We start from the raw sequence: 72,089 nt of genomic DNA on the forward strand, positions 1-72,089 counted from the left end.
GACAACTTGTACTTCTCATTGTTGCAACAGGTCCACCTGTATCCTTAAACGACTTGTTTTTCCCCCATCTCCTCCACAAGTTATACTGACATCAAATATAGTGAAAGCAGGGGTTATACTGTGGGGGAGGGACATGCAAAGCAACAAAGAAATAATCTTATAAATGCATTAGAAACACATGCATGAAAGAAAAAAACATTAAAATACATATCTAAGGGTTCATTTTCCTAACATCACATTATCTGACCTTTTCCGCTTGACTCATACATATACTAGATATTGCAAATAAGGGAAACCATGGGGCCTATGTTTCTTTGGGCCTGGCTTACTTCACTTAATATAATTTTTTCCAAGTCTTTCCATTTCCTAACAAATGGGGCAATGTCATTCTTTCTGATGGAGTCATAGAATTCCACTGTGTATATATACCACATTTTCTTGATCCATTCATCTACTGAGGGGCATCTGGGTTGGTTCCAGATCTTAGCAATGGTAAATAATGCTGCAATAAACATAGTTGTGCTGGTAGCTTTAGTGTGGTCTTGTTTGTAAACATTAGGGTAAATGCCCAAAAGTGGGATTGCTGGGTCATAGGGGATGTAAACTTGTTCAACCACTTTGGAAAGCAGTATGGAGGTTCCTTAACTACAACTTTTCATATACAGAGTTCTAAGCCAGGGTGTGACTGACAACAGCTATTGAGGCACTTCCTACTAGTTCCCCATCCTCTGAATACTATCAGATGGAATATAGTGCTGCATTTCCCCTCTCCCCTTCCTCCCCCCACACTTGTGCAAGTCGTGCAGTTGAACTCTGGGCCTTCTGCTTAGTTGGTTGGCACTTGAGTACTTAAATCACACTTTCAGTCCTGTTTGTACTAATCATTGGAGACTCAATTTTAACAGACTTTTCTAATTGATCTGGTCTCAACACAAGATCCTCTAGATGGCTCTCAGACTTTTGAGTAGCTAGAATTACAGATGTGAGTCACTGCTTCCAGCTAGATTATATTGTAAGGAGGGAAGTTGGGAGGTTTGTAAGGAACACAGGAGAACAGGGCTTGCAGATGGAGATTCCAGCAATTGGTGTGAGGTGTAGTCCGTGAGGTGAGGTCGACCTCATCTCAGCCTTGCCAATTGCCTACAAGGTAAGTAATGTTTTGCATTATACAAGAATTGATTCTTTTAAATGAACAAGCTCAGTAATATCTAAGGTTTCTAAATGAGATGGCCCAAGGCATTGTGCAAAAGCTCACAATGGGGTTTAATGATAAAGCTGTGGTACATGAACACATAAGAATCAAAAACTATCCACGATTCCATGCTTCTCCCATCATATATTTGTACATATATAAAAATTCTGGTCTCAACCCCAAAGAAACATAGGTCCCATGGTTTCCCTTATTATCAATGACTAGTATATGTCTGAGACAAGCAGAAATGTTCAGAGGAGTTGATGTTAGGCGAACTGAACCACAAGATAAGGACTCACATATATTTTTTTTCTTGCTATTGTTTTTAACATATTTATAAGATGATTTCTTTGTGGCTTTTTATGTCCCTACTCCTCGGTATAACCCCTATTTTCACTGTATTTTATGTTGCTATAATTTGTGGAGGGGAAGGGTAAAAACAAATTGTTTAAACAGGGATATGGGTGGACCCATTGCAACAATGAGATGTACAAGATGTTGTGTCGAAAAACGAACTTTACAACTCTGGCGTGCTATGGGGAGAGAGATTGGAAGGGATGGTAAGGGGAAACAAAGGAGGAGGCAACAATGCTTGATAAGAAATGTACTCATGTGGGCTGGGAAAGTGGATCAGTGGTTCAGTGCTTGCCTTGCATGCATGAGGCCCTGGGTTTGATTCCTCAGAACCACAGAAGCAGAAAAAAAAAGCTGGAAGTGATTCTGTGGCTCAAGTGGTAGAGTTCTAGCCTTGAGGTGAAGAGCTGAGGGACAGTGCCCAGGCCCAGAGTTCAGGCCCACGACCGGATCCCCTCCCCAAAAAAAAGAAATGTACTCATTACCTTGCTCATGTAATTGTAACCCTTCTGTACCATATTTTCAAAATTTAAAAAAAAATCTGGTTTTAAGTCTATGAGGAAAATCAATACCAGGATTTCAATAGGATTTATACATTGTTTTATAACTGGAATTTCAATTTTTGCCTGGAATGATAATAATGTCAAATTAAATTATGTCTCTATTTCAGGGGTCCATGCTGATTTCACCAGCAGCCCTGCTCAGAGGAAGGGTGCCGTGATGATGTGTAAACTCATTTTTAAACATGAGTTGAACAGAAACTCAATTTGTTAAAACACAGCCACCCACAAAGCTTTGTAGAAATGACCTGTCAGGATAGACCTCCCCAGCCCACAAAGCTGCAGTATCATGAACTACAAAAATCCAGCAGCAGTGTGGCTAGTGGTAGGAGATCATGATGGACCTAAAGAGGAAAATGTGTACAGTTTTGTTAAGTATACATACGGTTTTGTTTGCTAGTCATGGGGCTTGAACATAGGGCCTGGGCATTGTCTCTGAGCCTCTTTGTGCTGAAAGCTAGTATTATACCAAGTAAGTCCCAACACCACTTCCAGCTTTTTCTGATTAGTTTATTGGAGATGAATCTCATGGACTTCCTTGTCTCGGCTGACTTCAAACTGAAATCCACAGATTTCAGCCCCCTGAGTAGCTAGGATTACAGGCATGAACCAGCAGGCTCTGGGTTTTTATATGTATCTTTTAAAACTTGAAATTAAAGCCCAACGGGGCGCTGGTGGCTCACGCCTGTAATCCTAGCTACTCAGGAGGCTGAGATCTGAGGATCGCGGTTCAAAGCCAGCCCAGGCAGGAGAGACTGTGAGACTCCTATCTCCAATAAACCACCAGCAAACAGGAAGTGGCACTGTAGCTCAAGTGGTAGAGCGCTCGCCTTGAGCTGAAGAGCTGAGGGACAGTGCCCAGGCCCAGAGTTCAAGCCCCACGACTGACAAAAAAAAAAAAAAAGAAATTAAAGCCCATAAAAAGGTGTACATTAAAAGGTGTACAATGCAGTATACTAAATTTGTATTTGTTCCCACTGGATCATCTGTGAACTGAGTTAAAAGCTGTCTTAGATATGAAAGGGAAGGAAAGATTTTCCACAAAGTTAGTTTTTGAAGACATTATTATTCAATAGAATTCCTTCTGAGAAGACACTTGACAAGATCAGATGTTAAGTCAAACCCTCATGGAAGGGTGTAGGAATTGTCTGGGAAAACCAGGCAACAAGATTTGAATTAGGAAGTAGTGTGCTTCCTTCCTCAGCTTACTCAGCTTTATTATCTGATTAAAGGAATGAGTGGGAAGATGTCAAGTTCTAGGGCCAGTTTATTGGCTTGTTTTGTTCTCTCTCCAAATCCTATAATATCAGAGTGCTGAGTAATAGCCTTTTCCTTTGGAAAGCCCCCACATTATCTCACTCTATCATGAGAAGAGACCTCACTTCTGTGGAGATGAGCTTGCTCTTGGGTCCTTCAGACAGATAGTATGCAGACATCAAAAGTCCAAAAGGGAACCCAAGATACTCAGTTTTATCAATGATATAAAGGCCATTTCATGGCAATGAATCTGCAAACTGGCTATCATCAAGTCCAATCGTGGAAATAGCAGCCCTGGACAATTGACGATGTAACATGTTAGTTGATCTCCATTCTCTCTTCCATTCTGAATATTTACGACAATGAAGATCTTTGCCTCAAAAAGTTTAAGGAATTTGAGTCATGATACCACAGAAACAAGCAAAAAATCTGTACATAGAAAGTTTGTTTTATGTAATGTCCCTCATAGGCATATGAAGTTAATTTAAATTGAGTAAGTGAAAGGTTAAGTGAAACTGCTTTAAATAATTATTTTTTTGATTCTCCCATATTCCATTAAGAAAAATTATCTCTGATAAAAATACATTTACTCAAAGCAGCAGCAATGCAGGTTTCACAGAAGCACAATGTTTCTGTTTCCTATAATATCAGCTGAGCCTTCTGTGGGATCCAGGAGAAAGACATGGCTTTGGGAGGCTGGGAGAAGAAATAGGAGTCAGGATCTGATGAAAACAAGCATCTAAAATCACCTAAAAGTGCAAGAGATGAGGTTTCTACTTAAATATCTGTATCTATCTTTTCTCTTTCTCTAATCCCAGTACTACAAGCCTCAGCCACTGTCAAGATTAGAGACTGGACACATGAGGAGGAAGCAGACTGGAGAGAAGTAAAATTGGTAAGAAAAGCTCTAAGATGCACAGGAGAGGACTCAGGTGTTCTCACAGAAGATGTACAAAGTCACCACAAAAGACAATGGTTTGTGTGTGTGTGTGTGTGTGTGTGTGTGTGTGTGTGTGTGTGTGTGTGTGTGTGTGTAAAAGTGAGGCTTAAAGTCATGCAACATATCCTGAACTATGATTTAGCAATGAGCGGTATCCAGACATTGATATGAGGTGCTGATAGTCTAGAGCAGAATTATGTCCACTGATGAAGGTTTATAATTTCAAAGAAGGCAGTGCCTTCTAGCACCACAAAACTCCAATTAGAGAACCCAGAATAATAATGGGATTATAACATTGTAAACCATAGGTATGTTATTCTGGGGAATAACAGAGATGGGGAGGACGGAGATCCAAGGCTAGTCTAGGAAAAGTGTTAGCAAGCAGACCTTATCTCCACAAATACTTCTGGCTAGGTAGTTTATTCCTGAAATCCCAGCTCTGTGGGAGGTATATGTGGGGGAAGAGCAAAGCCCAAAAATTACTTAAAATACTTAAAGCAAGAAGCAGGCAGGAGAGTGGTAGACTGCATGCCTAGCATGTATGAGGTTTTGAGTCCAATCAAACGATAGTACTATCAAAACAACCCAACAGATGTAGGATGAGCTCGTTAGCTGGATTCAGATATTAAGGCAAAGAAGCCATTAACATATGGCTTCTTTCCTCTCTATTAGAAATATTTAGAATTCAGGGAAGCATAGGAGAAGTGTACAGCACAAGTACCATGGAGCTGTACATTATCTATACAGCACTCTTAGCCAACATGCCTGATCACTTGCTGGGTTTCAGTTATTGGCCTCTGATAAGCAGTCATTTATGTCAGAAAGCGCAGATGAGTTAATTGAGTCAATTGAGTTAAATCACTGACATTGAAGCCTATGCAGGGCTGTGATCTTCAGTGATAGTACTTGGAAAACTAACCCCAACCCTGATGCAAACACATTGGCTCTGCAAACCTGATTGCATCTGCCATCTTGGTCTATGAAGTAAGTTAAGTCTAGGCCACAATAGAAGACGCTGCCCAGTGCACTGAGATACACCTGCTGTCATCGGCAGTGACTGTTTTCAGGGCACTCTGGACTTTTTTTTATCACCTGGAACTCACCATAAGTTCCAATGATAAGGACCACTTTGGGTATAGAGTACTATAAGCATTTTGCTAGTAGACAACCAAACTACAGAAAACTCATGCTCAGCCTGATGTGCTTTGCTTTGCATAGAACAAAAATAAACCGTCTGTACATTTCTTATTTTCTGGAAGGAGAGACATATGTGCTGGGGACAAAGTACACTGTAACTATGAAACAAGAGGAATAGCATAGGAAAAGAAAGACCCCTCTGTACGGTATTTTCACAATAATAAGAAGAAGAAGAAGAAAGCCTTTGTTTCTCTGGAGGTTACAAGCAATGGGTATTTCTGCAGTTTTAACAGCAGGGGGCACTTTTAACTACTTTACAAGTGAGTCCAGTCAGTCTGTTCATTGTTGTTTTTGTTATTGTTGTTGCTGATTTAACTTAGGATAGAAACCTAAGTGAGATGGCACAAAATCATCTTAAATGATCTTGGAAACATTAAAAAAACCTCACGAGTGAACAGATTAGTCTAAAAATGTACCAAAAATCAAGCCCTGAACTGCTTGGTCTGGGTGAGTGTAGTTAACACACAGACCTTCCGTAGGTAGCTTTCCTTGTCTGGAGCAACCTACTAAAGCTGTGTACAAAGGAAAAGAACCAACACTAGAACTTAAAATTTGGAAATGCCCTGTGCAAGTTGAGATGTATGCAATTCTAGAGGCTTTCTAGCATTGGGGGCTTTTGAACAACAATCTCTTTAGCAATAATCTCCCTGACCTTTGCAAGCTGCCTTTTCAGGTACTAGTCAATATGCATGCATAGAAAGCCCCCTTGCTGTGTGCTCTGCAACAACCCTAAGACCACCAGTGTTGTAGGATGATGGGGAAACTCCTCATAGGACAGAATGTGGCCATTGTTATGTTTAGCAAATAATTAACTTGTCAAGCTGGGCACCAGTGCCCATGACTGTAAACCTAGCTACTCAGGAGGCAGAGATCTGAGTATGCCAGTTAAAAATTCGCCTGGGCAAAAAGGGTCTTGAGACACTTATCTCCAAGAAACCACCAGAAAACTGGAAGTGGCACTGTGGCTCAAGTTATAGAGAGCTAGACTTGAGCTGAAGAATGGAAAGACAGCTCCTAGGCCTAGATTTCAAGTCCCAAGACTGACAAAATAAAGAAAGAAAACAGGAAAAGAAAGAAGGAAGGAAGGAAAGAAGAAAGTAAGAAAGAAAGAAAGAAAAAAAGAAAGAGAAAGAGAGAAAAAAGAAAGAAAGAAAGAAAGAAAGAAAGGGAGGAAGGAAGGAAGAAAGAAAGGAAGGAAGTAAATTGAAAGGAAAATACCTGTCACGATGAGAGCTATGGCATAGCTCGAGCCACTGCTGCTAAAGACATCCTGACCTGGGAGATGGCTCAAAGACAGAGGCACTGTTAGCTTCTCCTGGTAAGAGTCAAAGCTCCCACTGGAGCCCATACCACTAGAATGGAGCAGATGCCCAGCACATGCCTGTAGCCCTAAGTCAGTGTGGCCAGAGTGATTAGCAGCCAAGCTACCAAGTCCCCTTTAATTCCTGCCTCCTGGGCACATTGTGGGCCAGCTCAGTAGGAGGTTTCAGAAGAGCATACAGAGCCATAAGCAAAGCAGTCATATAGAAATGCAAAGCACATGACTCCCACCTCTGGGTTTACAGAGTTCTTCTCAGATTATTTTGTGGATAACAAGATGTGGGTGAATCGTCTTGCTTCCTGAAAAATATCTCTGTATAGGTAGGCACTCTTTGCCTCACACTGAAAGGCAACCACTTGTCCAAAGGCTGGTCTCATCTGTGGCCAATAAATTTCCTTTTCCCAGCCATCTCTCCTTTAACAGACATCTGTAGGTTGCCTGATAGCACATCCATGAATGGGGATGTACCTGAGAAGGGTTTGAAATCATAGTGGTCCATGATGTCCTATCACCATTTCTCTCCCACTGTCATTTCAGAATTAGACCAGAAGCTGATTGCAATCACAGCACATATCAACACAAGACTGTCAATACCAGAACCTTGTCAAAGTCTACTTCAAAGATACCTTTCAGTTTCAATCTATGTCTGACAGAATGCCCACCCCCTACTTTTTTGGTCTAGGATATGTACAGCTATAAACTGGGAGACTTTTAGAGAATGAGATTAGAGAGAATGGGTCTCCTGGACAAGATATTCTATAGGTATGACAAGTTGGAAGGAAAAAAGAACAGCATAAGGAAATACCATTAACAAGGCCAAAGTGGTCAAAACACACCTCTCCAATGCAAGAAAGTCCTTCTGACAAACCTGTTCTTGTTGGGCCATGGCCTGGTATGGTGGTGCCACTTTACACTCTGGTCCCATTAGAGTAACATACATGTCATGGCTTCTTCCTCCCATGGCCTAGGCTGACTACCAGAGGTCCATCCCCTGTTTCTACCTCTGCTTTCTAAAAGGGTACACACATCAAGGGGCTCTTTTCTTTCCCCCTACAAACATTTTACCTGTGTTCCCTCAGGACGTAACTTCTCAATGCCAATCTGGGTGCTGTTTTTCTATGAGTCCTAATGTATCCTCTCCTGAGCGTAACATTACTTGCCTTTCCTCTCTTTCGTGCTGGGGACTGAACTGAAAGTCTTGTGCATGCCAGGCATGTACTCTACCACTGAGCTGTATCTTCACCTCTGAACTTTGCTTATCATGCTTGTCAAGAACTCTATTAAGTATTTGATACAATTACTAAGGTACGTGAAAATAAGGGAGATGCTGCACTTTGCAATTGGACAAAAAAAATCACCTATCTATAGGAATTAATTCAACATTAGCTTGTGTGGCAATGAATGCAAAGCTCTGGCTAGGAGAAAACAAAAGCCATTCCTGAGAAATTCATGGTGATGTACTGATAAAATTATCAACAGGAGTTTTCTAAGATGTGAGGCATGAGTCATTAATTATGAACCATAACTACTTCTTCAAAATTGTAAAGAAATAAGCCAAAGCCACCAGAAAAGACTCATAAATGGGTACTTAAGAGAAAACAAAAATGTTCTTAGTCAAACACTGGTAGATAGGCTGGGTGGTGCCTCCATCACAGCTTGCCCTCAATCCTTAACCTACTGAGGGATGAAAGTGCCTTGGCCATGCTTGCCTTCAGTTCTGACCCAGCAGCCTTAGAAGATTTGGGGTCATCCGACCTGGTCAGTTCTAGGACTAGAGACCCTGAGGTGTCAACACTTACTCCTTAGGACTCCCACAATGGAAGCTATTTGCACTTTGATCTGCCCTGGGGCAAGGACAGAAAACAACCTGTTTCTAGTCACAGATCACCCTCTGGGACAGTTTACTTTCTAATGAGTGAGGCCAGCTTGGCTTAAAGATCTCTATCCCATCCCTTCCCACCCTACCCCAACCTCATGCTTGGTAAAGGAAAGCTTATGGAACTTACCATCTCCCAACTTTACTAGCAGCGAGGGACTTCCACGTCATCCAGTAGTACCTTTTCCTTAGAGCTTTCTATAAGTTGCAGTATTCCCATAGGTCCTGTTTCTGAAGAAAAAGGGATTCTTACAGGTTCTTGGTGGCCATGGAAGAATGCTTGGCACAGACAACCTGCCGGGAGCCTCACTGAGGGAAGAGTGAAAGATTCTGGCAAAAAGAATCAGTGACTGATTTGGCTTCCAGTGAAAACAAAAGTCTTCAATCTCTTCCTGGCCATTGTAGGTTCTAAGCAATTGAGATTTCTGTCTCACTCATGTAAAGTAGACATACCCAACAGGCTAGATCCATCCATCCCTTATGTCCTTACAACACCCTGTGGGCCTCAGACAGCTTTCACTGCTGGAAAAATGAACATGAGTATGGGTCATTGGGAGAGGCCATGTCTCCCCTCCTCTGTTTGACTTGGAAGTACTGTGTCAAGCAGTTCTTGATACACTATGGGACTGGTCAGCTTCTCAGCCTCTCATTCCCTCAAACAGCTAGAGTCACTTCTGTACTTAAAGTTGCCAGATGCCTTGAGAAACTATCCTGGCAACCAAGAACTTGCACTCATCCTTTGAGTGCTGCTTCATTGCCAACTGAACTCTAAACACAGGGATCAGTGTTCCTGATATTGTTTCTGGAGAATGTGATTGAAATCCCTCTGATGAATAATGAGACAAAAACCTGTGGCTGTCTGAAGGAGAAGTAGCATCTGGATCTAGTTTTCTTTCTCTTCAAACTGCTTTTTGCTACTGGCATACTTTTGGGAGATTGAAAACTATAAAACTGGGCCAAGGAGAAAAAACAACAACATTGGCTCTTGTCATCCTCCTCTTCAAAATAGCAGAAACACCATGAATTTAGTAGTCGTCTTGAGCACCAGTCCTATATTGCTAAGATAAAATCCTCCTGGCCAAATTTATATTTCAAATACACTGAAAGAATAAAAAGGATTCTAAAGAAGAATAAGGGCTCAGGGTATAAAATGTATACTTCTTGGGGTTCCGGGAAGATGGCGGAGGAGAAGTTGGAATCTGAACAAGCTCTCCCATAGAAAGCAGTTTTAGAGTTCCAGTGAACAGTCCTAAGCCAGAGAATCACACCAAGTGTGCCATCACAGGACAGAGAGTTAGACAAGAAAGGGAAAGCCAAGGCAAGAAGACACATCTGAGAGCTTGCCAGCAGCCACCGCGGCGGCGGCGGTGACAGGGTCTCGGCGGAGACCGCAACTGGGGCCATACCTGAGCGCTCACACAGAGAGTCCAGGAGGAAGGAGCCAGATGCAGCGGGAGAGCGGATTCTATCCAACACCAGCAAGAACTGACAAGGAGCGGACATCTTCATCCTGCAGTTTGCAGACCAGAGACGACCCAGGATCCAAGACTCGGCGTGAGTAGAAGCCCAATGTCCTCACTCCTTCTCAGGGAGCAGAGGAGGGAAGGTCACCCCTCCCCCCCCAGCACTGGTGATCTCCATCTTGGATACTGACAAAGCTCGGAGGAGCTGCCAGCTCCAACTCAGGCCTTGGAATAAAACGAGTCATTTAGCAGGTCACAAGAACTTAACAGCGAAGTGACCTGCCAGACTCAGCATCATCCAGGGAAAAGTCACCCAGCTCAGACGCCAGCCATTGGAGTGGCTCTCCTCACTGGGTAACCAGAGCCAGAGGCTGCCCCTCCCTCTAGCAGCCTCAACAATCAATTGAAAAACAGAAACCCTGAGAATGGCTCCAGGCTGGGCGCTGTGAGTTTTTTTCACAAAATAGCCCCAGGGAAAAAGCTACTGATTGTTGAAAGGCCTCAACTCTACCCAGAACCTAGCCTCACCATTGCATCCCCCTCTTTTGTGATTCTCAAAGCAGATCAACCTCCCATTAAACTAATCTGCGAGCGGGATCTCAAAATCTTGGGTAAAGCAGAGCATTTTTCTGCCTGTTCGAACAAACTGACTTAAGAAACCAATCAAGCCACAGGACCTCAAGCTGACCAGACACTCCAACAAGAGGCTGGTTACAGACAAAAGGGAGATACAGGATTCCTCACACCTCTCCCAAAAAAAAAAAAAAAAATCAAAGACCTTTTTTTTTTCTTCTTCTTCTTTTCTTTTCTTTTTTTTTTTTTTTTTGGTACCTTATATATATAAAAAAATTGTTTTTCCCTTTCTAAAAATTTTATTAATCTTTAATGTTTGCCTTTTTTGAAAAAATAATTGTTTTCCAGTTACTATTTTTCCTCTTATAATTTTTATTTTAGGAATATGTGAATGTGCGTTTTCCTTTCTTTTCTTGTCTTCTTTCTATTTTTCTTTCTTTCTTAACTCTCTTTTTGTTTTTTGTCTAGCTCTACTGAACTTCTAATCTTGTTTCTCCCTTTCTTATCCTTTCCACCTTTTCCTCTCTTTTGATCTTTATGTGACTTAACTCTTGTCCTGCACATCCTCAGATAAACCCGTAGTTAACTAGTAGACCCTATCCCCCATTGTGATAACACTGGATCCACAAATTTATTATTCAATTCAAAACCACTGAGACTTAAATTCCTTAATAGCAGTACTACCTCTTTATACCTATATAATATTTTAAGCATTTTTTTAAGTTTTTCACTTCTCCTCTATGTCCCTTCCCATCTCTTAATATACTCACATTCCTCTCTAAATAGATGGTTTTTATACTCCATAATAATATTAACTGTTACGTTTCTATTTTTTTCTGGTCTCTTTTCATTTCCCTTTCCCTTTCTTCTTTCTCTCTCTCTCTCTCTCTCTCTACTTGCATCCTACCCAACCTATTTCCTGCATTGGGATTAGGACATAGTTAACTCTCCCTGTGCCTCCCCACACCAATCTATTCCTATTTTTTACCCACATCTCTCCCTAACCCTCATAATTTCTGGTTTTCCAAATTCTTCTCTGTGGTTCGAAGCCCATTAACATATAGTTGTTTGATGTTGAATAGATGTATCTGTTGAACTAGACTGTATCTGTAGACTATTGACTGTACAAATGCAAACTTTGATTGGTGGTTGCCTTAAGATAGTGTTCTAGCACAAAACTGGTGCTATTTTCATCTCAAATGGGCAGAGTAAGCCGTGAAAACACAAGAAAAGTGGCAAATCCGGATATCTCAATTCCCAATCTTGATAATCAGGGGTCAGAACAGATAATGAATAATCCAGAGGAGAGTTCCCAAATAGCTCTACAAACACTGCTGGCAAACATGATAAATGAGAAGTCTGACAACTTACAAAGGACTCTGTATGAGCGTGAAAGGGAGAGAGAGGAGGCATCCCAAAAGTTTATACAGGAATATCATAAGCGTGAGGAAGCTCCGCAAAAACTGATACAGGATTTGCGTGAACAACTTGAGAATACTCAAAGAGAAAGGGAGGAATGGTGTGAGCAGGCTGAGAACGCTCAAAGAGAACTGCAGGAATCCCACGAATGGGAGGAGAGAGAACTACAGGAATCCCACGAACGGGAGGAAGCTAATCAAAGAGTAATACAGGAATTGAGAGACCAGGTAGAGAATACACAAAGATCACTAAAGGCATTCATGGAATCCATTAAAAAAGAGCTGAAGGATGTCAGGGAGACCACAAATGGAATGCTGAATGGAACCCAACAGAAGGAATGGGAGTCCAAAGAAACTATAACCAATCAACTAAGTGATTTGAGAACAAACACTGAACACCAAATTAAGCAAGTAAAGAAATTCATACAAGACCTAAAACAGAGCTTCAACAAAGAACTTGAAGCCATCAAAGCTGACCAATTAGAAGGAAAAGAGATAAAAAACAAAGTAGAGAGTCTTGACAGCAGGTTAGACCATGCAGAAGATTGAATCTCAGTCTAGATATTATAGAGAAAGAACATACAACCATCCAAGACAAGTCCAAGAAATATGATAGATCTATCCAACACCTGGAAGACACCATCAGAAGGCCTTATCTAAGGATAATGGGTGTAGAGGAACACCTAGAAACAGAAATTAATGGTCTAGGAAATTTGTTTAACAGGATCCTAGCAGAGAACTTCCCAAACATAATAAAAGATAGGCCTATCCAGATACAAGAAGCTTTTAGAACCCCAAATAGACCAGACCAGAATAGTACATCCCACCGTCACATTATAATCCACACAGGATCAACTCAGAACAAGGAAAAGATCCTTAAAGCTGTCAAGGAGAAAAGGGTAATCACCTATAAAGGGAAACCAATTAGAATCACCTCAGATTTCTCAGCAGAGACAATCAAAGCAAGAAGAGCCTGGAATGATGTATGCTATGCCCTAAAAACAAACAAGTATCAACCAAGAATACTGTACCCAGCTAAACTCTCCTTCATAACTGAAGGCCAAATAAAAAACTTCCATAGCAAAGAAAAATTGAAACAATACATCTCCACCAAACCAGCCCTACAAAAGATTCTTAAAGATGTCCTACACATAGAAAACCAACAAGACCACAATAAAGGCCAAGAAACTGCACCCAAATTGAGAATCCAAGAACCATAGGAAGAACACAGTTTTCCCAGCCCCCAAGAAGGTGGATAACATGGCAGGAACTCCCAAATAACTCTCAGTCCTATCTCTTAACGTTAACGGACTGAACTCTCCAATTAAGCGACATAGACTGTCTAATTGGATTAAAAAGCAAGACCCTTCTATCTGCTGCCTGCAGGAGTCACATCTTGCCCGTAAAAACAAACACATTTTCAATGTTAAAGGCTGGAACAAAATCTACCAAGCAAACGGTCACCATAAACAGGCAGGAGTTGCAATCCTAATATCAGATAAAATAGACTTCAAATTAAAATTCGTGAGAAGAGATAAAGAAGGTCGCTACATACTAATTAAAGGATCTCTACTTCAGGAGGATATTACAATTCTAAATATCTATTCGCCAAACAATGGAGCACCCAAATTTATCAAAGAAACACTACTTTCCCTCAAATCCCATATAGATCCAAAGACATTAATTGTTGCTGATTTTAACACACCACTCTCCCCACTCAATAGATCAACTCGGCAAAAACTCAAAAGAGAAACCGCAGATCTAAACAGCTGCATAGATCAACTAGACTTAACAGACATCTACCGAACATTTCACCCAGCAGCATCAGAATACACATTTTTCTCAGCAGCACATGGAACGTTTTCAAAAATAGACCACATTTTAGACCACAAAGCAAACTTGTCTAAATTCAGAAACATTGAAGTTATACCTTGCATTCTCTCTGACCACAAGGGAATAAAATTAGAACTCAACAACAAAAGCCACCAAAGAAAGTCCGGCATCACATGGAGGCTGACCAACACACTGGTGAATGATGAGTGGGTCATTGAAGATTCCATTAGAAAGGAAATTAAAATGTTCATGCTATTCAACAAAAATGAACACACAAATTACCAGCTCCTCTGGGACACAGCAAAGGCAGTACTCAGAGGCAAGTTTATAGCTCTGAGATCCTACATTAACAAATTGGAGAGATCTGAAACTAACAATTTAATGACACATCTAAACCTCCTTGAAAAAGAGCAGCAAGCTCTTCAGTAAATGGTGCTGGCAAAATTGGTTAACCACATGTAGAAAACTTAAGGTAGATCCTTATATATCACCCTGCACCAGAATCAACTCCAAATGGATCAAAGACCTTGAAGTCAAAGCAGACACTCTGAAAACATTACAGGATGGAATAGGAGAAACCCTAGGTCTCCTTGGCTCAGGCCGAAATTTTCTGAATAGAGACCCGGAAACACAACAAATCAAAGAAAGGTTGGACAAATGGGATTGCATAAAGTTGCAGAGCTTCTGCAGGGCAAATGACATAGCTAGCAAGATCAATAGAAAGCCCACGGAGTGGGAGAAGATCTTTACTAGCCGTACAACGGACAAGGGTCTCATATCTAAAATATACTTGGAACTCAAAAAATTAAACCCCCCAACAACAAATCCTCAAAGAAACAACTGCCCAATAAATAAGTGGGCGAAAGACTTAAAGAGAAACTTCTCTGAAGAAGAAAGAAGGATGGCCAATAGACACATGAAGAAATGTTCAACATCCCTAGCCATAAAAGAAATGCAAATCAAAACAACATTGAGATATCACTTCACTCCAGTTAGAACGGCAAAAATCAAGAACTCTAACAACAACAGATGCTGGAGGGGATGTGGACAGAAAGGAACCTTACTTCATTGTTGGTGGGAATGTAAACTTGTTCAACCACTTTGGAAAGCAGTATGGAGGTTCCTCAAAAGACTTCACATAGAGCTCCCCTATGACCCAGCAATCCCACTTTTGGGCATTTACCCTAATGTTTACAAACAAGACCACACTAAAGCTACCAGCACAACTATGTTTATTGCAGCATTATTTACCATAGCTAAGATATGAAACCAACCCAGATGCCCCTCAGTAGATGAATGGATCAAGAAAATGTGGTATATATACACAATGGAATTCTATGCCTCCATCAGAAAGAATGACATTGCCCCATTTGTTAGGAAATGGAAAAACTTGGAATAAATTATATTAAGTGAAGTAAGCCAGGCCCAAAGAAACGTAGGTCCCATGGTTTCCCTTATTTGTAATATCTAGTATATGTATGAGTCAAGCGGAAAAGGTCAGATAATGTGATGTCAGGAAAATGAACCCTTAGATGTGTATTTTAGTTTTTTTTCTTTCATGCATGTGTTTCTAACACATTTATAAGATTATCTCTTTGTTGCTTTGTATGTCCCTCCCCCACAGTATAACCCCTGCTTTCACTATATTTGATGTCAGTATAACTTGTGGAGGAGATCGGGAATAACCAGTTGTTTAAGGATACAGGTGGTCCTGTTGCAACAATAAGAAGTACAAGTTGTCATGTCCAAAACGAGCTTTACAATGTTGGTGCGGGGGGGGGAAGGGGGGGGAAGGGGGGGAAGGAGAAGGATTGGGATTAGGGGGGGAGGGGGGAGGCTGGGAAGGGATGTGAAGGGTAAACAAAGAAGGAGGCTGCAATGCTTGGTAAGAAATATACGCATTATCCTGCCCATGTAACTGTAACTCCTCTGTACAGTATGTTCACAAATAAAATTAAATTAAATTTAAAAAAAAAAAAAGAAAAAAAAGAAAGAAAGAAAAAGAGCAGCAAGATAAACCCCAATCCAGTAGACGGAAAGAAATAATCAAAATTAAATCAGAATTAAATGAATTTGAATCCAAATAAACTACAGAAAGAATCAACAAAACAAAGAGTTGGTTCTTCGAAAAACTTAACAAAATTGACAGACCCTTAGCAAATCTTATCAGAAAAAGAAGAGAACACACCCAAATTAATAAACTCAGAGATGAGAATGGAAACATCACCACGGAAACAACCAAGATTCAGAACATTATAAGGGAATACTTCTCAAAACTTTATGCTAATAAGTTTGAGAACTTGACAGAAATGGACCTTTTACTAGCAAATATTGACATGCCAAAACTAAACCAAGATGAGTTAAACGATCTTAACAGGCCCATATCAAGTGCTGAAATTGAAACAGCAAAAAGAGACCTCCCAGCTAAGAAAAGTCAAGGACCAGATGGTTTTACAGCGGAATTTTACAAGGCCTTTAAAGCAGAGCTCACACCAATTCTCCTCCAACTCTTCAATGAAATTGAAAGAGAAAGCTCACTACCGAACACATTCTATGACGCCATCATAACCCTCATCCCAAAACCAGGCAGAGACTCATCAAAGAAAGAGAACTATAGACCCATTTCTTTGATGAATATTGATGCAAAACTTCTCAACCAAATCTTGGCCAATCAACTTCAACAATTCATCCAAAAAATCATACACCACGATCAAACAGGATTCATTTCAGGGACGCAAAGCTGGCTCAATATACGCAAATCAATTAATATTATTCATCACATCAACAGGAGCAAGAATAAGAACCACATGGTTATCTCAATAGATGCAGAAAAAGGATTCGACAAGATCCAACACCCCTTTCTGATGAAGGTTTTGGAAAAATTAGGAATCCATGGAACATTCCTCAATACAATAAAGTCTGTATATGACAAACCTACAGCCAGCATTATACTCAATGTTGAAAAACTAAAGCCATTTCCTCTTAACTCAGGAACAAGACAAGGATGCCCACTCTCTCCACTTCTCTTCAATCTAGTATTAGAATGCCTAGCTACAGCAATAAGACAAGATGCAGACATAAAGGGGATCCAAATAGGGAAAGAAGAAATAAAACTCTCCCTCTTTGCAGATGACATGATCTTGTATTTAAAGAACCCCATAGACTCCACTCCCAAATTACTCAAGCTGATTCAAAACTTTGGCAAAGTAGCAGGTTATAAAATTAACCCCCCCAAATCAATGGCTTTTCTGTGTGCCAACAATGAGAAAAGTGTGGCTGAAATTAGGAAAGCAACTCCATTTGTAATAGCCCCACAAAAAATAAAATACTTGGAATTAACCAATGAAGTGAAGGACCTCTATGATGAAAACTTTAAAATCTTGAAAAAGGAAATCATCACAGAACTAAAAAAATGGCAAAGCCTCCCATGCTCCTGGATTGGAAAGATTAACATCGTGAAAATGGCAATACTTCCCAAAGCAATCTACAAATTCAACACAATACCTATCAAAATTCCAACCTCATTCTTCAAAGAAATAGAAGAGGCCATCCAAAAATTCATATGGAACAATAAAAGACCCCGAATAGCAAAAACGCTCCTCATCGGAAAGAACACTGCTGGAGGAATATCAATACCAAATTTCAATCTCTACTATAAAGCCATAGTAATCAAAACAGCTTGGTATTGGCATAAGAACAGACCTCAGGACCAATGGAATAGAATTGAAAACCCAGAAATGAACCTACAGACCTATAGCCATCTAATCTTCGATAAGGGAGCTAAAACAATATAATGGAAGAAAGACAGCCTCTTCAGTAAATGGTGCTGGCAAAATTGGTTAACTACATTTAGAAAACTAAAGCTAGATCCTTATATATCACCCTGCACCAGAATCAACTCCAAATGGATCAAAGACCTTGAAGTCAAAGCAGACACTCTGAAAACATTACAAGATGGAATAGGAGAAACCGTAGGTCTCCTTGGCTCAGGCCGAAATTTTTTGAATAGAGACCCGGAAACACAACAAATCAAAGAAATGGGATTGCATAAAGTTGCAGAGCTTCTGCAGGGCAAATGACATAGCTAGCAAGATCAATAGAAAGCCCACGGATTGGGAGAAGATCTTTACAAGCCATACAACGGACAAGGGTCTCATATCTAAAATATACTTGGAACTCAAAAAATTAAACCCCCCAACAACAAATCCTCAAAGAAACAACTGCCCAATAAATAAGTGGGCGAAAGACTTAAAGAGAGACTTCTCTGAATAAGAAAGAAGGATGGCCAATAGACACATGAAGAAATGTTCAACATCCTTAGCCATAAAAGAAATGCAAATCAAAATAACATTGAGATATCACCTCACCCCAGTTAGAACGGCAAAATTCAAGAACTCTAACAACAACAGATGCTGGAGGGGATGTGGACAGAAAGGAACCTTACTTCATTGTTGGTGGGAATGTAAACTTGTTCAACCACTTTGGAAAGCAGTATGGAGGTTCTTCAAAAGACTTCACATAGAACTCCCCTATGACCTAGCAATCCCACTTTTGGGCATTTATCCAAATGTTTACAATCAAGACCACACTAAAGCTACCAGCACAACAATGTTTATTGCAGCATTATTTACCATAGCTAAGATATGGAACCAACCCAGATGCCCCTCAGTAGATGAATGGATCAAGAAAATGTGGTATATATACACAATGGAATTCTATGCCTCCATCAGAAAGAATGACATTGCCCCATTTGTTAGGAAATGGAAAAACTTGGAAAAAATTATATTAAGTGAAGTAAGCCAGGCCCAAAGAAACATAGGTCCCATGGTTTCCCTTATTTGCAATATCTAGTATATGTATGAGTCAAGCGGAAAAGGTCAGATAATGTGATGTCAGGAAAATGAACCCTTAGATATGTATTTTAATGTTTTTTTTCTTTCATGCATGTGTTTCTGACGCACTTACAAGATTATCTCTTTGTTGCTTTGTATGTCCCTCCCCCACAGTATAACCCCTGCTTTCACTATATTTGATGTCAGTATAACTTGTGGAGATGGGGAAAAACCAGTTGTTTAAGGATACAGGTGGACCAGTTGCAACAATGAGAAGTACAAGTTGTCATGTCCAAAACGAGCTTTACAACGTTGGTGTGGGGGGGGGGGGAGGGAGAAAGAGGGGAAGGAGAAGGATTGGGATTGGGGGGGAGGGGGGAGGCTGGGAATGGATATGAAGGGTATACCAAAGGAGGAGGCTGCAATGCTTGGTAAGAAATGTACGCATTATCCTGCCCATGTAATTGTAACCCCTCTGTACAGTTTGTTCACAAATAAAATTAAATTAAATTAAAAGAAAATGTATACTTCTTTATTTATATAAATAGGGTTTTTAAACAATAGTATTTAAAAGAAATCTGCATTTTTAAATTCACCGTCAGTGAATTCCTGACAGGGAAGGCTGAGGATGATGATACATAGCAAGGTCCCACTGCAGGACAACAGTAGCTCAGGAAAGCACCATTCATTTGAGAAGCAGTAGGCAGGCTCTGGCATTCCTGTTGCACTGCTGGCAATGGGAAGTCTTAGACCTTTTCCTCCACAAGACTTCTTCAAATTCCCCCTGTTCATCAGCAGTGGCATCTTGGCACTGCTGATACTTGGACACCAGGTCGTTGATGTTGCTCTTAGCCTCAGTGAACTCCGTCTCGTCCATGCCCTCGCCCGTGTACCAGTGCAAGAATGCCTTGTGCCGCAACGTCGCACTGAACTGCTCTGGGGTGTGCTTAAAGGGTTCCTGGATGACCGTGTTGTTGCCAATGAATGTGGCCAACATCGTGAGGCCATGCAGGGGGATGTCACACACAGGTGTGAAAGCAGATGTCATACAGGGTCTAGTTGTCGATGCAGAAAGTTTCATCTGCATTTTCCACCAACTGGTGGACAGACAAGATGATATTGTAGGGTTAGGTGAGGATGATAGGGTTAGGTGGATAAAGGCTCAGGCCAGCACTGGGAACTAGAGTGTTTGGATGTTAGGGAGGAGGGGTGCCTGTTAGCCCTCTCCTATGGACTATGATGACATACCAAATATGAAGTTGTCTGGTCTGAAACTCTGGCCAAATGGTTCCGATCTCACTGAGTCTAAGGTGCCAGTGTCCAACATCTTGGGCAAGGGATGACACTGAAGGTGTTCATGATTCTATCTGGGAACTCCTCTCAGATCTTGTTGAGAATCAGGGTGCGCATGCCTGACCTGGTGCCACCTCCCAGGGAGTTGGCCAGCTACAAACCCTGGAGACAGCCACACTATTCCACCTCAAAATTTCCAGCACTGATTCCAGCAGCTCGGCTCCCTCTGTGTAGTGGCTGTTGGCCCTGTTCTGGCCTATCAGACACAAAGACATGATGAGACACATACTCCAGGAATGATGACTGTGCTATTTGCATTGTGAAGGCTATAGGCTCTTCTGAGCAACTTTTGCTATTATTTTAGATACACTTTGGTGGAATAAAGGAAATGTTTTCTTTTTTGGGGTCCAGTCGTGGGCCTGAACTCTCGACCTGGGCGCTGACCCTCAGTTCTTCAGCTCAAGGCTAGCGCTCTACCATTTAAGTCCTGAAGTCGTTCCCTATTATTGCCAGGCATTTGAAATCGCCATCAGCGCTGAAACCTTGTTGGAAGCTTTCCTTGCTCGCTCGCTGTTCATTCCCTTCAGAGGCTGCTTGCAGACTGGCATTTATCTGTGCTGATTGAGTGGCCAGGGACATGATATGACTGAAATAAGTGGTTTAGGTGAGGATGATATCTAGATGGATAAAGGCTCAGCTCACCACTGGGAACTGGAGTGCCTGGATGTTAGGGAAGAGGGGTGCCTGTTAGCCATCTTCCATGGACCATGATGACATACTAAATATGAAGTTTCTGGTCTGAAACTCTATGGTTCCGATCTTACTGAGTCTAAGGTGCCAGGCTCTAGGTTCCCCATGATGACCCGAGGAACATATTTGTTGGCTGTGGGAACAAGAGTTGACTTAGGCCTATACTTGACAAGGAACTTAGGGGCAGAGCTTATGATTCTAAGTGGCTCTCAGCATTCATTACAGAAATTACAGCATTTCAGACATGGAAACAGAAAAGATATCTTGAGCATGAACCCCCATGCAAGAGGCTTCAGCAACTTTAAGGACATTGGCAGTTGTCTATTTTCATGAATATTCATTCCTTTGCTTTGGGCATGGTGGCTGAAATCTCAGCTACTCAGGAGGCAAAGATGAGCATCAGGCTTTGAGTCTAAAGGGGCAAAAGAAAGATGACAATATTTTTTTTGGTTCATCATGGGGCTTGAACTCTGGGCCTGGGCACTGTCCCTCAGCTCTTCAGCTCAAGGCTAGCACTCTATCACTTGAGGCACAGTCCCACTTTCAGTTTTCTGAGTTGTTTATTAGAGATAAAGGTCTCAGGGACTTTCCTGCCCAGGCTGGATTTGAACCATGATTCTTATTTCTCAGCCTCCTGAGTAGCTAGGCTGGTGTGAGTCACCATTGCCTATCAGCAAGAACCTTTCTCTTTTTTTGTTAATTTTGTTTTTATTGGAAAGGTGCTGTATAGAGGAGTTACAGTTACCAGAGTAAGGAAATGAGAACATTTATTGTCGAGCATTGTTACACACTCCTTTGTTGTTCTCCCACTATCCCTTCCCTTCCCCAATTACCTTTCTCAAGTAAGTAGCTAAGTGCTGAGCACCAGTGCTTCATGCCTATAATCCTAGCTACTCTGAAGTTAGAGATCAGAGGATCGCTGTTCAAAGCCAGTCTGGGCAGGGTAAGTCTGAGAGACTCTTATCTTCAATAAACTAACAGAAAACCAGAAATGGAACTGTGGCTTAAGTGGTAGAGCTGCTTGCCTTGAGCTGAAGAGTTGGGGCACAGTGTATAGGCCCAGAGTTTAAGCCCCACTGCCAACAAAACAAACAAACAAACAAACAAACAAAAGAGCCAGGTGTAGCTCTTCAGCAAGTAGATGTAGGGGGAATTCAAGTATAATGCTTTCCTGGGAAAAATACATAAAATACATATTTCTTGTGTTATAATGTTTCAATAATTGTTATCAAATAGCACATTTCCCTGTATTCAAATACTCAGAGCAACCTTGGACAATTACTTGCAATTTGCCATTTAACCTGATTTGTCAAAAGGGACATCAGTTAAAATGATACAAACATCAGTTTGAGACTGTCCCCTTTCCTAAAAATCACATGAAGAAAACTGGCCATCCTATCCTGCCTGATACACAGGATCTAATAAAGACACAACATAAAATACTGTTCATACGAGTGACACAATCCCACACAATGACTCTTAACCAAGGAACCACAAGATTAAAGTCATATATCTTACTTAAACTATATTAACACAAAATACCAAGGTGAGGACATCCCAAAATGTAGATCCATAAAACTCCAATACATTAAATAGCTTTGTCCTTTTGTTTGCACTTTTTCATTGGTTTATTACACAGGAGAACCAATTATCTACGATTCTGTTTGTATACAATAATGTAGAATGGAAACTCTATATAAAATTAAATGAATTTCACATTGACTGTTACAAAAACTGAAAATCTACTCTGTAGACTTCAGTTAGGTTGTTTGTATTAGGAAAGACAATATGAATCATTTAAAAGCAATGTTTACACATTATTATTGGGTTTTTCTACATCACAGCAATGTTTTTTACTTTAAAAACTTTAAAAAGAATTGGTTGTTGGCTAAGTATTCATATTCAAAATACTCAAGACCAGAACTGTTATAGATTTCAGGGTGAGACACTTTATGCTTTGTGATTTGGACTATTCACATATATATTAGTGACTGAACATCCCTCTTTAAAATTTTAAAATTTTCAATTTCAAAATGATTTTTAGAAATTTAATCTGTATTTTAAAGAGGGCAATGCAACTGGGCTCTGGTTCCTGAAGGGTGTAATTCTAGCTACTCAAAAGTCTGAGATCTAAGGATCGCAGATTGAAGCCAGCTGGGGCAGGAAATTCTGGGAGACTCTCCTCTCCAAGAAACTACCTGAAATATTTGGTGCCATGCCACCTCCTGCGGAATCTGCATGAGATATCACCTTAGACAAAGACCTTCAAGGAAGCATGCCTGCAGGAAGAGTGTGTTGGTTCAAGGCTTCCCATACACTCGGCTGCACCTTTATATCCTCTACCTTTATTCTTACTTTATTCTTACCTATATTCTTCTTGGCTGTACATTCATTGCCTTTATTCTCGTTTTGGCTATTTTTCTATTGATCCACGAACAAAGCATGTTGTTTCTTTCCAGTCCAATAGAGATAGCTTCTCTAAATAGTAAAGACTAGGACCAAAGATTAAATGTGGGCGATGCCCCAATCAATCTATCGTCTGGTGTGATGCTACCTCCAAAACTCCTACAACTTCACAAGTGGTTTTGGGGCTCACGCATAGTAAATATAAAAACAAAATTTCCAGATATGTTAAAACAAGCAGAATTAATGAATTAAACTAAGCTAGAATGAGTTATCCCAGAAGCTCAGAGAGTTCTAAAAATAGGAACCCCTGATAATAAAAGGAAAAGAAAGATTCCCCCAACAGTTATGATTAAGTTTAGTCCAGCTTACATTATAGGGGATAGATGGTGGTTTCTCACAAAATATAAAGTTAGTGACATCACATTTCCTGAACCGACTGATGAACCATTGCCTTATACAGGAGCTGATAAAGATGTAAGTAGATAGATTAATGTAAAAGACAAAAAGGTATTTTGGAACTCATTAGATTTTGTGCAAAGATTAGGTAGATCTAGACCATTATTGTGTTTATTATTAAAACGACAATAAGATAGTTTAAATTAATAATTAGAAATTTATGTGAACAAATATTGGGATTAAAATTATAGAAAACGGAGAATGTTTGACTCAACCTGGAAGTGGTTTTTAGGATAGTTTCAAAGGGACTTAAAAATATATGAAAAAAATAAAAAGAGTACAATATAAGTACAACCCTGTCTTAGGTTTGTTAATTAGTAAACATAAAAAGGCTGAATAGATGACGCATTCTATTTACCTATATGCTTGACTTGTTTCACATCACTTAGCTTAAACAGTTGGTGGGATAGTCATCAATTTTCATGTAATCCATCAATGCTTTGCTTTTCTTAAAAATTGATTACGTGCTTAAATAAACAAAAAAATCTATGTCACAATCTCACACTATATAAAAATGTTAATTCTCCTCAATAAAGATACACTCAGATTCAACTCTTTTGAGTCTGTGTCTGTTTGTCACTTCGTAGACTCCTTGCCCACCTATACCGAGATCTTTGTCCCACCGGTCCCAGTGCTCCGGCCGAGCTGGTCTTTCGCAAGTTGGTACTGGAGATGTGGCTTAAGTGGTAGAACATTAGCCTTTAGCAAAAGAAGCTCATGGTCACTGCCCAGGCCTTGAGCTTAGAAGGACGACTAGCACACAACAAAATGGAATTGAATGGTATTTAAATTATATTTTATCAATTGTTTTAGAATACATATTTAGGCAGTCTCATTTTTAATGATGTAAAACAGGCTCATGCCTGTAATTCTCACTACTCAGGAGGCTGAGGTCGGAGGATCACAGTTCAAAGCCAGCCAGGGCAGGAAAAGACGGTGAGACACTATCTCCAATAAACCACCAGAAAACCAGAAGTGGCGCTGTGGCTTAAGTGGTAGAGCTGCTTGTCTTGAGTTGAAAAGATGAGGGAAAATGCCTATGCCCAAAGTTGAAGCCCCATGACCAAAAAAAAAAAAAAAAAAATCCAGGTGTGGCTAGTCAGCAAGTATAGGTAGGGGGAATTCAGTAAAAGGCTTTCCTGAGGAAATTCACAAGAGTATACTCAAAAATTAAAACAAGATATATGGTGGAGTGGCTCAGGTGGATCCAGCACTTGGCTTACAAGATCGAGGCCCCAAATTCGAACTACAATACCACCCTAAGAAAGGCAGGAACTCCTACCTTGTCATTAGTATTCCCCGGGGACCTATTCTGCCACGGTATTGGAAGCCAGAGGGAGACACTCACCAGCTGCCTCATTGTAATACACCTCGACTCTCTGCAGCTGTACGCTACTTTCTCCATAGTAGTTGCCAGGGCCATCAATGTTGTGCTCATCGCTTAGATTTCCCAAAACTGAGATGGAAATAGAAGTGTATTGTGGCATAGAATGTTAGCTGTCCAAACAATGGATTTTAAAATAACTATAAGAAACCCAAGTCCTGTTGACACAAATATTTTTGTAAAAAAAATTAGATTTTCTAAATTTAAAAAAGCACAAAAATTGATGGTATTTTAGTTTTGTTAATCTCTTTGCTATCTGGCTGAATAGACACCATCTAGGTTCTCCTATGAGTATTCCATCTTATGGGATACCATATTCTGTTTGGATTCTATGATGAGAACCTGGCCTTACATGGACATGAAATTGCCAAGGCAGTAACTTGAAGACTCAGCTAGAAGGGTCTCCAGAACCACAAGGGTCCTCAGAGCATACACCGACAACCACTGATTTAGAAAACACCCAACTTAAGGGAGCATGAAAACTCAGAGAAATTTGCATTAAGGTGGAAGAACTGTTCTCAATTATCAGTTACTCATCAGTTGACAAAAAGGGAATCCTCTGTATCTGTCAGCTCAAAGACACTGCACTCCTTTCATTCAAACCTGACCAAAAATGCATTAGTCTATTCCCAGGAAAGTAAGTACAATGACTTGAGTCTAAGGTAAGACTAAGACATGCAAGGGATTTGAAACCACCCCAGCCTTGCTTAAAAAAACACACCCATCTGGGCCACACAAATTAGGGAAATTGGGGAAGCTATCTGGTGGACTTGATTTCCAGGAAGTTAGGGACTACTATGAAGCCCCACCTACCTCAGCCTAGACATGACCACCACCACCTCCACCCTACAACACCATCCTCTTCCTCCTCATCCCCCTAAATTTGAGACTAGGATCCTAGGCCAGTGCCATGCTCCCCTTTGCGCCAATCTGGCTGCCACAGTGGCCTGCCTGTATGTACACGATCTCCCTCATGGTGTAGGGCTGCAGAGCAGTTGGATGTATGTCTTCAGCATTGGTGCACACAGAGGCAAACAGGTAGGGCTGGGGAGCAGGAATCTAACACAGCCAACTCAGATCCCCATTTAAAACTCTGGTTGTTACAGGGGCAGAGGCGGTGGGGTGGACTTGGTAGGCAGAGCCAGCAGGTGCTCCAACTCAGTCTCACTACTGCTGAGTAATCAGAGAAAGCTACCAGTTACCACTTAGCTTTGGCATCCAGCTGTCAGCCTCAAATCAATTAGCACAGTTGCCACTCTATTTGGAACCTCTTGTCACACTGCCACCCACCTCCCCACCCTGACTCACAAAAGAAGCTGAACCCTGGGATCCAGGAAGCAAGAGAAGGGGCTTCCTCTACACAAGGTACTTTTTCCAGAAGCCTACATTCAATTTTTGATTGGAGGCCCTAGAACTGAAGGGGCACTTTCAGCTGTGATCCCAAGAGCAAGGACAAACTGTTGGATTCCGTGACTGATCCACTTTCCATTCTGGGAAGAGTCAGGGGTTTAGGGCCTTGCCTTCATACTCAGGTTTTCTTTTCTTTTCTCTTAAAAGTAGCTTGCTTTATTACTTAAGCCATAGGTCTACTACAGTCTACTTTTTGTTTCATTTGACTTCTGCTCCGAGCGTGAGAACTCAGCTCCTGTTCTGTGTGTGTGTGTGTGTGTGTGTGTGTGTGTGTGTGTGTGTGTGTTTGGCCAGAGTTAGGCAGGTTGGTGTTAGGGCTTGAAATTAAGGCCTGGTGACTCTTTCTGAGATGTTTACTATTATTGAGATTAGGTGATTACCTAAATTTCTCTTATTTCAGAATATTGTAGAATAGTGATATTTAGTTGAAGTCACAAACATATTTTAACCTTCACAATGCAAATTGTCATTATCATGGTCGATAAAGTTTGTGAATTCTATAAGCTTTGACAATTCAATTCTATAAGCTTTGATAATACAATAATTTCTTCCAGGTGATATTTACATTTCTTTCCTTTTGCTTACTGTAAGATGTTCTGTCTTTCACACTCATTCTTCTCCTCTCTTTCTGAGGTTTTATTGATTTACTTATTTAACTGAAGGGTAGATGGCTCTACTACTTGAGCCACAGCTAAACTTCTGCCTTTTTTTAAGTGGTTAATATGAGGCAAGAATCCCATGGGTAGTCCAGGGCAGTACAGAGAGGCTTGAAATCTGAGGAACAGAGTTCAAAGTCAGCCTGGGAAGGAAAGTCAATGAGACTTTTATCTCCAGTCAACCTAATAGGTGGAAGATAGTAGAGCTGTAGCCATGAGCAAAACGCTTCAAGTTTAAGTCCCTCTATTGAGCACACTGAAGAAAGTTTCATGGACTTTTCTGACCAGGATGGCTTTGAACCATGATCTACAGATTTCAGTGTCCTTAGAATTCATAATAATAAGTGTGAGTCAACATTTACAAATCTGTAATTACCTCTTCTTTCACCTTTTCAGTTATTTATTATTTCTCTCTTTCTTTTTGGTATTTGTTCTTAGGTGCTAGTTCTTATGCTGTTTTTTTTTTTTCTTTCTCTTGAAACTACCATGCTCTACAACTTTGACCACAGGTGAACTACAGGCTGTTTTTCTTTTTTGTAGCTCTCTTTCTAGGGCTTAAACTCAGGTCACAGTGACTGAGTTTTATTTTTTTTAAATTGAGTGGTGGTTGTTATGTCTTGAAATTAAGTCACGATGACTTTCCTTGAGGTTTATTTATTTTTACATTAATAGAAGCTGGTTTCACTACTTGAGCCACAGCTCAACTTTTGCATTTTTTTGTGGTTAATAGGAGATTAGAATATCAAGAGCAAGTCAAGAGCATTACAGAGAGGACTGAAATCTGAGAATCATGGCTCAATGCCAGTCTTGGGCAAGAAAGTCAATGAGACAATTATCTCTAATAACCATCAAGAGGTAGGAAGAAGTAGACCTCTAGCCATTAGCAAAACATAGCAAGTTCAAGACCCCATACTGAACACAGTAAAATATGTCTCCTGTACTTTCCTACCTGCGCTGGCTTTGAACCACAATCCTCAGATTTCAGTAATCTGAGCAGGTAGAATTACAGTTTTGATTTAGAAAGCCTTAATATGTTCCTTTTTGCACCTTTTCATTTATTTGGTTGTCCCTTCCCACTTTTTCAAAGTTCATGTCCTTTATTATTAGGTCCTACCCATTTATGCTTAGCATTTATTAAATTAATCATTTTACTGATTTTGTCAGTTGTGGGGCTTGAACTCAGTGCCTAGGCACTGTCCGTCAGGGACACAGCAGGCATACTGCTACTTTCAGACACAGTGCCACTTCTACTTACTTGGAAAAAACAGTCACCAGGGGACTTTTTAGACTAGGCTGGCTTCCAAATGTGACTCACAGATCTAAGCTTCCTGAGTAGCAAGTATTATAGACATGAGCCAGAGGCACCTGGCTTGTTTTTTTTTTTTTTTTTTTTTTTTTTACATCAATACTACCAGGCTCTACATTTAGGCCACACTACTTCACTGTCGATGAGATTTTTGGCCTTTTGTTTTTTGCTCAAAGCTAGCAGGAACAAAAACTCAACTCCTGAAGGGTTTTTTTTTTTGGCAGTGGGGAGGCTTGGATTCAAGGCCTAGTGACTCTCGCTGAGGGTTGTTTTGTTTTGGGTATTTTGTTTTTCATTTCAAAGCTAGCAGGCTCTACTGGTTGAGCCTCAGCTCAACTTCAGCCTCTATTTTTCTTTTAGTGGTTAATAGCAGATAAGAGTCCCATGGGAACCAAAGCACTACACAATATCCTAAAATCTAAGGATTACAGTTTGAAGCCAGCCTGAGCTGGAAAGTCCATCAGTCTCATCTCCAATGAACCACATGAGACAGGAAGTAGTATTTTTAAACTTGAGTAAAAACCCTTAACTTCAAGCCCATGTCTAGCACACTCAAAAAGAAGTTAGTTGGACTTTCCTGCCCAGGCTGGATTTGAACTCTGATCTTTACATTTCAGCTTGTATTAAAGGTATGAGTCTATATTTAAAAAAAACTAATTGGCCCTTTTTTCTTCACATACATTTATTCATTTGTTTGTTCCCTGTCTTGTTTTTAGGGCCTCACCAATCTTGCTGAAGGATAGCATGCTCTAAAACTTTAGTAACAGTTGCAATTTGGTTCATTTTTTGGCTTTGGTGGTTTGTAGGAGGTAAGTATAGACACTCCCACAGGGTCCTGAATTATACTGATTATGATTCAATGTCAGGGGACAAGGAACATTCATGAGACTCTTATCTCAAATTAACCTCCAAAAGATTGGAAATGGTCAAACAAAAACTTGTACTTCATATCACAGAAAGGAACACACACACACTCATACGCGCGCACGCACATTCACACACACACACACACACACACACACACACACGCACACACACGCAATGGGATTTCCTCTCCTGGCTGGCTTGGAATAGGAATGCTCAATTTCAGTGTTTTGAGTAGCTAGAATTACAAGTGTGAGCCACCAGTTTCTTGTTAATTTTATCATTTTTAAGACTCTTTGTGCTCTCTTCCACTTTTTAAAAAAATTATTGTGGTTGTCTTAGTGCTAGATCTGTTTTTCACTTAGCTTTATTTTTTACTTTTTTTCTTAGCTTTTTCTTAGCTTTTTTATGTTCAATTTTGCTGCTCTACCACTTCAAAAACAGTTCCAATTCTTTTTGCTGATTAGTTGGAGATTAGAGGCTCATTGACTTCCTGCCCAAGCTGGCTGCGAACCACAGTCCTCAGATTTGAGGATACTGTGTAGTGCCCTTGGCTTGCTGTGGGACACTTCTGTCCTATTTACCACCAAAAAAATAAAGAGAACCTGCTAGCCTTGAATTAAAAAAATACTTGGACGTCTAATTCTGGTACTAATAAATTGTACACACTGCTTGATCTATTAAAAAAAAACAAAACAAAAAACCAAAAACAACTTATGCGCAGTGACCAGGTAATAAGGATTCCTGACTGATAACCTGAACTCATTTCCCAAAGCCTTTTTTAGATATATATGGTCATTTGTGTCAGCTGAGGAGAGATTAAAGAACAAGGCTTTACAGGCCAGTTGCTCATGACTTGGAAATCAGGATCCATTGGCAAAGCTTTTCAGAGAATGACTAAAAACTCACTCTTCACAATTCCAAATGGTTTTTTCCTCTGTGCAAAGGAAAGAGAGATGAGAAGGAAGAAATATGGGAAACTAAGAACCCTCAAACAAGGTAAGTTATGTTAACTTTATTAGATAAAGTAAAACATAGTTGTACAGTGTGCAATCCAGAAAAGGACATGTCACTTCTGTGTGGATCCAAGTGAATTTAGTTAATTAATCGATGGTAAGGAGTAAAACCCACTATTGTATTTACAGAAAGGAGGTACATGGCAGGCAAGTCAGTTCACTAACCTCAAGGATTTTGAACACAAAGGAGTGAAAGTGTTTGACTCTAGCCGGGCGCTGGTGGCTCACGCCTGTAATCCTAGCTACTCAGGAGGCTGAGATCTGAGAATTGCGGTTCAAAGCCAGCCCGGGCAGGAGAAACCGTGAGACTCCAATCTCCAATAAACCACCAGAAAACCGGAAGTGGCGCTGTAGCTCAAGTGGTAGAGCGCTCGCCTTGAGCTGAAGAGCTGAGGGACAGCGCCCTTGCCCAGAGTTCAAGCCCCACGACCGACAAAAAAAAAAAAAAGAAAGTGTTTGACTCTGTTTGGGCAACAGGAAGGAACAGAGCTGAGGAGGACTGAGATGTGCAGACGTTCCCCAAGAAAGATCTCACTGACATCAAGTCTTCAGATGCATGCTGGTTGTCAGTGGCTCATGCTTGTAATCCTACTCAGAAGGCTTAGATCTGAGGATTGTGGTTTGAAGCCATCTGGGATAAGAAAGTTTGTAAGTCTTTTATGTTTTACAACTCAAGAATATTCGTATTTGTTGCTAATTGCAACCCAAGGCAGTGCAATGGGATACCAAGCTGAAGAAAATTAGAAAATACACAAACAGGTATAGAGAAAAAGAAAAAAAATCAATCAGGACCCGGAGTCCCAAGGCTCACTGGCACCTGGGCCCCAGGTCACACAAGCAATCATATTTGTTTGAATTCACACTGGGAAGGTTACCATGGATATAAGCAAAAATGAAGCTTCTATATTGCAATCAGAGCCACCACAATGAGTGAGAAACACTGGTTCCCTTTTTGTTTTGAGAAAGGAGAATGCAATCCAGAGAACATCCAGATATTTGGTCTATTCTATCTAGCTTCCTAGGTTAAGTTGTCAATTCTTTTACCTCCCAGGGTTCAAGGCCTTTGAAGCACTATGGAAGGAGCCAATAGCTTAACCCTCTCCAGAGCTGTTTTTTTTTTTAAATTGTGAAAATACCATACAGAGGAGTTACAATTACATTGGCAAGATAGTGAGTACATTTCTTATCGAGCATTGTTGCCTCCTCCTTTGTTTCCCCTTACCATCCCTTCCCCTCTCAACCCCCCTTTCCCCTCCCCCTACCTAAGTTGTAAAGTTCGTTTTTCGAAATAACATCTTATACATTTCATTGTTGTAATGGGTTCACCTGTAACCCTATTTATATATTGATTGATTGATTGATTTTTTTATTGTGAAAATACCATACAAAGGAGTTACAATTGCATGGGCAAGATAATGAGTACATTTCTTATCAAGCATTGTTTCCTCCTCCTTTGTTTTCCCTTCCCATCTCTTCCCATCTCCCACCCCTCCCCCCGCCCCTTCTACACCCGCCCCAATGTTGTAAAGTTCGTTTTTCGACATACCATGTTGTACATCTCATTGATGCAATGGGTCCACCTGTATCCCTATTTAAACAATTTGTTTTTTCCCTTCCCTTCCACAAATTATACCAATATCAAAGACAGTGAAACCAGGGCTAATACCATGGGGGAGGTACATACAAAGCAACAAAGACATCATTTTATAAATATGTTGGAAACAATCACAAGAAAGAAAAAAAAACATTTGAATCCTTATCTTGGGGTTCATTTCACCTAACATCAACTTGTCTGACAGTTTCTGTTTGTCTCAGACATATACTAGTTATTTCAAATAAGGGAAACCATGGGACCTATATTTCTTTAGGCCTGGCTTACTTCACAGAGCTGTTTTTTAACCTTTCCATGGTCAGCTCTCAGCTTTCTGAGTACTATTGAGGTGGTGTTCCAACCTCTCAAACCTTTTCCAGGTTCAACAGCTCAGCTTGAGTCTCCTACATCTATATACATTAATAGTATGGTTTACAAACAGTAAAAAAAGAAAAATAATATTAGACATTTAAACAGAAATAACTGACTGCATTCTTTTATCCAGGACAAAAAAATTTAGCACTGCTGCTTTTAGTCACTAATAACACTTTTTTTAGATATAATTTCATCGCTTTCATAAAACCTCCTACATAGTCCTTAGAGTGTCTTTTTGCCTCCCATTTTTATTTATTGCATTTGCATAGTAGTATATCATCCTTAAAATCATTTCATCTCATAATTAAAGTTTATCTTGTAAGTAAATACTTGTGAGACTCCAATAAAATATCAAAAAAGCTGAAAGTGGAGCTGTGGCTTAAGAGCTATAGTACAAGCCTTGAGCAAAAGAGGCTCAGGGGCACTGTACAGGCCCAAAGTCGAATTCCTAGTGTCCACACATACACAAACCCCCACCCCAGATCCCACACACAATCAGATGATAATGTCTATCAAGTTCTTCCTTAGGATGATCTTGGTGATGTCAGCAACTGTATCAAGTTTCTATCTCTCTTCCATGCATTTGTGGTAGTAGACAGCAGAGTCGCTGTAGTATAACACGTGTCTAAGACCTGGCATTAGCAAAGGCTGTCATGTAACATATCCAACACAATGTCCAGCTCTCTTGATGGTAGATCTGCACATCTTGGGACTTGATGGGACCCATGTACTCCAACTCGGTTTCCCATCCTCTGTGCCACCTGCTGCAATGATTCATTATCCATACCAAATAAGTTTCTTAACCTTTCCCAAATGATCTGAATACTGGATGCCAGAGACCTCACGGAGACACTCTGCGGCTATTCCCCTCCCTGACAGGCCATTTTACCTCCTATGCGCTCCTCACAAATGTGGGCAATGGTCTCTGAGAGACTTCGTGCCTGATCTTGGAGAGATTTAGTTTCATTGTGTCCATAAGCTTTGGGAAATCATGCAGTGAAGGGTCCAGGTTAGGAACATAGCTCCTCCTTCTGGAGGTTTTCCTGTATGTTCTCTTGGCCATTGAACAGAAGTGGGGTCTCTGAAAGGAACTTGTATGGTGTTCTCTGTCTGGCTTGGTCCATATAATATAGAACCACTTTCCCATCCCTTCAATGATTTAGGCATGCTGTATGTGATTTGTGCTGCACTGCTCGCAATGCAGTAACAATGTAGAGATCACAACTGGATGTTGTGTGGCTAGCTGTCCATACTTGGACATGAGTTCCCTGACCGGCAGGGCCCATAACTCCATGCTGGGAAAGTGAGAGGAAGATTAACTGGCTTATATCCGTGTAGTCTGAATGACCCCAGGAGGCATTGAGGCCTCCTCTTCATGTCCACGGCCCCTCAGCATATTGATAAAAATGACACACCATGCCCAGTCATCACCAAAATGCTCACCTGGTCCTGGGCATTATCACCACCATCTCACCCACTTCTCGCAAATTCAGTTAAAATGCTGCTGTCCATGAGTAAAGAGCAGAGGACAAGAAAGCAGGTACCCTAGGGAAAGTAAATACTGGACCTCTTCCACGGTGAGAAGACAATGCAACCTGCAACTATAGAATAGCGAAGGAGTTAAGATGGTTGTGCACACAGCCTGTGCAGAAAAAATGCCAGATCTAGTATGCCCTGTTCAGAGTTTCAGTCCATAATCATCTATAACAAAGACATCTCAGGTACAGATAAACCAAGTTCATAGTGTCTTTCCTTCTTTTAGTCTGTGCCATTCTGGGGTTTGCACTCAGAAAATGGACACTATCCCTGAAGTTTATGTTTTTTTCCCTCAAGGCTACTGCTTTACCAGTGGAGCCACAACTCTACTTCTAGTTTTTTTTTGTACATAATTGGGGATAAAAGTCATACAGGCTTTCCTACCCAAGTTGGCTTCAATCACTGATCCTCAGCCTCATGAATAGCTAGGATTACAGGCTTGACCACTGAGTCTGGCAGCAACCAGCTTCCTTTTTTATTTCCTTTTCTTTATTTTTTGTCAGTTATGGGCCGGAATTCTGGGCTTGGGCACTGTCCCTCATCTCTTCAGATCAAGGCTAGTGCTGTACCACTTGAGCCACAGCATGTCTTCCAGCTTTCTTTCATCTTATGTGGTACTGAGGAATTGAATCCAGGGCCTTATGCATGCAAGGCAAGCACTCTACCACTGAGCCACCTTCCCAGCCTCATCTTTCATTTTCTTAAAAAAACATTAATAGGAATATGATGTTCAGAGGGGTAACAGTTAAGCCAGTGAAATTAAACAGTTGTCAGGTAATGAATACATTTTTGGGAGACAATTACAACCCTTCCCTTGCTCTAAGTTTATGTCTCCCACTGTGGGTTTTTTGTGGTTAATTGGAGATAAGAGTCTTCCAGACTTTGCTGCCCAGGGTGACTTTGAAGTACAATCCTCAGACATCAGTCTGCTGATGAGTTAGGATTAGAAGCTTGAGATTTAAAGACAGGACGACTCTTCTGAAGGTTGTTCTATATTGCCTATAGGGCTGTGGGCCTGAATGGACTTAGGCAGTGAATGCCAGGCAGGTCTCTCATCTGGAAGCATGTGTCCTACTTAAGCCTGACTGGCTCTCAGAACAGATAGGTGATGCTTTCAGAGCAAGAAACAGTGTGTAGTAGCTCAACAGAAGTCTTCACTGTATTTGTCTTATTCAACAACTACTGAGTTGCTTATATTATCAACACTTTTTCTTTCTAAAAACATATGTATTGTAAGATTGCAGTACCTACAGATTTGTAATGGCCTAGGAATATATGTGTGTTATCAGATTTAACATTCAACCTACATAAGTGTTCCAAATCATGTTTTATTTATCTTAAAGTAGTTCTTGAATATTACTCTTTATTAGTAATGATATTATTAATATAAGTATTAAAGTTCTTCAAACATGTTTCTCTTACTAGATGAATCCTTACAGTGACATTGAAAGCATCTTCTGGAGTAGCAATGGAGAAGATACTTGGTGAATACAAAGAATGAGGATGAGAAGTGTGAAAAACAGAACTAAGAGACTTACAAGTGTGACTGGGAAACATCTTCCACAGAGAAGAATCCCAGACTTTTGAAGGTATGTCAGTGTGAGAATAGGTCTTTAACCAGTTCACGTGACCACATGGGTGAGTCTCAATGTTGCCACTTAGATATTATTTTGATTCCTATATGAAAGACTTATGTCCAATGGGCTTTCACAACCCCAGATTTATGAATATTTGCTGTCTTCTTTCCTTCAATATTACTTCATACTTTAGTATTGAGTGCATTTTTTCTTTTAAAACATGAAAACAACACCATCTTTTGGACTGAGGTGTTTCCTGTCTCCCTAAGAATAGCTCTGGTATTTAAGAGGATTCCTGACAGGTTCCAGTGCCTCACTTCTTTAATACTAGCTACTCATGAGGCTGGATTTGAATATCACAGTCGAAGCCTGCCTTGGTAGGAGAGTCCGTCAGAATCTCATCTCCAATCAACTACCAAAAAAGCCAGAAGTGGAGCTGTGGATGAAGTGGTAGAGAAGCAAAAAAGGCATAAGGGCAGGCTGCACTCAGCCTGAGCCTGAGCCCCTGCCCAGCCTTCAGGCACACACACACACACACACACACACACACACACACACACGCACGTGTCTTCCTGCCAGGCTTGTCCATGGAGTCCCATAAAATTGTTGGAGACCTCTCTTCAAATGGACTCACCCTTTTATTCACTCCATTAATGTGGGAATTGACTCTCAGTAACCTATATCTATTGATTCAGGTTGTGTATTTTGCATCCCACTTCCTCTGCTTGTTTTCTGAGGTGAGTCTTGTTGCTCAATACAGCTGTCCATACACTTCAAGATGCTGCTTATGGTCTCGGGGCCTGCATTCACACTCCAAATGGAAAAATAAAATATAACCTGAGACACTCTGCTTACTTTGAGGACCATCTATCCAGGCAAGGGCAGCTCCCTATGAATGGCATATTGGAAGCCAGGCTCAGGGTGTTCAAAACAAACAGAAGTGAAGTGTGGAGGGCTTGAGTTGTTCTGAGGAAAAGCAGAGAATGGAGGAAGACAGAGAAACTGGGAAAAGACAACCTACCTTCCCATGTTTCCTTGCAGTTCCTGATCCACAGTATAACCTTTGCTAATTGCTCTGCTGTGTGTGTGTGTTTATGTGTGTCTTTGTGAATGTTTGCATGTGCACAGTGGCTCTGGGCCTTGAATTCAAGGGCTGGGCACTGGGAAGTCAGGATGGGCACTGGGAAGTCAGGATGAATGTGAGCAGGTATATCATATGAGTGTGTGGAAGTAACTCCATCAAACCTCTCAGTGTGTGCAACTAGTATATACAGATGAAAGTGAAGAAAATGATTAAACAATGATCAAACAACTCCTTCCTAAGCTATTTAGAGATAACTTTAAAAAGTATCAGAAAGCATTGTTGGTAGGGGATATGAAAACAGCTGTAGTTAAAACTATGGGATTATTCAAGCCAGGTGCTGGTGGCTCATACTTGTACGCCTACTCAGGAAGCTGAGAACTAAGGATCATTATTTGAAACCTTCCTAGGCTGGAAAGTTATGACACTGTATATAAGATATACTACTCAGAAAAAGCTCAAAGTGTTGCTCTGGTGCTCAAGCGGTAGAATGCCCTAAGTTCAAACCACAGGACTGGCAGAAAAAAGAAATAGTCCAAACTTAAGATGTCTAGGGAGTTTTAGACTAAATATCCTATAAAAACAAATTACTATATCTTGGGGCTCATTTGTTGTTGTTGTTGTTTTAGATATGTTATGTAAGTGTTTGGTTTTCTTTGTATATTATTCCCCCTATGGTATATTCCCTTTTGTCACTGTACTTGACTTTCATACCCTGCATCTTGTATATATATTTTTCTAATTTTGGGAGGGGAAGGGAAATTAAAAACGCTAAAACAAGGACACAGGATGACGTGTTGCAACAATGATAGCCATAAGACAGTATGTTGGAAATGAACTTTACAACTTCGGGTCGGGAGGGGAAGATTGCGGGAGGTGGAGGAGGTAAGGGATAATGGAAGAAAAACAAGGGAAGGGGTAACAATGCTTGACCAGAAATGTACTCATTGCCTTATTTATGTAACTCTAGCCCCTCTATAGACTCTTTACAATAAAATAAAATTTAAAAAATGAAAAATAACTAGTTATAACTAAAGTATGAAAGAAAAAAAAAAACTTTCACCAACTGGCCTATGGCATCAGTAATTAGAAATACAGTCAATACAAATAAATTGCAATACCCCTACAGATTCATGCCCATGGCTACTTCACCTTCCTTGTCCCCTTGGGAAAGTCAGGAGAAATCATTACAAGCTTCCTATCCTATGACAGTCTACTCAATACCTTTACCAAGATTGTCATCTGTAGGACATCAGATAGAAAAAGTCAATATTCCTTCCAAAAGGTTTTCAAATGAGCCTCATAAACCATAGCCTCCTACTGTCCTGATTTAAATCTTATTTCCCTGCCCAAGCTACAAATACATATAAACTTGTGGAGGGCTCTAGAGAGATGGACAAAGACTTATAAAACATGTACTATGTTTCACACCTGTAGATAACTAAAACTAGATCCTTATATAGCACCCTGCAACAGAATCAACTCCAAATGGATCAAAGACCTTGGAGTCAAAGCAGATAGCCTGAAAACAATACAGGAAGGAAGAGGAGAACCTCTAGGTTCCTTGGCACATGCTGAAAGTTTCTTAATAAAGACCCAGAAACACATCAAATCATAGAAAGGTTGGACAAATGGGATTGCATGAAACTGCAGAGCTTCTGCATGGCAAAGGACATAGCTAGCAAGATCAATAGAAAGCCCAAGTACTGGGAGAAGATCTTCACTAGCCATACAATGGACAAGGGTCTCATATCTAAAATATATTTAGAACTCAAAAACTTAAATTCCCCAAGAACAAATCTTCAAAGAAACAACTGCCCCATAAATAAGTGGGCTAAAGACTTTAAGAGAAAGGTCTCTGAAGAGGAACTAAGAATGGCCAATAGACACATGAAGGAATCCTCAACTTCTCTAGCCATAAAAGAAATGCAAATCAAGACAATGTTGAGATTCCACCTCATCCCAGTTAAAATGGTTATAATCAAGAACTCTAATAATAACAGATGCTGGAGGGGATGTGGTCAAAAAGGAACCTTACTGCACTGTTGGTGGGAGTGTAAACTTGTTCATCCACTTTGGAAAGCAGTATGGATAGTCTTCAAAAGACTCGACATAGAGCTTCCCTATGACCCAACAATCCCACTTTTGGGCATTTACCCAAATGATCACAAACAAGGCTATATTAAAGCTACCAGCACAACTGTTTATTGCAGCATTATTTACCATAGCTAAGGTATGGAACCAACCCAGATGTCCCTCAGTAGATGAATGGATCAAGAAAATGTGATATATTTATATATGTATATATATGTATACATACATACATATACACACATACATATATATATACATATGTGTGTGTGTGTGTATATATATATATATATGTATATATATATATATATATATATATATATATAAAATAGAATTCTATGCCTCCATCAGAATTACCTCATCCCACTTGTTAGGAAATAGAAAGACTTGGAAAATATTATATTAAGTGAAGTAGGCCAGACCCCAAAAAACGTAGGTCCTATAGTTTCCCTTTTTTGCAATAACTAGTATATGTCTAGACAAGAAGGAAAGATCAAAAGCTATGTACATATGACCATATAGGATGATGTTAAGTGAAATAAACCCCAATACCGGAGTTCCAGTGCTTTTTTCTTCCTTGCTATTGTTTTTAACATATTTATAATGTACTATGTGATTTTTTTTTGTTTCTCTGGTATGTTCTTCCTCCAGGGTATTACTCCTGTTTTCACTGTATTTGTTTCTGGTGACCTGCATCTTGTATGTACATAACAAGATACTTAAATAAGGATACAGTTTAACCCATTGTAACAATGAGATGTACAAAATACTGTGTTGTAAACAAACTTTACAACATTGGTGGGGGGTGGGAGGTGTTGGGAAGGTGGGGAGGGAAGGGATGTTTGGGGAAAAGAAAGGAGGTGGTGACAATGCTCGCTAGGAATTGTACTCACTACTTTACTCAAGTAACTGTAAAACTTCTGTACAATATTTTTACACTAAAACATTTTAAAAACAGCTTAAAGAACATACAATATGTTTTAATAAATTGGATGAGGATTCATAAAAGGCATGTTTTGAATTTTCTTTATTTTTAAAATAGAATGAGGGCTGGGAAGTTTGCTTAGCGGTAGAGTGATTGTCTTGCATGCGTGAGGCCCTGAGTTTGATTACTCATCACCACATAAGTAGGAAAAAGCCAGAAGTGGTGCTGTGGGTCAAATGGTAAAGCACTATTCTTCATCTAAAGAGCTGAAGGACAGTGACCAGGCCCAGATTTCAGTGTTCAGGCCCCATGACTGACAAAATGAAAGAAAGAGAGTTGAGATAGTGTCCAGGGCCGAAGTTCAAGCCCTGAAAAAGTACCCCCTCACCAAACACAAAATCATACACAGGGCTGGGATTCAGCTTAGCAGCTTACCATGCATGAGTTTTGATCCCTAAAACAAGGAAAGGGAGAGATTGGGTGAGGGAAGAGAGAGGGAGGGAGAAAAGGAGAGGGAGAAATAACTGCATATAGAAAAGAGGGTAGCTCTGCATAATAAATGATATTCATTAGGGTACATGGTCAGGCAAACATTTTCTGTAAAGGAACAAAGTACGTCCAGGTCTTGGGAGCCACATGATATGCCGTAAGTATTACATTCTTCTGTGGCAATGTGACAGAGGACACAGATAGAATGAATGCATTAAAACTTTACTAGCATTCACTGAAATTTGAATTCTATTTTTATTTGAAATATGGCTAGTGTAACTGTGTGTCTGAATTTTTAATTTTATGCAATTTTGCTTACTGTAAGAATTGTCACTTACAGCTTTGTGGCTGGCTACCCAACTGAGTAGAACAAGTCTGGCCTCTAATGAAGTCTTAGAGAACCTCCAAAGTAATCCAGGAATACAAGCAACGGAAGTCACTCACCTTTTTGGTAGTCACAGTAAGAAACAGTAAAACAAGAAAATAAATGAACCTACAATTAAAAACACCAAAGGAGCTTTAAGCAAAATTCAGCAAAATTTATCTAGTATTTAAAGCTTAATCCTCAGATTTCAGCATTCTGAGTAGCTAGGATTACAAATGTGAACTACTCTCATGTATTTGTTAGTTTTTTAAATACCAAGTCATCATTGTCACTTACCTGGCAGGGGAGATACCATGATCACGAAGGTGGTTTTCCCAGGGCAAGGCTTATCTATTGCACTCCAGATGTGCTGACACCGTGATTTCCCCAAATGTGGGAAATTCGACTGCATAATTTATCGTAGTGGGGGACTGTGTTAGTGCTCTTTTCTGGATAGATAGATAGGTAGATGGATGGATAGATTGATAAATAGCATTGTATTTTATACTGCCCTCGTCTCCTTTCCTGCACTCAGCAGTCACTTGGTCCTAAGGATACTGTAAAGGATGAGGTACCTCTAGGCTTACTTTGTAGTTTCTAGGAACTACAAGGAGTAGAGAAATCAGCTACAACTCACCATGAGAAAATAAATGAGGAAGTTGGGTGCAGGTGGCTTACACATGTAATCCTAACTACTCAAGAGGCTGAGATCTGAGGATTGCAGTTCAAAGCCAGCCCAGTTAGGAAAGCTCAGGAGATTCTTATCTTCAATTAACCACCAGAAAACCAGAAGTGGGCTCTGGCTCAAGTGGTAGAGCACTTCACTTGAGCTGAAGAGCTCAGGGACAGCACCCAGAGTTCAAGTCCCATGACTTACAAATAGAAAGAAAACAAATGAGTAACCAGAGCCAATGGCTCATACTTGTAATTCTAGCGAGTCAGAAGGCTGAAATCTGAGAATCAAGGTTCAACACGAGCCTAGGAAGGAAAATCTATGAGATTCTTATTTCCAATTAACCACTGAAAACCATAAGTTACAATGTAACTCAAAGCGGTAGAACACTAGCCTTGAGCAAAAAGATCAAGGACAGGATCCAGAAACTGAGTTCAAGCCCCACAACCGAACAAAAAAAAAAAAGAAAAGAAAAAGGAATGAGAAGCCACCTTAATGAAATAGCTAAGCAAGTACAATATACAGAATAACTCCTCCCTTCCTTCTTTTCTTCCTTCTATTCCTTCACATCCTTTCCCCCTTTCTATCCTAGAACTTAAACTCAGGGCTTCATGCATTTTAGGTAGGTACTCTACTAGATGATCCATACATGTGCTTTTTTTGGCTTTAGTCATTTTTCTTTCTTTCTTTCTTTTTGGAGGGCGGTCCAGTCATGGGGCCTGAACTTTCGGCCTGGGCACTGTCCTTCAGCTCTTCAGCTCAAGGCTAGCATTCTACCACTTGAACCACATCGCCACTTCCGGCTTTTTTCTTTTTACTTATGTGGTGCTGAGGAATCGAACCCAGGCCCTCAGGCATGCAAGACAAGCGCTCTACCACTGAGCTACCTTCCCAGCCCTCATTTTTCTTTTGTTGGTTATGTGACTTGAACTCTGTGCCTGGGTGTTGTCCCAGAGCTCTTCAGCTCAAGGCAAGGGCTCTACTGTTTGAGCCTGTGTAGCTAAGATTACAGGCATGTGCCACCTGCGCCCGGCTTGGCTTAGCTATTTTTGTGGTAGGGTTTTATGTCTGTGATCAGGCCGGTATGGACGACAATCCTTCTTTTTACCTAAGAAGCACAATGCATTGGGTTCAGATGTTGATTGAGATCCAATATTTTTAATGTTTTTCCTGGGCTAACATCAAATCATAATCCTCTCTGTATCAGTGAAGACCCAGCAGCAAGCATTACATCCCTGGCTCAAATTTCTGATGACTAAAACATCTGAACAAAGTTTTAATAATTTTAAATGTTGAATTTGGGGACAATGGGTGCTCTTACTTGCCTAATTGCAAATTGCACCAAAAATCCCAAATATTAACTTTTGATTTCCTAGAGTACATTAAATAAGCGTATAAACTTTAAAAAGCAATTAACTACACCGTTATATGTTACAGACTGTGATAGACAATTTGCTCCAGGAAAGTTAGAATGAACTTGTGACTTTAAATGAGCATCATTATTCCACAATACTGTGAAATTCTGGAAATTATGTAATCACTTAATCACAATCAAAAAAAAAAGAACCTCGGGGAAGGGAGGGAGGGAGGGGATGGTAGGGGGAAAACTATGGAGGGGGTAACAATGTTCAAGAGACAGTGTACTCATTACCTCACTCATGTAACTGTAACCCTCTGTATAGTATCTTTACAACAACAAAAAAGCAATTAACTAAAGAAAAAAGCTAAACAGAATACATCCTTACCATTGTAACTTTGGACTTAACACCTTGTCAGTCATTGCTTACATCATAGTTGTTTGTCTGGGCAGTATATTCCATACACGGATCATGCCACCCCCAAGGTTGAGGGCTAAACAGCCTAAATCCACAGGAGTGAAAGCCAGGCTCTAGGCAAACACACCAAAGGAAGGCAGGGTCCAGCAGCATTGTAGGTGGCAATGTCCCAACATATGACCTGAAGTTTTAGAGCAGCTTAAATAGAGATTTTTCTTTAGGAATAATACTCTATTAAGCCATACCTCCTCTTCTGGGTTTATCACTGCTTAATTGGAGACAAGTCTCATGGACTTTCCTGCTTGGGCTGGCCTGAAATCATGTTCCTCAGATCTCAGCCTCCTAAGCAGCAAGGATTATAGGCATGAGCTACCAATGTTTAAATTCATTATTCCTTTAATAAAAATCAAAATGGCTACAGTATGGTTTAACAGAGAGCTTGAATCCTTCTCTGAACCTTATAAATTTTCTGACTAGAAGCAGAATGACAAACTGACATGTGGGAAACAATCTACCATGTTAAACCATTTTTCAGAAGAGTATCTGGCTCATCATTTTGGCTCTTGTCCTAATGGGGACTTTTCTGCCGAAACACAAGCCTTACATCTAAGCCTCCTAAGTAAGATTATAGGCATGAGCCACCTGTCCCTGGCACCATTCACATTTCTGTACAAGTGAATAAAGCTCAGTGATATAGTGTCTAAGTCTTTAACCAAAAGCAGGTAAGAAACCAAAATTGAATTTGAAATTCAGTTTAATATGAGTCTATATTCTTAACAACTGGGTTGTATATTATTTGATCTTTGCACAAGTCTCTTAGTAGATATAGCACACATGTCATGATTTTTCTATTTCAAATGGTCCATGAGAGATAGCTGGGCATGGTATGGTAAGCCTGTAGTTCCATCACTTGGGAGGCTGAAGCAGAAGCAGTATAAGTTCAAGGCCATTTTGGCTATGTAGTGAGATGCCATTTCAGAAGGGCAGAAAGTAAATGGCTCCTGAATATATAAGCCTTGGCAATTACTTTCCCATCTTCTGTGTCTACAAAGAGAAACCTAAGACTCTCCAAGGCCAAACAGAAAACATGACGCAAAGACTAACACCAAAACAACTGGATACCAGATGTGTTGCCTCATTTTTGGGCCAATAGTGTCACCCAAAGACACACTTCAACAGTTGGGTCTATGTTCCCTCCTCTTCTCTTCAGAAAGGGTCATTTCAAAATCATCATTCCTAGAAATTAAAAGACATCAGTGATATTAGGATTTCCATTCCAGCATATTTACAAGTCAGTGAACACTTAAGACATTGGCAACTATAAAATTAAGTGACTAGCAAGTGGAACATGGCACCTGAAGACATTAATAGTTCATAGTATATGGTCTGTGAATTAGAACTTATTAAATTTGCTACCATAGCTGCAACAGGTGCAGTAACAGTTGAGGGAGGGCAGCAGCAACCTTGGCTCCAGCCCCTTGACATCCGGAGTGCATCATGGAACCTAGCAGCCCTTCACAAAGGCCAGGAGAGAAGGGGGCTGCCCGGAATGCTAGGATCATGCCTCTGGTGTAGCATGAGACCATCAACTCACTTCTGCTTCCTGGCTAGATAAGTAGGGGCCGCATGCTGTGTCACCTCACTCCTGTTTCCAGTTTGGGGGAAGGTAAGTGGGTCCCTGTGCCCCTGTCACCTCACTCCTGCTTCTGGTCTGGGTGGGTAGGAGCCGTGTGCCTGCACCACCTCACTCCCACTTCTGGTCTGGGTGACTGTGGGCTGCATGCCCATTTCACTCTCTCCTGCTTCCACTCTAGATGAGTGGGGGGCGCGTGCATGTGTCATCTCACTCCTGCTTCTGGTCTGTGTGAGTTGGGGAGTAGAAGCCGTGGTGCCTGTGTCACCTCACCACTGCCTCTGGTGTGGGTGGGTAGGAGCCATGTCCCTGCATCACCTCACTACTGCTTCCTGGTTGGATAAGTCTGGGCTTGGTGCCCTTGGCTCCTCACTCTGGCATCCGGTCTGGGTGAGTGGGGACTGCTTGCCTGTGTCACATCACTCTGATTCCAGTTTAGGTGAATAGAGGAGTAGGGGCCATATGCCTGCACCACGTCACTCCTGCTTCCCGTCTGGGTTGGTCTGACTGGCTGTGAGCCAATTACTATTTTCAGATGCTGTTTACCAGCATGGACTGCAGCCCATGCCAGAGGTTAGACTTTTCCAGTTATCATAACAAAGCATGACATTAAGGGATTAGGATGGCACCTTGCTAGGTTTGAGAACGTTGTTATTAAGTTGTGTGTGTGTGCATGTGCACTGGTCTTGGGCCTTGAACTCAGGGCCTGAGGTCTATCCATGAGGTATTTGGTCAAGGTAGAGCTCTACTTCTTGAGCCACAACTTAACATATGGCATTTTTTTGTGGTTAATTGGGAGTAAAAGTCTCCCAGATTTTCCTGACTGGGCTGGCCTTGAACCACTACCCTCATATCTCAGACTTTTCAGTAGCTAGGATTTACAGGTGTAGGGTGCCTCAGTATTTGCTTGTTTGCCATCCAGAGAGAACTGTGCTTGGCAAGTGTTCTGGAGGAAAAAGAATTGAAATCTTCCAATGAGCAGTGGTGAAAATACTGAGGTGCTAGCCCAGCATTGGTGGACCAGGCTTCTAATCCTACCAATTCAGGAATGTGAAATCTGAGGATTGCAGTTAGAAATCAGTGTGTGGAGGACAGAGTCCTTGAGACTCTTTATCTCCAACAAACTACCACAAACCTGGAAGTGGCACTGTAGCTAAGTGGTAGAGCACCAACCTTGAGCGAAAATGCACAGGGACAACACTCAGGCCATGAGTTCAAGTACAATGACCACAAAAACAAAACAAAACAAGAAAATAAATTTGGCTAAAAGTGGACCCCAGCCTATCACCATGCACCAACATCAACTCAAAATGGATTAAAGACCTTAACATTAAACCTGAATCTCTGAAACTACTTCAGGACAGAGTCGGAGAGACACTTGAACTAATAGGCACAGGAAGGAACTTCCTGAACAAAGTCCCAGGGTCACAACAAGTTGGAGAGAGACTCGACAAATGGGACTACTTTAAAATAAAAAGCTTCTGCACAGCTAAATCTATCGCAACTAAGCTAGAAAGACAACCAATGAATTGGGAAAAAATATTTACCAGCAATATATCAGACAAGGGGTTAACATCCTGTATAAACAGGGAGCTCAAGAAACTAATCCCTCCCAAACCTAACAAACCAATTACTAAATGGGCAAGGGAACTAAAGAGGGACTTCTCAAATGAAGAAATAAAAATGGCAAAGAAACACATGAGGAAATGTTCATCATCCCTGCTGGTGAAGGAAATGCAAATAAAGACAACCCTGAGATACCACCTTACCCCAGTCAGAATGTCCCACATCCACCAATCAGCCAACGACAAATGCTGGAGGGGATGTGGAGAAAGAGAAACCCTATTACACTGCTGGTGGGAATGTACACTTATACAACCACTTTGGAAAGCAGTCTGGAGGGTCCTTAGAAAGCTAAAGATTGACCTCCCTTACGACCCAGTCATACCACTTCTAGGCATCTACCCTGAACAACAGGAACCAATATACAAGGACACGTGCACCTCCATGTTTATTGCAGCACTGTTCGCAATAGCTAGGATATGGAAACAACCTAGATGCCCCACCACAGATGAATGGATCCAAAAATTGTGGTATCTATACACAATGGAATATTATGCAGCCATTAGAAATGACAAAATAATGGCATTTGCAGGGAAATGGATGGAGCTAGAAGGAATCATGTTGAGCGAGGTAAGCCAAGAACAAAGAGACAAACGGTACATGGTCTCCCTGATAAGTGGATGCTAAATCCAAAATGTTATGTGATACGACAAAACTAACAGGATTTAAGAAATAAAGAACTCCCACTCATCTGGTTGAACCACTACTAAATATCCCCATGCTGCTGATCACAAATATGGTATATAACATGTGAACACTGTTATATATTACAGACTGTGATAGACAATTTGCTCCAGGAAAGTTAGAATGAACTTGTGACTTTGAAATTATGTAATCACTTAATCACAATCAAAAAAAAAAAAAAAGAACCTCGGGGAAGGGAAGGAGGGAGGGGATGGTAGGGGGAAAACAATGGAGAGGGTAACAATGTTCAAGAGGAAGTGTACTCATTACCTCACTCATGTAACTGTAACCCTTTACAATTGTAATCTTTACAATAAAAAAATATTGCAAGAATTATATAAAATATTCTTTTATACTCTTCATCTGGATTCCCTAAATATCAACTTGTTCATATATTTGCTTTATCATTCTCTCCTTTTCTACATACATACTTTTCTCTTTGTCATTTGAAAGTACGATGTGTATGTTTCTTCATCTCTAAATACTTTATTTATTCGTCAAAAACCATGACACAATTGTTAATATTAATATAGCACTGTTACCTAAATTATCCAATTTGCATTCAAATTTCATGAAGTGCTCTACCTTCTTTAATCAGGAATAGAGTGTAGACCAGTTCTTTTTGTAGCACACACCATGGTTTGTGTTTGTCTGATTTTTTTTTCCTGGAGGAACACTGCCATTTACATTTGGTAGGAGCACCAGAAGTGGTGTCCTGTCAATGAGTCATGTGACAAATATGTAGGGAAATATCACTTTTTTTTTCTTGTCTTGGGCCTTGAAATTGTTCTGGGCACAGCTGTTCCTGAGCTTTTCTGCCCAAGGCTAGTGCTGTACTACATTGAGCAACAGCACCACCTCTAGTTTTCTGGTGGTTAATTGGAAATAAGTGTCTCATGGACTTTCCTGAGCAGGCTGATTTTGAACTGCAAGTCTCAGATCTCAGCCTCCTGAGTAGCTAGGATTACAGGTGTAAGCCACTGGCACCCAGCTCAGGATCCTTGATCCATTTGTTATTTTTCTGCCTTTTGTGTTTGAGTTTGTCAAATATTAAACTTCGTGAGTTCAAGATTATCTAATTTTTATCAGGTTTTAAAATACAGAAGACCTGGTATGGTGGTTTACACCTGTTGTCCTAGTAATTATGAGGCTGAAGCAAGATAATTTCAAGTTCATATCCTGGGTTAGATTAGGAAGACCACGTTTCAAAAAAAAGTAAACCCAAAAGAACAACAAAAATTTTTTAAAAAAGGAAAGGGGAAAAGGTATATGGAATAGATACTGTTTTCAAGCATTACAGTGTACCAGAACACAGGGTGTTTTTAGGCTTGGTTTCTATCATTAATGTATTTGAGAAGACTTTGGTGTTTTGTTGTTATCTGATCTAGATTTCTATAAATGTAGGACTGATTTTTCCTGATGTAACTTTCCATATATGTATTTGCTGTTCAAGTTTTGGGTAGAATTTTTTTTTTAAGATTTCTGTTTTACAAAAGACCTAGAATAGCCAAAGCAATTACAGGTAAAAGAAACAACACAGGACAGATCACGATACCAGATTTCATGTTCTACTACAGAGCCATAATAACAAAGACAGCTTAGTACTGGCAAAGAAACAGACCCGAAGACCAATGGAACAGATTAGAAAATTAAAATCACATACCTACAGTCAGCTGATATCTGACAAAGGAGCCAAAGGTATACTGTGGAAAACTATTGGTGCTAGAAAAACTGGGTGGACACATGCAGAAAACTAAAAGTAGACCCTAACCTGTCTCCATGCACTAGCATCAACTCAAAATGGACTGTAGGACAGAGTAAGAGAGGCAATTGTACTTGCAGGCACAGGTAGGAACTTCCTGAACAGATTCTCAGGATCACAACAAATTGGAGAGATACTTGACAAATGGGACTACCTTAAAATAAAAAGTTTCTGCATAGATAAAGAAATAGCAACCAAACTAGAAAGACAGCCAACTAATTGGGAAAAAATTATTTACCAGCAATATATCAGAGAAAGTATTCATTATATACAGGGAACTTAAGAAACTATCCCCTCCCAAATCTAACCAATGATTAAATGGGAAAGCAGCTAAAGAGAGACTTCTCAGAAGAGATAAAAATGGCAAAGAAACAAATGAGGAAATGTTCACCACCTTACCCTAATTAGAATGGCCTACATCCTAAATTCAGTCAACGACAAATGCTGGTGGGGATATGGAGAAAGAAGAACCCTACTGCATTACTGGTGGGAATGTACACTAATACAACCACTTTGGAAAGCAGTCTGGAGGGTCCTAAGAAAGCTAAATATAGACCTCCCATATGACCCAGCCATACCACTCCTAGGCATCTACCCTGAGCAACAAGAACCAGGATACAAGGACACTTGCTCCTCCATGTTTATTGCAGCACTGTTCACAATAGCCAAGATATGGAAACAACTCAGATGCCCCACTACAGGTGAATGGATCAAAAAATTGTAGTACCTATATACAATGAAATATGCAGCCATTAGAAAGGACAAAATAATGGCATTCACAGGGAAATGGATAGAATTAGAACAAATAATTTCGAACAGGGTAAGCCAAGATCAAAGAGACAAGTTGCAAATGGCTCCCTGATATATGGATGTTAAATCCAAAATGCAAGGATATAACAAAATAAACAGGACTCAAGAAACAACGGACCTCTACTTAATTTGTCATATCATTTCTAAATGACTCCATGTTCTTGATCATATATATATTATATATATATGCCATATATATGTGCACATCTGAGGGAAGCTACGAGGAGGACACAGAATCAGAGGGTAATGGGAATATACACGATAGCGGGCCCATCAGCTACACCTGACATTGATGAAAATGAACTAAGCAACTCAAGGGCAGCAATGGGAAGGAGGGAATGAGAGGGAAAGAGGGACTAGCTTACACTAAACAAAAGGAAAGAAAGGTACATATCACCCGATTTGGAAGAAATGGTTGTATTGTCAAAGCTTATAGAATTCACAAACTTTTTAGACCATGATAATGACAATTTTGCATTGTGAAGGTTAAAATGTGTATATGATTTTAACTAAATATTATTATTCCACAATAGTGTGAAATTTGTGAATTTTATTTAATCACTTAATCTCAATTAAAACTATTTAAAAAATTATTATCCTTTGGACTATATTCTAGCAATTCATAATGTGATATGATTTTTTCTGTATTTCTATATCCAGTCCAATTTCCATAAGGGATTTTGATATGTTAAAAATAATTTCTTTTTTCTCAAAATTATATTAAATGCTAATAAAGAAAACTGGAAAAGAATAGAATTTAAAATCAGAAAAAAATATTTCTGTTTTAAAATTGGTTTGGATTTGTTAGAGGGTAGAAAAGCCAATGTAGAGAATTTATTTAGAATAGTGTTTTATATGAAAAACAAAATTAATCATCAGTATTTTGGCATTTCTTTTCAAGAAAAGAAAACTTGTAAATGGGATCTTTTTTTTTTATTCTATTGTGGAAAGCATGGCTTTTCTTAGCCATGAGAAAATGGTAGTATAATGTTACTGGCGCAAGTATTGAAGCTATTAATGCTCTGAATTTCTTGATTTCATGATCCCTTTTTGTTTTGGTCAGTCATGGGGCTTGAACTCAGGGTTTGGACCCTCTCTGTGAGCTTCTTTGTTCAAGGCTAGTGCTCTACCATTTTGAGCCACAGCCTACTTCCAGTTTTCTGGTCGTTCATTGGAGATAGTGTCTCATAGACTTTCCTCTCTGGGCTGGCTTTGAACTGTGCTCCTCAGATCTCAGCCTCCTGAGTAGCTAGGATTACAGGTGTGAGCCACTGGTGCCTGGGCAGGATCTCTTTTAAATAAATAATTTGATTTTATGGCAAATGTTTTGAAAAGCTTTTACAAATAAAAAAAAGTCAATAAACAAGGGTTAAAATGATTAAAAAGATGTAGTCCTTTAGAACTACATCTTAGGAAATTATACTCTAGTAGAAAAAAGTAGGTTCTCAGAAAGCAGGTCTATGGGCAGAAGGGAAAGTGGGCAGGTGATTACACACCAGAGCCTGAGGGTGTACCACACCATCCAGGAGACTGGATGTGGCCAAACACAGGAAGAGGCTTGGGTTCTCTTATCTTATTGCATTGTCACCTTTTCCTAGACCAGTGGACAGGTTTGATCGAGACAGGCCACTGAGAGGACGTGGAGGCCCAAGAGGGGTCATGTGAAGCAGAGGCAGAGGTGGTCCTGGGAACAGAGTTTTTGATGCACTTGACCAGAGAGGGAAATGAGATTTTGAAATATACAGTGGGAATGATAAAATGTAAGTCACTTTATAAATGCTATTTTCCACATAAGTTTCAGTAATATATGAATCTGTTAATTATGTATTAGTATTTAACCAACTTCATATCAGTACGGTATTACTCTGTGAAAGGATGATCCTGGGACAACTTTTATGGTCCACTTTTTCTGATGTAGAAATTGACTAGAGCATCAATTGTAGGTTAAAGGAATACTCTTCATTTCTCTAGAGCTATTAGAATTGAAGACAGCATGTGTGGATATGGATCTGTTACCTGGGGATTAGGTAAAGGCTCTAGGTAAGGCGTGAATTTGTGTCCTCTGAAAGCCTATGAGGAAGTGGAAATCTATGTACTTTTATTTGCTTATATTGAGAATTGTGATAGTTGAATTATGCTTTATGATTATATATCCCTAAGCAGAGGCTGATTTGGAGCTTTGATTTACTGAGATATTTTTTTTTGGTAGAAGTACCTAGGTGAAAACTTTTTGTTGTTGTTGGTGGTGGTGGTGGTGCTGGTGGTGGTCATGGGACTTGAACTTCGGGCCTGGGTGCTATCCCTCAGCTCTTCAGTTGAAGGCTAGCTCTCTACCACTTGAGCCACAGCGCCACTTCCAGTTTTTAGTGGTTTACTGGAGATAAGAGTCTCATGGACATTCCTGCCAGGGCTCTCTTTGAACGACAATCCTCAGATCTCAGCCTCCTGAGAAGCTAGGATTACAGGCCTGAGCCACGCGTGCCCAGCTTCTAGGTAATAACTTTTTAAAACAAGTTTGTTCTGTTGCATTTAGATTTGAAACTGCTTTTAAAGATCTTTTTAATTTTATATTAGCTAAATGATTTGTGACAGATGTCTACATACTTGCTGATGCCCTAACAAGTATATGGCATAGCATATTTACGTATGTCTGAAGAAGCTTTCTAAATACCCACATATTATATACTTTTCTGAGACTTTTCAGAGTTTTTTAGCTTTTTGGTATTGCATCTTACTTTATAGTCATTTGTAGATGTGGGTTGCAGCTGCAAGAGAAGTTTCTCTGTATTTTGCTCCTGTTAGACATTTCTCTACGACTTCATGATACTTTAGATCTTTGCCTAGATCTAGATTCTGCTAGAGTAGGTATGTGTTTGGTTTTACAGTAATGTTGGCCTTCATGGTGTCTGCTGAGCAAGTGAAAGGATATACTGTAGGGCAAGGCATGGTGTAGAGCAAGAAACTGTGTAAGACCATCTTTCAATAAATTAGAAAACTTGATGAATCTCTACTTCCATTTTTCTTCTTTTATAGAATCTAAGCTTTTTATGCAATCTTGTTTTTATTTGTTGTTAGTATTATTCTGGAGAAAGTTCCAGGGTGACCTGGAGTTCTCTTGTGTCCTGGCCTCTAACTTGTGAGCCTGCTACAGCCACGTCCCAAATGCTAGTGTTCCACTATGTTCCACAAATACTTTGAGTATTTGTTCTAAAAGACAAATGTATAAAACAATAATGCCAAAAGTAAAATCAGGTTTACTACCGTTCTCTTCTATGGGACCTGAACAGAAACTTTTTGAGTGGTTGCTCAATCTGAAATTCCATAGTTTCAATGATCTTTTGTTTTACTTCAATTATATGCATGTATGTATGTATGTGTGTGTGTGTGTGTGTGTGTGTGTGTGTATATATATATATATATATATATATATATATATATACACACATATATATACATAATATCTATATGTGTGTATGTAGAGGTGGCTGTGCCACTTGTGAGGATTCCAAGAGTGGTGTTAGAAAGACATGTCTTGTGGCATTCATTTTGGGTTTGTTTGTGACAGGAATTTAGGTGTGATAGTTTATAAATAAGTCTTAGAGTAAGATACTTTAGTGTGTGCAGGATCTGGGGCTTGAACTTAGGGCCTGGGTACTGACCCTGAGTTTTTGTGCCTAAGACTAGCACTCTACTTGAGCCATGTATGTCTCACTTCTGGCTTTTTGGAGATAAGAGTCTCACTGATTTTCCTGCCCAGCCTGGCTTTGAACCACAATCCTCAGATCTCAGCCTCCTAAGTAGCTAAGATTACAGGTATAAGCCATCAACATCAGGTAAGACTCACTTTTTGTTATTGTGGTTGTAGATGTGGTTGTTGTTTAATTGTTTCTGTAGTTTTCAGAGCTGAGGTCTGAATTTAAATTTTTGCACTTGCCAGGCAAGTTTACTTTCATTGAGCTAAGTTCCCAGCCCCTCCTGTTTTTTTTTTAATCAGCTGATGTGCAGTAAGTGCTGTCATGTGAACTTTGGATCTGTGAGGAAGTGAAGGAGAAGTGATGTGCAGTGCATCCCTTGCTCATGCCGAACACACTGGCAGCAGTGACTAGAATGAAGGACAGACTCACGTGACTGAGTAGTTCTGACAGTTTTGAGTTTCCTTGGTATGGAGTGTCATCAATATCATTTAAAAAATAGTATTTTGATAAAAGCATAATAGACAATCACACATGAGTTTTCAATAATACTGCCTTAGAGTTTATACTGTTGAGAGCAGGTAATTGTATGTTATCAGGTAACAGTTGATGAAACTCCATCCACTGTTAGAGATTTGTGCTCAGTGTGAAGGCTGACTACATTTGAGGTGGGTCCTAAAAGCCTTGAAATGTTCAACAGCATTTTTGGAGCATAGTCACACACACAAATAGGCATGCTTTTCTCTAGGATAACAAGTCAAAGTATAGATAGTCTCTAGGGCTGTTTCTTGTAATGAACTTAGCATTGTCAGTTTGCTTTCAGCAGAACATTATTTGTCAAAACAAGTTGTTGCTCATCTTGAAATAAGCTTTGTAGATTTGATCACATGGTTCAATAAGCTGGGACTACAACATGAATTTTGAATTTATTCATAAAATAATTTGGCTCAGCACAAAGGGTAGATCTGTGATTTTTCCCCTCTGTAAAATCAGTTCACTGCCCAAGTTTAACAAATGATGATTTTTATAGTCTCAGGTGTTTATATTTCCCTTTTTCTTTTTCCCCACATCTTTTTAGTCATTAATTGCCAAACAGTACAAACTGTAAGCCTAAAGGGTTTTATTGTGTGTGTGTGCCGGTCCTGGAGCTTGGTCTCTGGGCATGGGCTCTGTGCCCTGAGCTTTTGTACTTAAGGTTCGTGCTATTCTGTTTGAAGCAAGCCAAAGCTCCACTTACAGCTTTTTTGGTAGTTTGAGATGAGGCTCATGGACTTTCCTTTTTAGGCTGGCTTTGAACCACAGCACTCAATCTCAGCCTCCTTAGTAGTTAGGGTTTAGTCACAAGCCATTGACGACTCATTTTGTGTTTTAATCTTGGTTTGTTTCATGGCAAGAGAACAAAGAAAATATTGAAATAACTTAGCATTGCCATTCTGCTAGATTTGGGACTACTGGGTGCTTAAAAATGAAGTGACCCACTGGGGTTTGGATGATGGGTAGATGTGAGCATTTATAAAGGGGCCTCAACGAGGTGTGTGTCCTTCTATACATTGAATACATTTGATTTAGGATCTTGTTTAAAGCCAGGCACCAATGACACATGCCTGTAACCCTAGCTACTCAAGAGGCTGAGAGCTGAGGATCATGGTTGAAAGCCAGCCCTGTTAAGAAAGTTTGTGAGATCCTTATCTCTAACCACCAAAACGCTGGAAGTGGAGCTGTATCTAAAGTGGTAGAATCCTAGCCTTGGGCAAAATACCTCAGGGGAAGTAGCTAGGCCCTGAGTTCAGGCCCAGGACCCACAAACAAAAAGGAAAAGAAAAACATCTTGTTCATAAAGTAAAAGTTTTTAAGAGCACAGATCTGTAGCCAAATTATATTTGACAAAGGAGCCAAAAGACACACACTGGAGAAAAAAATCTCCAACAAATGGTGTTAAGAAAATGGGTCATCCTCTTAGGATACTGAAAATGGGCCTTTTGTCACCTTCTAAGAACAAAATCAAAAAACTCCAAGAGGAACAGAGAGCTCAAAATGAGAACTGAAGTTTTAAATCTACTACAGAAAAATATAAGAAAACTTCTGAAACTTAAAGATACAAGCAATTATTTTTTGAATACGACTCCAGAGAATGGGAACAAACATGGGCAAATGGGATAGTATCAAATTAAGAGTTTTTTTTTCACAGCAAAAGAAGCGACCAGAATCAAGAGACAACCCAAAAAATATTTGCCAGCTATTCAACAAATAAAGGATTGATATCCATACTATACAGAAGACCGAAATTAGACATCATAAAACCCACAAATAATGTAATTACATAGTTTTCAGAAGAAGAAAGAAATGGCTAATAAAGTCATCAGGAAATGTTCAACAGCCTTAGCTATAATACAGAACATGCAAATTAAAACTGCAATAAGATTCCATCTACTTCAGTTAGAATGACAGCCACCAAGAAAATGCTGGCAAGATGAATTAGAAAAGGAATCTTCATAGTCTTTGGTGGGAATGTAAACTAGTGCAATCATTATGGATATCAGTCTAAAAATAAACCCTTCCAAAGACTCCACTATACCAGTATGAGGCATATGTCAATAGAATAAATCAATAAAATCAATATACCAGAAAGACACCAGAATAATTTATGTTTATTACAGCACTGTGCACAATAGCCAAATGATGGAATCAGCACCTAGAATCTTCTTTTTTTTTATTTTTTTAGTCGGTCATGGGCCTTGAACTCTGGGCTTGAGCACTATCCCTCAGTTCTTCAGCTCAAGGTGAGCGCTCTACTGCTTGAGCCACAGCGCCACTTCTGGTTTTCTAGTGGTTTATTGGAGATCAGAGTCGCATGGACTTTGCTGCCTGGGCTGGCTTTGAGCCGTGATCCTCAGATCTCAGCTTCCTCATCCTCAGTAGCTAGAATTACAGGCGTGAGCCACTAGCGCCCGGCATTGGAATCTTCTGGAATGGATAAAGAAGAAGTAGTATTGATGTACCATGGAATGTTACACAGCCATGAAGGAAAATGAAATCATGTCGCTTTCAGAAAAATAGATATAATTAGAGGGCATCATAATGAGCTAAGCTAAAAAAAACAAAAAAACACAAAAAATACACACAAAAAAACACACAAGATATGTGTTTTTTCTCCTATATAGAAGCTAGGCCTAAAAAAAAATATATGTATTCGTAGTCATGATTCTACTTTTATGTTTATGGGCAGACATACAATTTAAGTCTACAAGACTATTTAAGAGGAGAAATGGAAGGGGAAAAGAGAGTGAATAATTTTGAGATACATTATAACTATATATGAAAATAACATGAAAGCTGTTGATCAATAGCAAGTTGGGGGAGAGAAAGGCTAGGGTGGAATACTAGTAAGAGGGTTGACTAATTAAGGGGAAAGAGAATGAATATGGTTAAACTAGATTTTTGTCAAAATAAAACTGAAACCTGTTGAAATTGTTTTAAGTAGAGGGAGAAGGATCACATTGTGTGGAAATGTCACAACAAAATCTCCCCTTGTACAACTATCTTATGATAATTTTTTAAATGTCAGGGACTTGTTGCTCACATCTATAGTCCTAGCTATTTAGGAGGTTGAGATCTGAGAACTAAAGTTTGAAATCAACTCACGCAGATGAACCTGAGATAGATATTCTAATCTCTAGTTAAACAGTTAAAAAAAAAAGCTGGAAGTGAAGGTATACCTAGTGGTAGAGTGCCAGCCTTGAGAGAAAAAGCTGACAGAGGCAAGAGAAGACAGAGAGAGAGAGAGAGAGCCCAAGCTCAAGACTCAGAAACCTGTACAACAAAAGAAAAAGCAAAACCAAAGTGGAAGTTAATCAAAGTTTATGGCAAAAAGAAATTGTGAGATAAAAAATAGTTATTAATTTTTCTTTGTTGATCATGGGGCCTGAACCCTTGGCCTAGGTGCTGTCCCTCAGCTCTTCAGCTCAATGCTAGTGCTCTACCACTTGAGCCACAACACTACTTACAACTTTTTCTACTTATGTGGTGCTGAGGAATCGAACCCAGAGCCTCATGCATGCAAGGCAAGCACTCTACTACTGAGCCACCTTCCCAGTCCCTGTTATTAATTATTAAAGAGATGTACAGAGGGGTCACCATTTCATAAGGAGGTAATGAATATATTTCTTTTAGTGGCAATTTCACCCCTTCCTTTGCTCTCTTCATTTCCCTCTCCCATCTCTACCTACAAATTGTATAGTTGTATAGTTCATTTTCCTGATAGTGTCTACTGAGTACCACTGTTGCATTTGCTTACCCTTGATTTTTCCATTTCTTTGCCTCCTCTTACCCCCCAAAGACAGATAAAGGAACAAACAGACAAAAAACAAGAAACAAAGACCAAAAAGCAAAAAACAACACCATCTTCATCAACAATTGGAAAAAATATTAAAAACTTGTTGCCATTTCCTGGCATTCATGTTGATAAATATTATTTTATAGGTTCACCGGCACAGAGGCATTCATTGCACCTTTGGGTCCCTTCCTTAAGAGTACCTCTTTTAATTGTAAGGGTCTTTTAAAACTGATTGCAGTTTCTACATGCTTAGAACACAAAATATTTAAGTTGAGATGTATTTTATTAAATCAGCTTAATTTGTATGTACTTTAAATCCTTCAAAAGCCATCATTGAAACTTTTTTTTTCTGCACTAGGATGAAAAATATGCTGGATTCCGTATGTGACTGTAATATTTTCCCAGCAGTATTGGGAACTGAACTTGGCTTGTTAGACCAAGCCTGTGTCACTTGAGCCACACATCCAATTCTACAATTGGATTTTAACAGTTTACTAAAAGTAATATTTCTTTTTCTGGGGCTTCATAAAATGTATTTTTCAAATAGTATTAATGTCAATACAGAAAGGAAAAGAATGAGGTCATGTGAATTAAAATTAAAATTTTCATTATGCTGTCATTTCCAGTAGGTAGATGGTATATTAAAATGAAATAGGATATAAATTAATTCAAAGTCTTGTTTTGCTGGATTAGTTATTACCAGCTTATTTATAATCATATGTGATCCTTTTTGAAAAATTTGTTTCTACTTTATTGCCATTTTCTGAGTTTGTTCGGATAGTCTTTTTCTTCCCTTTGGGAGTACTAGGTTTGAACTCAGGGCCCTTGCACTAGCCAAGCAGAGGCTCCATCACTTGAGTCATTCCCCCAATCCTTTTTCATTATTTTTTGAATAAAGTAGCTTTTTACCCAGGCTAGCCTGACCACAGCCCACCAAGTAAGAGCTCCCATGTCTGTGTAGCTCATGTGGCAGGTGTAAACATTGCACCAGCATTTTGTTGGTCTTTTACCCCAGTCACACACTGTGGTGCCAGACCCAACATAGTCTTATTTTAGGGAGTATTTTTAATACTTGTAGTTTAAGAATATTTATAGTTGAGGCTGGGAATGTGGCTTAGTGGTAGAGTGCTCGCCTAGCAAGCATGAAGCCCTCTGTTGGATTCCTTAGTACCACATAAACAGAAAAGGCCAGAAGTGGTGCTGTGTCTCAAGTGATAGAGTGCTAGCCTTGAGTAAAAGAAGTTCAGGAGCAGTGCCCAGGCCCTGAGTTCAAGCCCCAGGACTGGCAAAAAGGAAAAAGAAAAAAGAGGATATTTATGGCATTCTCTCTCTTTCCATCTCTCTGTCTCTCTTTCTGTCTCTCATGCTGATCATGATGCTTGAACTCAGGACCTGGGCACGTAAGACCAGTGCTCTACCACTTAAGCTAATGCACGAAAGCTAGTGCTTTAACACTTCGAGCCACAGCTCCATTTCTGGTTTTCTGGTGATTAACTGGAGAAAAGACTCTCACATACTTTCCTACCTAGGCTTGCTTTGGACTGTGATTCTTGATCTCAGCCTCCTGAGTAGCTAGGATTGTAGGCATGAGCCACTGGTGCCTGGCCTATAGCCCATTCTTAATTTTAGCTTATTTATGAAAATTTCTATTTATAAAAGAACTTTTCACATTCTGGAAATGTATATGGATAAGAAATTCATTTTGTTGTGGCAGCTGTATGTGTACAGAATTCCTTGAAAAGCAAACCCTTAAGAAATAAGACACTGAACTTGAGCTCAATGACTCCCACTTGTAATCTCTAGAGACTTGGGAGGATCATGGTTTGAGGCTATCTGGGGAAAAAGACTGAATGTCAACAAGCCAGGCATGGGGGTATACATCTATAATCTCAGCTATGCAGGAAGCATTAGTAGGAAAATCTTGCTTCAATGCAATGCTCTTAAGTTCAAACCCTGATACTGCTATTTTTGGAAAAAGAAAAAATGGGTCTTTAAAATTTGTTTTCGCGAGCTTATGTTTGTAAAAGCATTGGTGTAAATTCATTCATACGACTGCAGAGGCTTTTGCTGTTTTTCAGTGGTGTGGAGTTAACGGCCCCAAAGGAAGAAGCCTTGGAGGAGGAGAAGACCCTGGGTGCCCTGAATGAGGAGTCTCCAGCCAAGTAGGGTGTTTCGCGTATTTTCCTCATTGGATTGTAATCTTTTCATACTTCTTCTTAATGTATTAATAAGGAGCAATATAGTTCAAGCTATCTAATGAGGAATTTTTTTAACTTAGTCATCTTATTTGGGTTCTGAAACTTACATTCTCATTTTTTTCTGGCTTAACAGTAGATGGCATTGTGTCTTGCCTTATGACCATAGTCATTCTCTGCTTCCTTTTTAAAAATATTTTTGTTATCTTTAGGTATTTGTACAAAGCAGTTTATGAATATAGTGTGTCTTGATCAATGTTACCCTTTCAGCATTCTTCCCCAATCCTCCAAGCTTCCCCTTCCTTTACTTATCTTAATTCTAGATTATGTATTGAATGTTTTGCAATTTAACAAAACAATTCATGTGTACTCTGCATCTTGATTTGTGTCACCACATCAACATCTTCACACACCCCCTTTTACACACCCTTTCCTTTAATGTGTCTCAGTTCTATAATATGGATTCTTGCCTGCATTCTCCACCCTTTCTCCTACCCTCCCCCCTTGCTCCCCAAGCCTTCCCTTTCTGATAACACCCATTTTCTGGTTCTTGTTTTGCTGGGCTTTGACTTAAAGTCTACACTATTGCTAATGAGTGATTTAATTTTTTTTTTTAGGTACTGGGGTTCGAAATGGAGCTTTGAGCTCTTGCTCAGCTTGCTGACAGCTAGTGGTGTACCACTTGGTTTTTGCTGGTTATTTTGGAAATGGAGTCAAGGAGACTTTTTGCCTGGGCTGGCTTCAAACTGCAATCCTCTGGATCTCAGTATTCTGAAGAGCTAACATGCAGCACGACCCACTTGGGTCCCCTTCTAACGGGTTTTAATGAAATTAATGGGTTAAATTCAAATATTCTGTTCTTTACCCACCTCTTTCTATCAGTAGCTTGTTCAACTCATTTCTTTTTTCCCTGTTACTCTCTCCAAGTCCCTCTTTTCTCTTTTCTTCTTGTAGCGTAGGTGCCTGGTCTGTATCGAGCAGGTTTATACCTTAAGTCCACTTGTCCTTTGAAGTTCGTGTGGGATTTCTCTGAACCAAACCCCAGCTGGATGCTCCTCACAGTTGTTCTCCCTGCCTGAACCCACTGCCAGGCACTGTAATCATATGAAACCTCTGCATGTCTTGACTCCCAGTATTCTGAAATGAACCCTCAGTTCCACCTAGTAATCTGTTTCATGGTTTCACTTTTACCACCTTTACAGCTTAGTCCTTCTTGTCTACTCAGAACTCTTACACTACACTTTCTCTCTTGCCCCACACCACCTCTTTCATTCTCCCTGTGAAGCTTTGTGTCTTAAACAAGGTGGGAGCCATCAGATGGGAACTTCAGTTTTCTCACTGTCAAAGAAACAAACCTGTCTATAACCACTCACCTCCTAGCTTCCTGCCTTCCTGGCAAAAGACTATCTTCTCATAGCTTTTCAAGCTTTTGGTCTTTTTCTCTCTACTTCATAGACGCTTCATAGTTATGGCTTTTCCCCTCTGTATTCATCTCCTTTCTCCCAGCTCTAGCCTTGGAATCAACATTTTTAACAAGGTCATTCTCATGCTGGTGCTGGGACTTGAACTCAGGGACTCGTGTTCTCACTTGGCTTTTTTGCTCATGACTGGCACCATTTGCTAAAGCCATGCCTCCAGTTATGTTTTTTTGCTGGTTAATTGGAGATGAGTCTGAAGGATTTGTGTACCCAGGCTGGCTTCAAACTGTGGTTCTCAGATCTCAGCCTCCTGAATAGCTAGGATTACAGGTGAGTCACTGGTGCTTAGCACTCAGAAATCTGCTGACCCTTCTCTTGACCCTCCATTCTCTCATGCTTCCCTCTTTCTGAGTTGTGTGCACTCTTACTTCATTTCCATACCCCATCCTCATTCCTCACTTCACTCCTGCCCTCTCGTCCTTCTGGAAGCTGTCACCATGTCTCCTGATGTAATGGATGTTTCAACCTGAGTCTTCTTGGTTCTCAGAAGCATTGGACTTTATTGATTTCTTAAACATGTCCTCTCACTGGCTTCTGACATCACTGTACTGGTTTTCCTTCTGCCTCTCAATATCTCCTTTGCAGACTAATCATTATCTTGTAGTTCTTTTAAAATGCCATTTCCTTCAGCTTCTCTTCTTCTAGAGCCTGTTTGTGGGATCTTATGTATCCTGTGACTTAATCTGTCAAGTGTATCTCCAGAATTTATCTCTGAGTCCTTCCTTCAGTATACTTCTGGACACCTCCCCTGATCCCATATATTCCTTGTATTCCACATCTCCAGCAAATTACTTTCATTATAAGCCTCTGAGCCTCCTTAGTTGTTTCCATAAACTATAAGCCTAGGAATCACCCATGAAACTCCTTTTGAGACCCATCTCCCAAATTCAATCCTTCACTCTGCCCTGTATGATTTGTACCCTACCTCCAACAACACAGTCATCTGGTTGTCATGTGGCTCCTTGCATTTTCACCTTGTATGCCAAAGTGGCATTCAGACTCCTGCGCCCTCTTGCTCACTGAATATCCACCCCCCCCGCAGTGATTTCCTGTTCTTTTTTAGTTTCTGACCTGACCTGCACAGTCCTACATGTTCTGGCCTCCACAGGACCCCTGGCTCCACCTGTGCCTTCCCTGGGTTCACTTCATGTCTCCTATTTTTAATCTCAGACATACCTAGCTTCTACTACTATCCTCACATCTGACATGCTTTCACAAGTATTGATTTCCTGTTCTGTATACTTCTTCCATTCATCTTCACCTTCAAACCATTAGAACTTTTACTCATTCTTCACCTGCCCCAGGCAGCATGTCTAAAGAGCATACACTCGGACCCAGAGTGCTGAGTACAAATTCTAGCTCCACCACTCACCAGACTGGACAAGTTATTTAATCTGTCTTCGTAGGTTCTGTTTTCTTCATCTGTAAAATGGTAACAATATAGTACTTGTGCTATAGGGTTGTTGTAAGGAGTGTGTGGATGTGTAATGGAGAGAGTGTACACATAATGCCTAGTATCTTGTTATCACTAAAGAAATATCACTGTGAATATATATATATATAGAGAGAGAGAGAGATACAGATATAGATATAGAAATGTCAATATTACCACTGTGACTTATCCTAAGAGTAAAAAGGCCATAATGATTGGTGATTATCAAAAGAATTAATTTGCTATTCAAAGCTGATGGGAACCTGCTTCGTTCTATTAACCCCAAGTTGCTTCCATGGCCTCTCACCTCTCACCCCTCCCACCCTCGGGTCCTTCCTGGTTCTCAGGAATAGTTCATCCCTGACCTCATCTGAAGTGCAGGACAAAAGCCAGGCACTGGTGGCTCACTCTTGTCATCCCAGTTACTCAGGAGGCTGAAATCTGAGGATCACAGTTCAAAGCCATCTCAGGCAGGAAAGTCCATGAGACTCATCTCCAATTAACCACCAGAAAACTGGAAGTGGCACTGTGGCTCAAGTGGTAGAGCAGTAGCCTTGAGCTAAAGGGCTGAGGGACAGCACCTAGACCCAGTGTTAAAGCCCCATAGCCGACAAAAAATAAAAAGCAAAGGAAAGTTCAGGACTAGGATGATACCTCTGCTAGAAAATCCCAAATGGAATATAAATTCCAAACAGGACAGTTTGGATAATAAATCTCCAATAGGACCAGACAAAGAATCTCCAAATAAGAGTCTAACAACTCTTTCCTGGTCTCTTCTTCCAGCCCAATCCTTTTATCTATCCAAAGACCCTATATGAAAGACTTACCTCTCCCCTCTTGTCCCAATCTTGTTATGTATCTAAAGATGGAATATGAAGGAGTGACCACCACCCTACTGTCTCAGGCACATATGGACACCAGGCAAAGCCCAGGTATGTTTGGACTCGATGTGCAGGCAGGGCAGACTAACCCAAGGCTGGCCTTCAACATTCCATTGTGAGCTGATTGAAAGTCCCCACGTCTCTCAGCCTGAATAGCCTTTTGATAACCTCTTTGATAACCTCTGCCCCCTGGCTCAGACCCCACAAAAGCGCACCTCCAAACGCAGTTCCTTGTAACCTCCATTCTTGCAAAAGGGTTTGTTCCTCCTTGCTGATTCTCAGTAAGTAGACCTAGCCTGTCGAGATGCAGAGTCCAACCTGTTTCCTATTCCTTTTTCTATTTTTCTTAACAAAAACTGCAAAATATGTTGGAAAAATAGGATTAATAGTTAATATGATAACTTAAGCAGGGACTTGCCTAAATAAAGACATGTAAATTTATATGAATGATGGGAAAGTACATTAACTGGATACCTCTGGGAACACATAATATTCTTTCTGAACCAATGAACATTTACATATAGTTGGGTGATATAAGGCTGAGTAACAGAATGAAATATAGCATCATTCTACTCTTCAGATTTATGGAGATACTGTAACATTCATAAAACACAAAGTGATTGTGATCTCTCTGAGAGATGGCAATCTCCATGAGGGCTAGTCAACATATCCGCTGGCCGTAGCTGTTACTAAGCATCTAGTTGAACTGCTGGTGCTGCCCTATAGAGCAGCCAGGTTGGCCAACTATGTTGAGAAATCCTTGTTTCTGTACTCTCTTGTCAAGCTTTTGAAAGTTGGGAAAACTATATCAAATGACAGTGACAGTGGCTGGTCTCAGCCTTGTCTAAATAGTGATTTAACATTGCTACTTTCAATAATATATAATGTGTACTTCTCAGTTATAGAAACTCTAGATGAATGAATTCAATACTATATACCCAATAATGTTTTCTTTTTACTGACAATCACAGTTGCTCTTCTTTTAGATGTTGCTTCCTTAGAGGAATGTGAAATGTTCCTTGTCCTATGTGTTCTAATATGTGAGGATAACTGTCACAACTTGTATTTTGTTATAAAAAAAATACCATTTCTCAAGTATTACTGTGTGCCAACATCTGCTTTTTATAAAACCTCTGTGTATTAATTCACTGAATTCTGAACTGCTCTGAGCAGTTAACTGTTAATTTTCTCATATGGAAACACAGGGGTTAAACAACTTATTAGTAAGTACATGGCCAGAATTAGAGTCTAACTGTGCATCAGACAAAGAATGATAAGAATGGTTAATTGGCATTCAGATGACCATCCTGTTAGGGACTTCCCTTAGCTGGGCACAGGTTTCTCAGGCCTATAATCTTAGCTCCTCAGGAGGCTGAGGTCTGAGGATTGAGGTTCAAACCAGCTCAAGCAGGAAAAGTCCAGGAGACGCTTATCTTCAAGTAACCACCAGAACTGAAAGTAGTAATGTGGTTCAAATTGGTAGAGCACTAGCTTTGGCAAAAATGCTCAGGGACAGCGCCCAGACTCTGAATTCAAGCCCCACAATTCACACACACACACACACACACACACACACACACACACACACACACACACACACACACACCTTCTCCTATAAAAAGAAGATATTGGTTCTGTCAGCTTGAGGATTGCCAGAAGGATCACTGAAGATTTCCCTAAATAGGATTGATGGAACAAACACCCCATTCCTTCCCTTCATGAAAAGAAAATGTTGAGGTCCTGAAGTGGGACTTGGATTAACCAGTGGAAGTTGGAACCATACCAAGGACAGGCCAAAGACCACTTCCAAGGCATGGATCCTTAGCTCCTCATGCAAGTAGGATTACCAGTGGAATTTCTCTGAATTTGACTCCAGAAAACAGTCACTGAACCCAAAGGAAAGGCCACCAAACACTTTTCCCATTCCTCCAATCCCTCCTTCCTTGGTAAAGTGCAAAATAGTTTTTCAGGTTTTGGCACACAAACAAATCACCCACCTCCCCTGGTAAACTAGGTTGCAAGTGACTTAGTCATGTAAATGCATAATGCCACACTCTTTATTCTGAAGAACATCTTCAGGTTGTTTGATGCTTTAATTTTTTAAAATTCTTTTTGTCAGTTGTGGGGCTTGAACTCTGGGCCTGAGTGTTAACATGTTCCTGAACTCCTCAGATCAACGGGAGCCTTCTACCACTTGAGCCACAGCAATACTTCCTCTTTTCTGATGGTTAAGTGGAGATAAGAGTCTCACAGACTTTCCTGCCAGGGTTTGCTTTGGACTGTGAATTTTTAAATTATATTTCTATATATTTCTGCTAATGTCAGGAGACTTGGGTCTCCTTCCTCTTTTATTTTCTCCTGTATCTTTTCTTGTTTTGGAACAAATGTCATGGACTGTCCACCCATTCAAAGCTAAGCTTATTTCATTAATTTAATAGAAAAGGAATCCAGATTGCCTGCATCTCAGGGCAGCTTGCATATAATGTTAATCTGATAATTCAAAGTCATGTTGATAATTTTTTTGTAAACCATTCACTAAAGAGTTCCAAAAAAGTAAGAATATAAAATAATGTTCTGATTTCTAACAAGGTTTAAAAAAACTAATAATTCAACAAAACACATTGTATTCTTCCCAGATTCCATGGTGAAGAAGCCCTTAACACTAGCCCCCTCCTTTCAAACTTGTAGCTTTATTAAGTTTTATTAAGTTTTACTGTTCTAGCTTTAATTTTGGTACTAGCATCAGTAATCTTATAGTATTTGACAGTGAAATTCCATTTGTTAATAGCTCAATTCTTATTGACAATGGTAGATTCATGAGTTAACTATCACAAAGCATAAAATATTGAATAGCATTAATTATATGAAATTATTTCATAAATTAATATATCACATATATGCATCTTCATATAATTTTTGAAATGCAAAAGTCACATATCTGTGTTAGTATAAGAGACTAAGCAAAACCTATTGCATCATCTCCAATATTCTTTGTAAAATTTTCTTTTCTCATTAACTTTTACCTTAGGGCCTTCTTTTCTTAGCAGCCAATATATTGATGACTCTACATTTTAGTCACCTCAGTATAACCTCTTTCCTTTCCACATCTAGTTAGTCACTCATGTTAAATACCTGAGGAATAACTTGTTCCAATGTGCCTGCAAGAGGCCAGGAGGACCCAAATCTACTGGCTGTGCCCTCTCTGTCTTTCTTTTCTTAGGGAATGCAGTATCAGTGTCAGGGGTGTCAGGGATCAGGTGGTTGGAACCATAGTACTATGAATTATGTAGAACACAGTAGCAGAGACTAGGATACCAGGGAAAGAAGAATTGTGACTGTAATCGTTGAGTTACAATGGACGGGTGTAGGAAGCATGCCTGGAGTTCACTGCTCCTGCTGCTCTGAGCCCAGGGAAGCTGGGGAGGTTCCAGCTCTGGATCAGAACCAGGTGACAAGACCGGGTGTGGAATCTGGGGACCTGTGCAGTGGCCACCTCGTGCAGGCTGGGAACTTCCTTAGTGTGGCCTAAGCTTCTCCACAGAAAGTCACATTCACTCCTGAGCCTCTCCTGCCTTCAGGATTCCTGCTGTCCTCTTGCTTCCTGCCATGTCCAACTACAGGTGTCAACTTCTCCACACTGCTGAGAGGCCATCGCAGAGATGCTCACAGGGCTTCCCAAGCCCGGTTCACCATGCATGCAGGGCTCTGGGGTGCCATCCTCCAGGCAAAGTGTACCCCCATTTCAGCTTGGCCACCCCTGCCTAGGGGACCACAAACTGCATTCTTACACAGGAAGCCACGGGTACACAAGGCCATCCTGCAGTCTAAGGCATCCTTTCCCTCCTCCTGCTCAGGTGTGGGGCAGCTGTGGAGCCAACCACAACATCACATTTGATTATCTGAAAGGAAGAGGACAAAAGCTTCATTGTCCCAGATATAACTGCCCCTGGGGTTCTGTGTGTGTGTGTGTGTGTGTCTGTCTGTCTGTCTGCCTGTGTCTGTGTCTGTGTGGTGTGAGAGAGTCAGACACAGCTGAGGTTTGGGGTAAAACACTTCTTCCCTTCAGCATTGGTATCTAATGATTGTCCCCCCATCCCAATTCTGAGTCAACATTCTAAAGTTGTCCTTCTGTATACATTTATCCTTTGGTCTTCTTGATGTTTCAGATTCCTATGGTCTGCTTGTGAACTTCACCATTTTCTTGTTGAAGGTGGTGCCTTTTTAAAAAACTTATGAAGCCCTTTGATCACTTTAAAGGCTGTTTTACTGTGTTAGTGCATTTTACTTAGCCCAACTCTTGGGGCCTCGGCTGTGACTCTTAATTCTGAGATTAGCTTAGGGCTAATATGAGATACTATCCTTTCAATCTATCTTTCTAGTGAAAGATGTTCGACATCTTTATTGACATAATTGCCTGGTTGTAAAAAAAAACAGTGTTATAAATGTACAATCGGTTGATTTTAGTAAATTGTGCATCACTGTAGTGAAATTTATTTTATACTAAGGTGAATAGTTGGAATGGGAAAAAAATCACAAATTCTAAAAGGTAAAAATTGATCAAATAACAAAAAAAGAGCTGGGCGCTGGTGGCTCATGCCTGTAATCCTAGCTACTCAGGAGGCTGAGATCTGAGGATCGCGGTTCAAAGCCAGCCCGGGCAGGAGAGACAGTGAGACTCCTATCTCCAATAAACCACCAGAAAACCGGAAGTGGCGCTGTAGCTCAAGTGGTAGAGCGCTCGCCTTGAGCTGAAGAGCTGAGGGACAGCGCCCAGGCCTATAGTTCAAGCCCCACGACCGACCAAAAAAAAAAAAGACACTGATTAGGAATGAAGTACAAATGTAAATGTTTAATAAATAAATGAAATATTTGAAATTCTTATCCACAAAGGAAATATATATCAAAAAGTCACTGAGATTCCATCTTACACATCAGAATACTTATCACAACTCAAACTAACAAAAGCAAATGCTGGAGAGGTTGAAATATATCAGGAACTATATTTTGTTGTGTGGCATTATAAACTAGTGCAACCCATATGGAGCTCAGAATGGAAGTTTAGAAAATGCCAAAGGACATTTTAATGACCTTTACAACAACTTGGATACATATTGAAGGAATATAATTCAACATGAATATCCATGTTAATGGCAGGAATATTCATAGCAATCGAGCTCTACAGTCAACCTAGGTGCACCAGAAAGAGGGAATAAAGAAAATGTGATATTCATAGCTATAAACATACACTGGGATATAAGAGAAATGAATGCATCTACTATTTCATTTCAAAATATTTTTGGATATACACAATCCTAATTTCACTGGGTTTTATGGCTTTGAGTTTTTGCTTTCATGAGGAACCTCCATAATGATTTTCAGAGCAGTTACAAAGGTTAAAGATATCCTATAATATGTGGATGGTAGACTGAATTTTAAATATATCAGTGAACACATACAGGACAATCATATATAGTTCTAATTTGAAGCAATTTTTAAGAAGGCAACAATTGGGGGAAAGACAATGTTAGAAGCTTAATAACAAATTATCTTGAAAAGTTGAATAAAGAGATATAAAATGAGATTCATCAAAAGCTGTTGAATGATAGAAGATGGATGGAGGTTAGAAAAACAGATTCATCTGTATGATCAACTCGACTGAAGTATATGCATATTTGATGTACACTGATGAAACACATTCCAAATCATAAAATACCATTAAAATATTTATGAGAAGATAGAACAGGATCTGTCTTGAGTATATGTAATAGCAAGAATTCACTGGAGGATCAGAAATGTGAAGGAGAGAGAATATCGCCAAAATAGCTTATGTGAATCTGTGAAGATGCACAATGAATCTGTGTTTAGGAAAGGAGGAAAGTAGATGAAGAAAACATATGAGGTGTTGTCAAGATATATCTTACCATATACAGAGATGGAAAAATAGGAAAAATGTCCAACTAATTTAACAAAACATTTTGCTCAAATTTTAAAAATGAAACTATAAAAAATAATTCTTAATATCATCAAATAAATATGCCATGGAAGAAAATATACCATAGACAGATTTTCCCCAAAATTTGTTTTATTTGATAACAAATGGATTAAAATAAAATGTAATTATGTTTGAAGATGTTAACACTTTCAAATGTTATTGCTAGCACCAGCAAAGGAAAGTAACAGAGAAGTAGAGAGTAAGAACAATCTCTACTTTGGATGAAGATACTCAGTAGAAATTTGTGACAAAAGAATGTGCTCTCTTTTCCTCATCAATATAGAGGTAGTACACCTATCTTTTGACAGAACACTTGAGGTAAGAGCAATGAAGTTACTAATTTAGGTAGTAATTCATTACATTTATTCCCTAATTTTATGATGTGACTCCCAAATGATATGAGTGGTCCTAGGAGTTATTCTGAGCTCATTTTCATCCAGAGTTTCTAATTGCTTCACCAGCCAATATTTCTTCGGCTACTTTCATTTCTCCTTGTTTCTCAGGCCAACTTTTGTGGCCTTTTGGTTCATGAGAGAGCTGGAGAAATGTGAGGATGGCCTGGAGTCCGAGCTAACTACCACTATAGCTTAGAGGATCTGGTGAAGGACCTCCACCTGGGCCTCAGAATTAGAATTATTTCCAAATTAGAATTATTTCCGAAGGCAATGTTACCCACATTTTCAGTTTCCTATTTTGTCATGTAGCTTATTAATTTTGCATTTTGTACAAACTATAGCTTATTATATATTACTTGTACTACAAAAAATGGAGTACAAATTTAATCCTTGTTTTTGTTTTTATTCATTTGTATTTTTCATGAAGTTGTTGTGCAAAGAGGTTTCAATTCAACGAGTTTATTAGTGTAATGCATCTTGATTAGTATTAAATTGATCTACGCCATCTTTCCCAATCCTACCCATCCTCCAAGTTACCTGGTTCCATTTTTATCTATGTATCATTAATAGAATGATTGTATTTGCCATCCCTTCCTCTTTTCATTAATCTACCCCCTCTTAAACCTCTTCCCCAGCTGAACATAATTTCCCTTTCTGCTATTTATTTTCTTGAACTCCATTCTTGGTTAGTTATGCAGAGAACCACCATTACTTTAATATTCCCATGAGCAAACCAAGTACTGGGTTTTTAAATTTTATTTTGATTTCCACTTGTACATAGGAGTTGACATTCAATACGTAAGAACAGTGTACATGAGTACACTGGATCTTGATCAATGTCAACTCTTTCATAATTTTCCCCAGTGCTTTCACTACCACCTTTTCCTCAATTTCTTCATTTTGGTAGGATATGCATTAAGTTAGATCACTGCATTTCTCCCCACTTTATTGCTTCATATATCTATTTCTCCCTACCTTGATCCCAGTCCTACCTCTGAGTACTTGATTTCTGGTGTTTATTTTGTTAGAATGTGAGTTAGCTAGTCTAAGGACTTACATTATTTGAATTCTTCTGTAAACCAACCATATTTCAGTTCATATCTAGGTTTATACTTGGATTCCACCCTAAGGTGTGCATATTGTATTGATCCAGATCATGTCTACCTTCCTATATAACAGAAAACCTATCTCCCTGGGTTTGACTTTCTTCCCTTATTTCACTTAACATGATTTCCCCCAATTTCTTTTCTTTCTTTGCATTATCTTTCTTTCTAATGGATAAATAAAATTCCACTGTGCATGTACATACACATATATGCATATTTATATGCATATAGCTATCATATTTTCCTGATCTACCTGTCTGAGTGGCATAGTCCATGTCTAAATGTGATTTCTTGTACTATTATGCTTTTGCTTTCAATGTTTTGGGATATGACATAATACCATTTTCCTAATCTTGTGCATACAGTCTATTCTATAATAAAATCATTCTACTAATTTCCTAGTCTGGTCGTTTACATTTCTATCTATGTCAGCTCTTATAAATCACAGAAGTTCATAATTGTATATGATTCTGTTTTTAAGAGCAAGACTAAATGCTTGCTTGTATATAATTGACACTTGCAAATAATTTATTATATAACTATATATGCATACATATATAATTTACATATTAACACACATATATGTATATATGTATGCATATAGTATATATATAGTATCTGTGTGCTAGTACTAGGACTTAAAGTCAGAGCCTAGGTTCTTTTGCTTTTCTTTTTTTGCTGAAGATTGGCAGTCTTTCATTTGAGCCACAGCTCTACCTTTAGCAGAAAAGGGGTGGTTAGGAAATTCTAACATTTCCAACTCAAAAACCTCATCTGACTGACGGCACTGTATGTAAGGTATATTAAATAGGTAGGTTTCCTTAGGTAACCAATGAAGAGAACACCATGCGCTATTCGGGCAGGAAAAGAAGTTTATTTACAGAACTGCTGCCCCTGAAATGCATGGTGGAGAAGCATGGCTGAAACGGAAAGGGAGCATGACCCCCTCGGGGCCAGAATTTATCTAGGTCAGGGTCAGGAATAGGTGTGGACACACTGGATCCAGATGTGATCTCATGGTCTGGGACCCTTCTAAGGTCAGATGGGAGGCATGTGACCAGAGGTGGCCCAGGGTGGGACCTACCAGGAGGGGAAGGTGACTGCTTCCAGGACTGACTGTTACGTAGGTAACAGATAATGGGCAGAAACTTAGCCAAGAAGGAGAGAGGTGTCCCTGTTCAGACCTTACACCTTGATTTTTTTCTTTGTGGGTGGATGGGAAGATCCTGTATCTCCCCT

At 39.9% G+C, this 72,089-nt stretch overlaps 1 non-coding gene and 1 pseudogene across 1 annotated transcript; one reads left to right on the forward strand and one right to left on the reverse strand.

Moving 5' to 3' along the window:
* Positions 1–19,501: 19,501 nt before the first annotated feature.
* On the reverse strand, positions 19,502–26,080 carry LOC122121642 (annotated as a pseudogene).
* Positions 26,081–40,675: 14,595 nt separating this feature from the next.
* Positions 40,676–40,838, forward strand: LOC122121663. The gene has a single exon (XR_006150002.1). It is a non-coding gene; the product is annotated as a U1 spliceosomal RNA (small nuclear RNA).
* Positions 40,839–72,089: the final 31,251 nt, after the last annotated feature.

The sequence above is a fragment of the Dipodomys spectabilis genome, unplaced genomic scaffold (assembly GCF_019054845.1).
Source record: "Dipodomys spectabilis isolate Male_0828 unplaced genomic scaffold, ASM1905484v1 ptg000192l, whole genome shotgun sequence".
In the NCBI taxonomy this organism is placed as follows: Eukaryota; Metazoa; Chordata; class Mammalia; order Rodentia; family Heteromyidae; genus Dipodomys; species Dipodomys spectabilis.